The sequence below is a fragment of the Carcharhinus amblyrhynchos genome, chromosome 29 (assembly GCF_965287045.1).
Source record: "Carcharhinus amblyrhynchos chromosome 29, sCarAmb.v2.hapA, whole genome shotgun sequence".
Classification (NCBI taxonomy): Eukaryota; Metazoa; Chordata; class Chondrichthyes; order Carcharhiniformes; family Carcharhinidae; genus Carcharhinus; species Carcharhinus amblyrhynchos.
In genome coordinates this window covers 16946910-17018998 of record NC_137352.1, presented here as the reverse complement: position 1 = coordinate 17018998, position 72089 = coordinate 16946910, and the positions used below count along the sequence as shown (strand labels likewise).

Here is a 72089-nt window from a genome sequence, read left to right as displayed (position 1 = left end):
AATGAAAATGTCCATTGACCTTGGGCAGGAATTTCCGGTGTCACTCAAGCGAAGCCATAAAATCCTAACTAATATTTGAGATGTAGCCTCACCAATGCACTGTACAACTGAAGCAGAACATCCTTACTTTTATGTTCAATTCCTCCTGTAATAAAGAATAACATTCCATTAACCTTCTTAATTACTTGTTGTATCTGCATACTAACTTTCTGTTACTCATGCACTGGAACACTTAGATCTCTCTGCACCTTGGAATTCTGCAGTCATTCTCTGTTTAAGGAATATTCTGTTTTATTATTTTTTTATTCCAAAGTGAACAATTCATATTTTTCCCACTTTATATTCCATTCGCTAGATTCTTGCCCACTCACTCAACCTATCTATATCTATCCCCTTATGTCCTCGTCACAACATACTTTGCTACTTATCTTAGCGTTATCTAAAATATTTAGCTACCATGCCATTGCTCCCCTCACTTATGTCATTGATTTAAATTGTACAGAGTAGAGACCTCAGAACAGGCCCCTGCAGGACTCCTCTCATCACATCCTGCCAATTAAAAAAAAACCAATTTTTGCATACTCTGTTTTCTGCCAGCCAGCCAATCGTCTATCCATGCCCCTTTCACCAGCTTTTATTTTCTGCAATAACTTTTGATATTGCACCTTAGCAAATGCCTTCTGAAAATCCAAGTACAGTATGGCTATAAATTCCCTTTTATCCACAGTACGTGTTACTCCTTAGAAAAGTGGTTTCCCTTTCACAAAACCATCCTGATTCTTCCCGATTACCTTGGGTGGGATTTTTTGGTTGCGTTTGCCCCAAAACCGGAGAATCCCATCTGAGGCCAACAAACCTTTGCATAGTTCGTGTCCCACCTGCTATGATTCCCGTGGTGTGTGGGATGGCATCGTTCCATCCACTGAGTTTTCTAAGTTCCTACATATAACCTCCTCAATGGTCGATTCTAGCACCTCCCCCATGATAGATGTCAAGCTATCATCTGTCAAGGTTTATAGTTTCCTGTTTCTGCCTCATTGCCTTCCTGAATAGAGGAATCGTATTTGCTACTTTTCGGTCTAATGGAACTTTTCCAAAATCTAGCAAATTTTGGAAAGTTAAACCAACATGTCTATTGGCTCATTAGCCACCTCTTCTAAAATGCCAGGATGAAGTCCACAGGATCTGGTAACTTGTGGGCCTGTAGTCCATCAATACAGCTTCCCTAATGATTTCATCAACTTTCATCTCTCTCTCTTTTCCATCTCCTGATTTACAGCTATGACTGGGATGTTTTTTGTACATTCTATAATGAATACAGATCAAAATATTCATTATTTTCATCTACCATTTTCTTATTATCTACTATTAACTCCCCATTGTCACTCTCTAGAGGACCAACACTCATTTTACTTACTCGCTTCCTTTTCAAAAACCTGTAGAAACTCTTGCTCTCTGATTTTACATTTCTAGCCATCTTCCTGTCATACTCTATTTCTCCTGATTAACCTCTCCGTCATTCTCTGCCATTGTTTATATTCTGACCAATCATCTCTTCTGCTTCTCATTTTTGCACGGTTATGTTTTTTCCCTTAATTTTGCTTAACCCCATGGATGGTGGGCCCAGTCTTCAGAATTTTCCTTTATAGCAGGAATATACTTATTCTGAACTATCCTGTTAAAGGTCCTTGGGCAAGAGACTAGTCACACTGACTTAAGATGTATTAACTGGGAAAAATCCCACTTTAATGTGAAGCCACATTCCAGTAGCATCCATGCACGGTCCAAAGGTTTAAACTTTGTGTGGAACGCTTTTAATATTATGAAAGAAGAGATGCCACCATCTGTGCTTTCTTAACATTGAAAATTAATGGACTGGGGAATGAGGTTCTGCATATGCATCGTGCATGGGGCTAACTACCATATAAATGCATGGACTGTTAGAATTCTGAACTTTAGACTCCTAGCTACACATTTTATATTGGAGATTCTGGTCTAGGAATGGTATTATAATAGTATTAGTTTAATTCATATTATCTATGAAGCTAGCTATCAAATTAATATTCTCCAAGTCGATTCTTATTAGACATCACAGGTATTCATGAATTTAATTACAATGAAATTACAAATTACATAGAAGGCATCCTTTCCAGAAGTATCACAGCTTGGTATGGCTCTTGCTGTGTTCAAAACTGCAAGAAACTACAAAGGATCATAAACAAAGCCCAGTCCATAACACAAACCAGTCTCCTACCCATTGACTCCAGCTACACTTCCCACTGCCTTGGGAAAAGCAGCCAGCATAATTAAAGACCCCACGCACCCCGAACATACTCTCTTCCACCTTCTTCTGGTCGGAGAAAGATACAGAAGTCTGAGATCATGTACCAACCAATTTGAGAACAGCTTCTTCCCTGCTTCCATCAGACTTTGAATGGACCTACTCCATATTAAGTTGATCTTTCTCTACACCCTAGCTATGGTTGTAATATTACATTCTGCACTCTCTCGTTTCCTTCTCTATGAATGGTATGTTTTATCTGTATAGCCTGCAAAAAACAATACTTTTCACTGTATACTAATAAATGTAACAATAATAAATCAAATCAATGGTGTTAAATCATTTGATCTCACCTGTAACAAAGTACATTCTAGAAACATCCAGCAACAATCTCCAGAACTATCTATCAGTTGTACATACAAACTATGCCAAATACATGTACATTGTATAATGAGGTTTATTTGTCCTTGCCACCAAAAATAGTTAACCACAATGAACTTTTGAAGCACCCAGAACAGATAAGAAACATATCACTTTTAGGCCTGAATTGCGAACTGGAGGCATGATCCATATCATCACCCAGTAGCCACTCTTTATTTTGCCATTTAGGTTGAAATATAGCTGTCACTGAGGATTGCTACAGAATGAATGAGTTATGACTGCTGACAATACTGAACATTGACCTACATGATGTGCTGCCCATGATCATACACCAGCCGTAGGCTGTGGGAGTGAGATTCCTTCCAGTTCAGCTTGTGACAGAGAGGGCATGAGGCACACGCAAATGAATATGTATGCAGCCAATGGCACACCACACCATAGGAAGCCTACAATTCATCTAACAGCTCATGTTCCCTCCTGCTTTTCTTAGTCAAGAGAGAAGGGGATGAAGTGGTCTCCACTCAGTGCCCTCTCTTATGGAGCAGAGCACTGCAAGCCATGAGATGCTGCTGATAGCTATAACAGCAGCCTGGACACAGCCAGATGCCTAAAACTTCACAGCCATGAGCACCTTTACAGTCACAGGCAATGTGGTCCTTGCCCTGCTTTGAGGGCATGGCAGTTGTCAGATTTCAGTACTAACCTTCTAAGTGCAAATGTCACAATCACTGATAATTGCTTCCTAAACCCCACTGCAGATATGGCCTCCCCCTGAGAGCCTTCTCACCCTCCTCCTCCCTCTTAAAGCAGTTTGTCCTGCTCTGCACGACATCTGTTTATCCTCTGAGTGATGCCCAGTGCTGAGAGGAATACTTAGTAGCCCACCCCATGTGTGGAAGCAGCTTGTTTACGCAGAAGCTTGGAAGTCAGCAGAAAGGTACTTTCAAAATGGCCTGATCACTCCCTATGGAACCTTTGAAGCTTAAGCAATAATAGTAAGCACTCAGAATGTAGAAAAATTTGGCAACGACTGGAAAAGATAAAGCAGCGACTAATTTGTAAACAATGAATGATCCTTTCAAATAGCAATAGTTTGGTGAGGGAGGGGAGTGGGCATCATTCATGTTGCTCAATGCCAGTTGTGTGAGGTTAAGAGAGGGTCTTTGTTAGACTGTGGAGATCCAACACATTGTTACCGAATTGGAGTTACTTGCTGATTGGTATCCTGCCGCATATGTCTGCTGTATATTTTGCATGTGGACACAAGGTGTGTGCCTGTTTAACGCCATTACTATTACAGCACCTTGTGCCCTGTGTCAGAAATGTGTGCATATATGTAACAAATTATATTTTAAAATCTTAAGGGTCCTCGTAACCTGGGCTACATGGTGGCGCAGTGGTTAGCATTGTTGCCTCTCAGTGCCAGGGACCTAGGTTCGATTCCTTTCTTGGATCACTGTCTCTGCAGAGTCTGCACATTCTCCCCATGTCTGCGTGGGTTTCTTCTGTGAGCTTCGGTTTCCTCCCACAGCCCAAAAGATGTTAGGTACATCGGCCATGCTAAATTCTCAACGTACCTGAACAGGCATCTGAGAGTGACGACTGGGGGATTTTCACAGTAACTTCATTGCAGTGTTAATGTAAGCCAACTCGTGACACTGATAAACTGAAAAAAAACATCCAAAGCTGGGTGCCATCAAGCCCAGTTTTGACCTCTAAGCCTTTTGGTTGCCTCTCTCTATGCCATAGAACAACCGCCCATTCCCTCGACTACCCCTCACCCGCTGACCACTCCATGTCCCCTTGATTATGCTGCACCCTTCAACAATCCCCCCACCTTGGGGGGTACATGTTCACAGCTCCTTGAAAGTGGAGTCACACGTGGACAGAATGGTGAAGAAGGGATTCGGCATGCTTGGTTTCATCAATCAGAACATAGAATACAGGAATTGGGACGTCTTGTTGAAGTTGTACAAGACATTGGTAAGGCCACACTTGGAATACTGTGTCCAGTTCTGGTCATCCTATTATAGAAAGGAGATTATTAAACTAGAAAGAGTGCAGAAAAGATTTACTAGGATGCTACCAGGACTTGATGGTTTGGGTAATAAGGAGGCTGGATCGACTGGGATTTTTTTCTCTTAAGCGTAGGAGGCTGTGGGGTGATCTTATAGAGGTCTATAAAATAATGAGGGGCATAGATCAGCTAGATGGCCAATATCTTTTCTCAAAAATACAGGAGTCTAAAACTAGAGGGCATAGGTTTAAGGTCAGAGGAGAGAGATATAAAAGTGTCCAGAGGGGCAATTTTATCACATAAAGAATGGTGACCATCTGGAACAAGCTGCCAGAGGTAGTAGTAGAGGCAGGTACAATGTTGTCTTTTAAAAAGCATTTAGAAAGTTACGTGGGTAAGATGGGTATAGAAGGATATGGGCCAAATGCATGTAACTGGGATTAGCTTAGGGGTTTAAAAAAAAAGGCAGCATGGACAAGTTGGGCCAAAGGTCCTGTTTCCACGCTGTAAACTTCTGTGGGTCTATGACACCTCCCGACTACCCTCACTGACTACCTCCCCATTGATCATCCAATCCCCTTCCACTGACCACCCCTGAATGTCTGGTAAGGTAGGCTATGGATTCAGTGGTTTGCTAGGATCAGGTGGCTATAAAAGGAAGGTGTTGAGTGGCAGGATCCTAGGTTAAGAGTGATAGAGAAGATTTATTTTCCTATATGTTGGACTTGATATTAGTTTGGAGTTCCCAATATGCATTATTTTATCCCAATTCCTCTACTTTTTAATTCATTTATGGGACAGGGGCATTGTTGGCCAGCATTTATTCCTCACCTCTAGTTGCCCAAGGACAATTGAGAGTCAACCACATTGCTGTGGCTCTGGAATCACATGTAGGCTAGATCAGGCAAGGAAGGTAGATTTCTTCCCCTAAAGGGCATGAGTGAACTGGTTTCATGGTCATCAGTAGATTCTTAATTCCCATTTTTTTTTTAATTATTGAATTCAAATTCCACCATCTGCCACGGTAGGATTTGAACCTGGGTTCCCTGAACCTTACTTGAGTTTCCAGATTAATGATCAAGTGGTAATACTACAAGGCCATCACCACCACATGGAAAGGGGAAAGTCAAAAGTTTTCTTTTTAATCATATAGAATGAACATTTCTGGTACTTCATCAGAATTGGGAGGATTATGTAAAGGCAGGTGCTGCCCTTGCATGGGAGGGGAGCAGTTGTTGGTGGTGAGTAAAGAGTGGCCCAGAGTGTCAAGAAGGAAACAATCCATTCCGAATTTTGAAAGGAAAGGCAAGATTTGATGATGGCACTACGCTGGTGAAAATTATAATGGATGGCCATTGAATTTTTAGGCCAGTGGCATGGAAGTTGAGGACAATCTCAACTGTTTCCTCCCACAGTGTAGGTTAGGTTGATTGGCCATGCTAAATTGTTGCTTAGTGTCAGGGGTATTAGCAGGGCAAATATGTGGGGTTACAGGGATAGGGCCTGGGTGGGATTGTTGTCAGTGTGGGCTTGATAGGCCAAATGGCCTCTTTCTGCGCTGTAGGGATTCTATGATTCCATGACAAGGTTTACACCATAGTAGGGTAGAAATTGGAAGTAAGTTTGATTACATTTTTGGTTGAATTTTATTCATCCGTTCAAGACCACGAGAAACGTAAAGGCATAGCTTAACATGTCTTGTAGTGACCACAATAAAAAGAAATATTTATTTAGACAGAAGTAGTGGAAATAGTTGGCAGCAGGAGAAACCTATGTTTTAGGTTTGGAACACATGATTAATAAGTGACCTTCGTGAGTTGAAGAAAAAAATCTGGCAGCAAATGTTCTTCAAAACAAATCATCACCAACATCTTGCAGGATTAGCTGTAGTATAAAATAGGATTATTAATGAAGTCTTGGATTAAACACTGATGGTACATTTCTAAACAGTCTTGCACAATGGAATTTTATGTCAGTGATTAATGCTTGAAAGTAGATTCAATGAACTTCTGTTTTAGGTCACCTAATGCAGATGATGCAATTAGTGTATAAACACATTGTGCATTTGCTTTATTTGTAAAGCTAGTTTACATCACTCTGTGGTCCTTTCATGTTGTATCGATGCAGGACATAAATCACTCTTTCAGACTGTGTTTCCAATTGCAATCAGTGCACAACAGCATCAAGCTGATAGTTCTCGCATCGATTTTAACAAGATATATGGCAGCTGAAAGCAGCTGTGAGCTAAGACTGAGGTGACAAATTTCAACAAAACTATTAATTAGACTAATTACCAATTATCGCTAGACCATTAATCCAGAAACACAGCTAACGTTCTTGGGATCCGGGTTCGAATCCCGTCACAGCAGATGGTGGAATTTGAATTCAATAAAGAAGAATTTGGAATTAAGAATCTACTGATGACCGTGAAATCATTGTCGATTGTTCTAAAAACACATCTGGTTCACTGATGTCCTTTACAGGAGGAAATCTTCCGTCCTTACTCGGTCTGGCCTACATGTGACTCCAGCAACGTCATTGGCTCTTAACTGCCCTCAGACAATAGGGATGGGCAATAAATGCTGGCCAACCAGCAATGCCCATGTCCCATGAATGAATTTTTAAAAAAAGCACTTGGGTATTCTGGTGCACTTATTGGTTGTGTTTGCGTGTATTTCCCATGATAAAAAAAAGAGTTAAAATGATTCTGTCCTTATCGGGGGTGGTGGGGGTGGGGAGAGGCGGGGAGCAGAATCAAATGCTTTTAGTTCAGTCAATACCTACTTCAGACCTTTTAAGGCTTTGTTTTACAATGAACTGACAACACCCTTGGCTTATTACCTCCTTCTGTTGCTCCACTCTCTACCCATACAATCTGACAAAGGGTTGTAGCGATTGTAGAATTTGGTGCCAAACTTGTGCTATACGTATGTCAGTTAAGAAGTCGCTTAACTGTCAAACATATTTAATTTATAATCATTTGATAATTGGCAGATGGAAGAGAGATGTTAATCACCTATGGCTGCTACGGATTTAGATTTGAACCCAGAATTGAAAGAATGGTATCACACAGCAGAAATGTCTTAATGGGACACTTTGGTAGTTTTCAAGTATCCAAATACCATTAAACAAACATTTAGAAGAACTTTTAATGACTCCAATAGACAATGACATCTCCTGTCAGCACTCATGCATCATTAACCACTGCTAGTAGTAAGTTTGTTCTGGGAAAGAAGAAAATGAATAATGCCCCATCTTTTGAACTTCATTCAACAATGAGGTATATTTCATTCAATTTAACCTGTCATAGAGTAGGTCTACTTATAATTACATGCCTGCTTGGCATTCAGTGTGGGTTATTCGTTCTTGAGTCAGCAGTCTGTGAGTTCAAGTGCTACCCCAGGCCTTGAACACATATTCCAGGCTGACACTCCAGTGTAGTATCAAGTCCTGCATTGTTGGAAGTGCCATCTTTTAGGTGAGTCTTTAAGCTAAGCACGTGTGCGCCTGTTTTGGTGGACTTTAAACATCCTGTTCAAGGAGCAGCAGCCAGCTACCCTGAACAAACATCTCCTGTCAGCCAACGGTTTCACAAAATAAGGAAGCTGCTTAGTAATTTTTGTTTGCGCATTACCAAAATATAGCCATTGCGTTTGCTTATTGTGGTAACGTGGTCCTTTTAAGAGGAATCCTTTGTGGGCCACATGATTGGGTCGGACCCTATAGAGTGGCTGTACCAGGCCAATCAGGAGCAGGGTGCATAGCCTGGGACAGGGAGGACATAGGGACACAGGAACAGGAGTAGACCATTAAGACCCTCAAGCCTGTTCTGCGCCACCTCCACCAGCATCCTCCCCGCCCCCAGCACCACCACCCCACCCCACCTCCCCCCAGTTCAATGAGATCATGGCTAATCTGTTGCCTAACTCCATTTTAAAACCTTTAGCCTGGTGGCACGGTGGCACAGTAGTTAGCACTGTTGCCTCACAGCGCCAGGGACCCCGGTTCGGTTCCCAGCTTGGGTCACTGTTTGTGTGGAGTCTGCATGTTCTCCCCATGTCTGTGTGGGTTTCCTCTGCATGCTCCAGTTTCCTCCAAAAGGCATGCTAGTCAGGTGCACTGGCCATGCTAAATTCTCCCTCAGTGTACCCGAACAGGTGCCACAGTGTGGCAACTAGAGGATTTTCACAATAAACTCCATTGCAGTGTTAATGTAAGCCTGCTTGCGACTAATAAATAAATTTTATCTCTTAATACCTTTGCTTAACAAAAAAAGGACTTAACTCATATTTAAAATTAGCAACTGATCAAGCATCAACTGTCATTTGTAGAAGAGAGTTCCAAACCTCTACCATCCTTTTTATGTGAAAGTGCTTCCTACCATCTCTCCTGTACGGTCTGGCCTATATGTTTTTAGACTACGTCTCCTAATTCTAGAACCTCCAACCGTTGGAAATAGTTCATCTTTATCTACCCTGACTTTTGCTGTTATTACTTTGAAAATTTTGGTCAAAAAAAAAGACCAAAGCACTGCTCCTCTTTGACTGAGCAGCAACCCTGTCCTCAGACCTTGCCTTCCGCACTCAAGAGGAAAATCAGTCTCCGCACTATTTCTTCCTCTAATCCCCTCCCTCCATCTCCCATTTTCACACTTCTCCGGCCGGTCACAAGTTTCCCAGGCACTTTTTTTTAGTGTAATCAACTCTGTGCCAGAAATTAGTGTGAAGCTGATTATCATATGGGAATTTGAATTTCCATATGATTAGCGGGCCTGGGATGTTATTCTCTGGGCCACTAGCGTCTACCCCTCCTCCATGCCAGGAGTGGTTCTCACCATTGGGGTTTAGAATTGCTCCCCACTAATGGGGAACAGGCGTCCTCACCCTGCTGGTGGGGACAGAGGCCATTGAGGCCCCATGGGAGGTCAGGCGCAAGAGGATGTTTTTTGAGCAGTGCCAACCTGGAACTGCCCACCAGGCACGGGGCAGTGCAATGGGAGTGGGGGGGGGTGCAATCAACGGGAGGTGGGGAGACCCGCTGTCACTTTGCAAATGGGAGTGGGGGGAATGGGAGGGAGGAAGCGACGGGGCTGATCCAGGTGAGGGAGTGGGGGGCATCTCATAGGCTACTGATTGGGAAAGAGGTCTCATAGGCTAGTGATCAAGTAGGGGGGTTGGTCTGGTAGACCACTGATCAGAAGGTGGAGAGTTCAAGAACATCAGGGAAGCTAGCAATCTGGGGAACAGCATTGTGAGGGGGTGGGGGGGGTGCGCGCAGTGTACCTGCATATTGACAGATCGGCACATGCGTAGTGGCCCACTCGGTACAATGCTGCTGGCCACTCAAGTGGGATGAAGCACCATCCCTCCACTTTTCAGCATGAGTCAGTCAAAGGCACTCTGCACTGCACAAAATGTCAGTGATTCGTTTAGGTAAGTACATCTAAAAAATGGGCAGGAAATTTTCCTATTTTCCTGCCCATTGAGAACTAAGTTCTGTTCTGAGAGAATCCTGGCAATTGACATCATCAAAGAACAAAGAACAACACAGCACGGGAAACAGGCCCATTGGCCTAACGAGCCCGTACCGCCATTTTAACATTGTGAGTTCCCTCTTCCACCCATGACTCTTGTCTACGCTTATGGCACTCCATTGAAAAAACAATAACAAATATTCAACACAAGCCCAAAATCTGATAAGAAACTTGAGAAAAAGATAAGGCAGAGGTAAAAGTTAGTTGCACTTTTAATAAAAGTTTCCATGGTAAAGTGATTCATAGTTAGGGAGGTAGTGGCACTGTCATTGGAGTCTCCGAGTAATTTAGATTCTAATCCTATCATGGCAGATGGTGAAATTTGAAGTCAATAAAAATTAGGAATTAAATGTCTAATGATGACCATGAAACCATTGTCATTCCCTAATGAAATCTGGTTTATTAATGTCCTTTAGGGAAGGAAATCTGTTGCCCTTACCTGGTCGGGCTAGGTGACTCAGATGCACAGCAATGTCTTCAGGGATGGGCAATAAATGCCAGCCCAGCCAATGATGCCACATCCTATGAACGACTACTGTTTAAAAAGCATCTACATATCCAAAGATTTGTGGATCTGCAAAAAATTGAGACTTCTTTGGAATTCTGCTGTAAGTAATTATTTTTAGAATTTCCTCCCACAAAGAAAAGAGACACAGTGTAACAACATCTACAAAAGTCACATATATGTGAATAGGAAATGATACTCGTTAAAAGTCAATAAAACATATAGTCCACATTTAAGGCATAATTATTTGTTCCAGTACATTAATGCATTTAGTCATGTGGACATTGCCACATGTGTTAATTATTGGAATAGGCTCACTTGGAATGAGCTGTTGAGAATTTTCAATTAATTTGGAAAGTTTGGATCAAAATCACAAGGAAAGTTTTTTTGGGTTGATATCATCTGGAAAAGTTGATGGTGATAGACAGAGAGGCAGAAAAAAGGAAATCATGCCTAAATGATGTGATGGAATTGGTAGCGGTAGATGCAATCCAACAAAAATTGACAACAAGTCAAAAGAGGAGATTTTCAGATGAATAACGAAAAACTTGGTCAAACAGGTAGACTTTAGTGAGCTCTTCAGTAGAGGAATTAAATAGTTCGACAACAGATAAGTGGCAGCAGGGGCAGAGACAGGTCACATAAGAGAGGTGGAAGTAGGGTTTGATCATGATGCAGAGTTTGTAGGGTCAGAATCTCAGCTCAGGGTTAAGTGGCTATCCAAGGTTACAAACAACTGAGTTTAGTTCAAGGTAGTGCCTAGGCAGGAGGATAGAGCCACTGACGAGGGAACTGAGTTTGCAATAAGGGTTTCTGGACTTTCTTATTTTCAGACCGAGAAAAATTTAATTAGCCCGAGTCAATATTGGACAAGCAGTTTAACTATAAAACAAAAGTGGAAGATTAGAGATAGGAGATAGCATAGGTGGAATTGTTGTCTGTGCAGGCTCGATGGGCCAAATGACCTCCTTTTGCATAGAGATTCTATGAGGAACTCCAGCGATAATGATAAAGGAGCATTTCTGGAGATTTTCCAGCTTGACTGTACAGGCAAGAGTGGAACCAGGATTCATTCCCGGTTCTTTTCTTGTCCAGCCATCAAATAAAACACCTCTTGCATAATATGCCCTTTTAAAAGATACCTTTTCTATGGTACTTGAAAGATTATATAACAGCTCCGATGCATAATATAAGGAAATCTTCTTTTGAAATGTTTCTTAAATATCATCTTCAGAAAGATACCAAAAGAGATAGACATTTTATAGACGCACCAAAGAAAGCATCCTTTCCGAATGTATCACATAAGAACATAAGAAATAGGAGCAGGAGTAGGCCATCTAGCCCTTCGAGCCTGCCCCGCCATTCAATAAGATCATGGCTGATCTGTCGTGGCTCAGTTCCACATTCCTGCCCTCTCCCCATAACCCTTAATCCCCTCTCTTATCAAAAACCCATCAACCCGCGTCTTAAAAATATTTAGCGAGGTAGCCTCCACCACTTCAACGGGCAAAGAATTCCAGAGATTCACCACCCTTTGAGTGAAGAAGTTCCTCCTCAACTCCGTTCTAAACCGCCCCCCCCTTTATCTTGAGGCTGTGCCCCCTAGTCCTACTGTCCTTTCTGAGCGGGAAGAGTCTCTCCACCTCTATCCTATCCATCCCATTCATCATCTTATACGTCTCAATGAGATCTCCCCTCATTCTTCTAAACTCTAACGAGTACAAGCCTAGTTTATTCAGCCTCTCCTCATAGCTCAACCCCCTCAACTCCGGCATCAGCCTAGTAAACCTCCTCTGCACTCCCTCCAAGGCCAAAATATCCTTGCGTAAGTACGGCGCCCAAAACTGCACACAGTACTCCAGCTGCGGCCTCACCAATGCCCTATACAGCCGCAGCAAGACCTCCCTACTTTTATATTCAATCCCCCTCGCTATGAAGGCCAGCATCCCATTCGCCTTCCTGACCACCTGCTGCACCTGCAAGCTGGGTTTTTGCGACTCATGCACAAGGACCCCGAGGTCCCTCTGCACCGTCGCCTGCTGCAGTTTTTCTCCACGTAAGTAATAATCCTTCCTACCATTATTCCTACCAAAGTGGACCACCTCGCACTTGCCAACATTAAATTCCATTTGCCAGTTCCTGGCCCATTCGCCCAGCCTATCTAGATCCTTCTGTAGACTCTCCGCACCCTCCGCACAATTTGCCGTTCCACCAATCTTGGTGTCATCAGCAAATTTCGACACCATACACTCGGTTCCCTCCTCCAGATCATCTATATAAATGGTAAATAGCTGAGGCCCCAGCACCGACCCCTGGGGGACTCCACTCGTCACCATCCGCCAATCCGAATAGCACCCATTGACCCCCACTCTCTGCCTCCTATTTGACAACCAATCCTCTATCCACGCTAACACCCTACCCCCAACTCCATGTCCCCTGACCTTCTGCAATAACCTCTTGTGAGGTACCTTGTCAAACGCCTTCTGAAAATCCAGAAAGACCACATCCACCGGCTCTCCTCTATCCACCGCCCTAGACACATCCTCATAGAACTCCAGTAAATTTGTCCGACACGACTTCCCTTTAACGAAACCGTGCTGCGTCTGCTCTATCAAGCAATTCCCCTCAAGATGCCTCGCTATTTCCTCCTTGATGACGGATTCTAACATTTTACCTACAACAGACGTTAAACTAACCGGCCTATAATTCCCTGCCTTTTGCCTGGCACCCTTCTGAAACAACGGCGTAACATTAGCCATTTTCCAATCTTCCGGCACTTCTCCGGAGTCCAGCGACGTCTGGAAAATAACCACCAAGGCATCCACTATCACCTCCGCCATTTCTTTCAGAACCCTTGGATGCATTCCATCCGGTCCTGGCGACTTGTCCACAATCAGCCCCTCCAGTCTGTCGAGCACCGCCTCTCTAGTAACAGTAATGTCATTAAGACCCTCTAGTCCTACCACCTTTCCATCTCTAACACCCGACAAATTATTCACGTCCTCCTCCGTGAAGACAGAAACAAAAAAGTTATTCAAGACCTCAGCCATATCCCCATCCCCTACCACTAAGTCCCCCTTCTCATCCTCTAAGGGACCAACGTTCACCCTAGCCAGCCTCTTCCTTTTTATATATTTATAAAAACTCTTGCTATCCTTTTTTATATTAAGCGCTAGCCCAGCTTCATAGTTTCAGCTTGGTGTGGCTCCTGCTTTGATCAAGACTGCAATGAAGTAAAAAGAGTTGTGAACACAGCATAGTCCATCACACAAACCAGCCTCTCATCTATTGACTCCGTCCATACTTTCCACTGCTTCAGAATGGACTCATCTTGTATTAAGTTGGTTGTTCTCTGCACTCTAGCTATGACTGTAACAGTACATTCTGCACCCTCTCCTTTCCTTCTCTGAGTATGGAATGCTTTGTCTGTACAGCGCAAAAGAAACAAAGAAACACTGTACACTAGTACATGTGACAATAATAAATCAAATCAAATCATAATTAACCAACATCAGGCCAGTAACAACTTGGAATTAAAACCTTGATCAATATTAGCTGTGTTTGAAAGTCATATTAAAAGTTCCAATAGTAAACATTGCGACTCATTATCTTGTATAGTGGTATTTGATTCCCCCCCGCCACCCCCAATTTATGTTTTTAGTTTTACATTACTATGGTTGTGTAGATGGAAAGTAACTAGGTCAACAAATCTGTTGTTTTTCTCCTACATCCCACTGAGCCAGATGTTAAATTTGTTCCAACACTCAAGGCAGGCTTCCCAGTGCCAAGATGACAACTCATTTTTTTTTCAAGGCTGTAAGATTGCAATGCTTTGGACTGTGTCTTTAAATTTAAGGTGCAATAAAGGGAGTCATGTGTCCTGTTCTGAGACCTGCCTGACTGCAAGCCTGGGTGGTTTGATTACTAGAGATCAAATGGCACACAGTGTTTAGCGCTGCTGCCTCACACTGCCAGGGACTTGGGTTCAATTTTCAGCTTCGGTCATTGGCTGTGCAGAGTCTGCATGTTCTCCATGTGTCTGCGTGGGTTTCCTCCAGATGCTCCGGTTTCCTCCCACTGTCCAAAAGACATGCTGGTTAGGTGCGTTGATCATGCTAAATTCTACCTCAGTGTACCTGAACAGGCACCGTAATGTGGTGATTCAGGGATCTTCACAGTAACTTAATTGTAGCGTTAATATAAACCTACTTGTGACACTATTAAATGAACTAAAAAACTTTGAAAAATACATGGGTTAAAGGGATAGGTCCTGGTTGGGATTGTTGTCTGTGCGAGCCCATTAGGCCAAATGGCCTCCTTCTACACGGTAGATTCCAGGATCTAATTTATCAATGTCCAAGGACATTGTTCTAGGTATTATGCTGTAGACAGTTTTGCTGTTAACTATCTGTTTACTTCGAAGAAGGGAGGGAATTGGGGTATCTAGTCTAACATAATTCTGGACAATGGTTGGTGACTAAGAAAGCAGTCCACTGGTATGACAAAATAAGTACAACACTAATAAAAAAAACAGAAAATGCTAGAAGTAATATCAACATTTATGGAGAAAAAGTTATTTTATCAGGTTTTTCCAGCATTTTCTGGTTTTATTTCAGATTTCCAGCATCTGCAATATTTTACCGCTGAGGCATGCTAACTTTAGATGTTGAAAGTCGTGTTGGAAGGATTGTCCTTGGTTATAGAAGCGCCTTCCTGATAATCAGCTGAAAGGGTAATGGGCTGGAATTGTCCAGTCCTGCTACAATGAATGGACTTTGCACATTCTTCCCTTATCTGTGTGGGCTTTCTCCAGATGCTCCGATTTTTTTTTTCCCCCACACTCCAAAAATGTGTGTGTCAGGTTGACTGGCCATGTTAAATTGCCCCTTAGCGTCGGGGGATCAGCAGGGCAAATATGTGGGATTACGGGGGTGGGGCCAGGATGGGATTGTTGTCAATGCAGGCTCGATGGGCAAAATGGCCTTTTTCTGTGCTGGAGGGATTCTATGAATGAATAACTCATGATTGATGAATAATCAGCTTAACAATAGAATATTATGGTTCCATTATGGCCATAATATTTTCTACTCAAACACTTTGTATTAAGTAATTGATTGCAATGGGGGAGCTGGGTGGGAGGAGAGGGGAGCTGGGTGGGAGGTAGCATGTAATTCTGAACTGCTTTTAACACTCAAGAAAATCAGAGGTTATACCACCAGAAAATCATATTTGTTCTTCTGAGATCCTGTTATAAAGCAAACATTGGTTAATGCCAAATTAAAATTTTATCACAATGACATTCAACCTGACGTATAGTTGCCTTGTTTCTGCTACAACAGTCCTGGCTGAAGTGATGAAAGTTAATTGAAAATTAGAACTTCTACAGATAAAAGACTGAGTTTAATGAAGTGATTCTGTGCGAGAAAGTTCCATCTGCAACAGACCTTACTGGTGGTTTAGCACTGGTATACCATGTGAACTTTTTGGATTGAAACAAGTGACCGTGAAGCAGCTGTAATAGCTCTTTTGTTGCTAGTATAAATAGAGGTCTGGCTGGTGTTCCAGCAAATTTTGTTATGTTCTTTCAGGCCAGTGTTGCCATGTGGTGGATGCATATCTTAATTCCTGTCATTGGAGTAGTAACTCAAGCAAGCTCACTGGTCCTGGACTCGAAAGTATACTATTAAGGATTATATTCAAAATATTATTATTTTTAATGTGATTCAGCCATTTGGATGAAAGGCACTTGAAGATCCCTTTGCCTAGAAGATTGTTAACTCTTAACCTGGCTATGAAAAGTCCATTTTGTTGGGGTGGCAGTCATACAACATCAAGACCGTGTGGTTAAGCCACATTGCAAATGTACAAGGAACCTGTTTATAATGCTGCTACATTCAGAATGTGCTTTCTCTCCTGTGTTTAAAGTTATTTTTGAGCTAAGCTGCACTCCCTGCTTAACCATTTCCTGTAGGTGGCCGCAGAACTGGTAGAAAACCAATTTCTGATCAATTGAAAGTGCTTGTGGGATTGTTGTCTGTGCAGGCTTATTGGGCCAAATGGCCCCCTTCAGCTCTGTAGGGATTTTATGTGGAAGATTACCCCGTAGCAATAACTGTGATGTAACATGAGAATGCATCCCTGAAGATGGTCGCTGCCTATGTAGACACATAGAAACATAGAAGATAGGAGCAGAAGGAGGCCATTAGGCCCTTTGAGCCTGCTCCGCCATTCATTACAATCATGGCTGATCATCCAATTCAATAGCCTAATCCTGCTTTTTCCCCATAAGTTTTGATCCCATTCACCCTAACTGCTATATCTAGCTGCCTCTTGAATACATTCAATGTTTTGGCATCAACTATTTCCTATGGTAATGAATTCCACAGGCTCACCACTCTTTGGGTGAAGAAATGCCTCATCACCTCTGTCCTAAATGGTCTACCCTGAATCCTCAAACCGTGACCCCTGGTTCTGGACTCTCCAACCATCAGTAATGGTTCTACATCTACTCTATTTAGATAGAGTAGATCTAAATCTACTCTCTACACCTACTTTATTTAGCCCTGTTAGAGTTTTATAAGTCTTTATGAGATCCCCTCTCATTCATCTGGATTCCAGCAAAAATGATTGAAACCTGGTCAATCTCTCTTCATACATCAGTCCTGCCATTCCCAGAATCAGCCTGGTAAACCTTTGCTGCACTCCCTTGAGAGCACGAACATCCTTCCTCAGAAAAGGAGATCAAAACTGCACACAATACGCTAGGGGCAGGCATTACAAATAATAAAACCACAACAAACTATTGGATTGTTAATGGTTACACAGCTTATTCAAATAAATTGGAGCTTTCTTACCATCAGAAAATTAGTAACATAGAACATAGACCATTACAGCGCAGAACAGGCCCTTCAGCCCACGATGTTGCGCCGACCAATTAAAAAAGCAATGACCCTCTAACTAAACCAATCCCTTTCCATCCATAAACCTATCCACGGATCTCTTAAACGCCCCCAAACTAGGCGCATCTACAACTGCAGCAGGCAGGGCATTCCAATCCCTCACCACCCTCTGGGTAAAGAACCTACCTCTGACATCCGTCCTATATCTACCACCCCTTAATTTAAAGCTATGCCCCCTCGTGCTAGCTTTCTCCATCCGAGGAAAAAGGCTATCACTGTCCACCCTATCTAAACCTCTAATCATCTTATATGTTTCAATAAGGTCCCTTCTTAGCCGCCTTCTTTCTAACGAAAACAACCCCAAATCCCTCAGTCTCTCCTTTTGATTGAGGAATTGTCTCCAAATTTGAAATGGACTGGTCGGAATCTATGGCCACCGTCTTTAATAGCAAGGGGTTTCAAAGCTGGGGTTTAGTGTTCCAGTTAGAATTTCCTGACTCTATGCAAAGCAGGTTTTTTTCTTGTCCCAACACAATCCCATCCATAAGCTAGCCTGATTGAGTTGGCTTCTGGAGGTTAGTTTGGAGAATAAGGAGGAAGCACTTCCACTCCTTCAGGCCTAGAAATATGGGTGGAAAGACAATTATCACTTCCTTACAGCAGTCCTTTTTTCTCTTTATCCATCAGGTTAAATGAGCTAATACATTCATTAAAATTGGTAAATTGTCTCTTGGATTGGGTTAATTGCCCATCTCATCCATTCCCCTTAATACCAAAAGTCGGTGAGTTTGAGATGTGTTGGGTTCAGGTTCAAGATTTAAAAGAATCATAGATTCCCTACAGAACTGGAGGAGGCCATTCAGCCCATCATGCCTGCAGTCAACAGTCCCACCCAGGCCCTATCCCAGTAGAGTCACAGAGATTGGAAACAGGCTGTTTGGCCCAACTCATCCACGTCGACCAGGTTTCCTACACGGAACTGGTCCCATTTGCCTGCATTTAGCCCATAGTACTGCTAAACCTTTCCTATCCATGTAGGCATCCAAATGTCTTTGAACTGTAATTGTGCCCCCCTCCACTACCTCGTCTGGCAGCACGTTCCATACATGCACCATCCTCTGTATGAAAAAGTTGTTTTCAGGTCCCTTTTAAATCATGCCTTAAACCTATGCCCTTTCGTTTTGGACTCCCCTACTCTGGGGAAAAGATCATGGCTATTCACCTTATCTATGCCCCTCACGATTGTATAAACCTCTATAAGGTCACCCCTCATATTTCTATGCTCCAGTGAAAAATGTCCCAACCTATTCAACGTTTCCTTACAGTCCAAACCTTCCAGTCAGTCTAGGTAACTTCCTTGTAAATCTATTTTTGCACCGTTTCCAGTTTAATAACCTACTTCCTAAAACAGGGCGACCAGAACTTGTATGCAGTACTCCAAATGTGCCCTTACCAATGTTTTATACAATTGTAACATCATGTGCTAACTCCTGTACTCAATGCTCTGATTGATGAAGGCAGCTGTGCCACCCTGTCTACCTCTGACATCACTTTCAAGGAACTATGTACCTGCATTCCTAGGTGTCTCTGTTCGACAACACTCCCCAGGGCCATTCCATTAACTGCGCAAGTCCTGCCTGATTGGCTTACTAAAATGCAGCAGCTCACATACATCTGAATTAAACTCCATATGCCATTCCTCAGTCCATTAGCCCAGTCAATAAAGATCCTGCTGAAGTCTTAGGTAACCTTTTTCATTGTCCACTACACCATCAATTTTGGTGTCATCTGTAAACTTACTAACCATGCCTCCTATCTTCTCATTCAAATCATTAACCTCCATGTCTTTACCTTGGTAATCTTCTTGACACTAAAGGGGCAACTTAGCATGGTCAATCAACCTAATCTGCACATCTTTGGAATGTAGGAGGAAACTGGAGTACCCGGAGGAAACCCATGCAGACATGGGCTATCAAGTGTTTAGGAAGGATAGGCACGCGTCCTTTGTTTGAATAGAGGGGAGTATGGTAGGATGAGAGAAGAATTGGCGAATGTGGACTGGGGGAGTGCGTTGGAAGGTAGGTCTGCTGAGGAGCAGTGGAGGATCTTTAAGGAGATCTTTCTTGGTGCTCAGCAGAAATTTATTCCGGTGGTTAAAAAGGACAGTAGGAAGAGAGGTAATAAGCCGTGGATAACGAAGGAGGTGAAGGAAAATGTTAAATTAAAAGCGGAGGAATTTAGAGTAGCTAAGAGCAGTGGGCGAGAAGAGGATTGGAAAAGGTTTAAATGTCAACAAAGATTGACAAAGAAGTTGATAAAGGAGGGTAGGAGAAGCTATGAGGCTGGGCTAGCACTTAATATAAAAAAGGATAGCAAGAGTTTTTATAAATATATAAAAAGGAAGAGGCTGGCTAGGGTGAACGTTGGTCCTTTAGAGGATGAGAAAGGGGAGCTAGTGGTAGGGGATGGGGATATGGCTAAGGTCTTGAATAACTTTTTTGTTTCTGTCTTCACGGAGGAGGACGTGAATAATTTGCCGGGTGTTAGCGATGGAAAGGTGGTAGGAATGGAGGGTCTTAATGACATTACTGTTACTAGAGAGGTGGTGCTCGACAGACTGGAGGGGCTGATTGTGGACAAGTCCCCAGGACCGGATGGAATGCATCCGAGGGTTCTGAAAGAAATGGCGGAGGTTATAGTGGATGCCTTGGTGGTTATTTTCCAGACGTCGCTGGATTCCGGGGAAGTGCCAGAAGATTGGAAAACGGCTAATGTTACACCGTTGTTTAAGAAGGGTGCCAGGCAAAAGGCGGGGAATTATAGGCCGGTTAGTTTAACGTCTGTGGTAGGTAAAATGTTACAATCCGTCATTAAGGAGGAAATTGCGAGGCATCTTGAAGGGAATTGCTTGATAGGGCGGACGCAACACGGTTTCATTAAAGGGAAGTCGTGTCTGACAAATTTACTGGAGTTCTATGAGGATGTGTCTAGGGCAGTGGATAGAGGAGAGCCGGTGGATGTGGTCTTTCTGGATTTTCAGAAGGCGTTTGACAAGGTACCTCACAAGAGGTTATTGCAGAAGGTCAGGGGACATGGAGTTGGGGGTAGGGTGTTAGCGTGGATAGAGGATTGGTTGTCAAATAGGAGGCAGAGAGTGGGGGTCAATGGGTGCTATTCGGATTGGCGGTTGGTGACTAGTGGGGTGCCCCAGGGGTCGGTGCTGGGGCCTCAGCTATTTACCATTTATATAGATGATCTGGAGGAGGGAACCGAGTGCAGGGTGTCGAAATTTGCTGATGACACCAAGATTGGGGGAAAGGCAAATTGTGCGGAGGGTGTGGAGAGTCTGCAGAAGGATCTAGATAGGCTGGGCGAATGGGCCAGGAAATGGCAAATGGAATTTAATGTTGGCAAGTGTGAGGTGGTCCACTTTGGTAGGAAGAATGGTAGGAAGGACTATTACTTACGTGGCGAAAAACTGCAGCAGGCGACGGTGCAGAGGGACCTCGGGGTCCTTGTGCATGAGTCGCAAAAACCCAGCTTGCAGGTGCAGCAGGTGGTCAGGAAGGCGAATGGGATGCTGGCCTTCATAGCGAGGGGGATTGAATATAAAAGTAGGGAGGTCTTGCTGCAGCTGTATAGGGCATTGGTGAGGCCGCAGCTGGAGTACTGTGTGCAGTTTTGGGCGCCGCACCTGCGCAAGGATATTTTGGCCCTGGAGGGAGTGCAGAGGAGGTTTACTAGGCTGATACCGGAGTTGAGGGGATTGAGCTATGAGGAGAGGCTGAATAAACTAGGCTTGTACTCGTTAGAGTTTAGAAGAATGAGGGGAGATCTCATTGAGACGTATAAGATGATGAATGGGATGGATAGGATAGAGGTGGAGAGACTCTTCCCGCTCAAAAAAGACAGTAGGACTAGGGGGCACAGCCTCAAGATAAAGGGGAGGCGGTTTAGAACGGAGTTGAGGAGGAACTTCTTCACTCAAAGGGTGGTGAATCTCTGGAATTCTCTGCCTGTTGAAGTGGTGGAGGCTGCCTCGCTAAATATTTTTAAGAAGCGGGTTGATGGGTTCTTGATAAGAGAGGGGATTAAGGGTTATGGGGAGAGGGCGGGAAAGTGGAACTGAGCCACAACAGATCAGCCATGATCTTATTGAATGGCGGGGCAGGCTCGAAGGGCTAGATGGCCTACTCCTGCTCCTATTTCTTATGTTCTTATGTTCTTATGGTGAGATTGTGCGAACTCCACACAGTCACCTGAGGCCGTAATTGAACCCAGGTCCTGTGGGGCAGCAGTGCTAATCACTGCCACCATATTGCCCACAGAAATAAAAATTACATATTTCATTTAACTCAAGCCTACACTTTATGGGACTAAAAATTCTCAATATTATGTGTGATTTAATCTTAAGTGGAGCAGGTTATACAACATTCAGGTTTGATACAGTAACGTTTAATCATACTGAAGTTTTAATTAAATGTGGTCTTCTGGTTTGAACTAAACTTCTATAATAAGGCAATCTATGTGTCCTACTTATGCAGAGGTAGATTATTGGATAACTGGAAAAAACATAGATCCAATTCACATTTACACGATTTATTCAGGTCACGAGCTTGACTAATTGTCTCGTTCACTTGGCTCTCCAGAATACTCCATTAATTTTCTGCAAACATCATGTTTTAATCAGTCTATCAGCCAGTCTAAATTTCTGTATACATTGGCACTGCAAAAATAAACACATCTTAAAACAACAGCTCTTTAAAAAGTGTGTTACCAGGCTGAACTACTCCAAAGTAACTTCTATCCAAGTACAATGAGTGATGTGCTCTTGCCCTATGCTACTTTTCAAATTTTTTTTCTCACATTTGGCAATGGGTGCCAAGAGTGAAAAAGAGTTCCAATCTTGCAATGACCACAATAAATATTCCATTTGCTTATCTTTCCTTGGGCTCAAGTGAAGCACAACCCTTTACAATGAATTATGGAAAGTCATGTTGCAGTATCATATATGGCACAAAAATCTTATTTTTAAATAATCGTATGTTGAAAACACATTTTCCTAGCTAACCAGCAATAAGATTTCTTTTCTAAAGGATCAGTTTATACAATTAAAGTCCAACATGGTTTCAGATTTGTTGATATAATTACAACAACTTGCATTTATACAACACTTGCAGTAATATTAGAAGTGGGATGCTCCCAAAAAATTCCAAGTGTCGAATTCACGTAAAAACTGGAGTAAATCCCGCTGTTTTTTGGCGAGATTTTTTAAATCACATGCTTCAGTGCACAGAGTGCACTAGTTTGAATCTTATTAGAAATCTGGGGGGGTGGAGACTTTAGCCCCAGGCCGCTAATAGGATGGTAATTCTCATTAACATAATTTGTACAGCTCCACGCCGATTTCTGGCACAGAACTGATGGCACCGGAGGTGCATGGAGGCCGTAGTGTCCAGCGGGGAACCTGCTAAATGGCCTTTTGAGTCTCCCAGGCAGCGCAGTGGGCTGGGAGAATTACCCCTGAAGTGCTGCACTGATTTCCCTTTCATACAAGGAAAGCAAATTAATCTGTGCTCAACATTTCAAATCTTAATTTGTTCTATTTAAGCAACTTTGTTTATACAAAGTCGTGTTGATTGATAATGGTTGAGGGATGGGGTGGGGGACAGGGGTGGGTGCTGGGGAATAAAGAAACCAATTCCCAAAACCTTTTACAAAGTGGTTCACCATCCAGCCTTTTCCCACTTCACTATAACACTAATCCCTCTTCATTACAGGGGATTATATAAAACAAACAGTGCAGAAACAGACCATTTGGCTCAACCAGGCTATGTCAGTGTCAATGCTCCACTCAACAAGCCTCCTCTCATTCTCATTTAAATCTCCTACTGTAACTACCTTATGCTTTCTCTCTCATATGCTTGTCCAGCTCCCCCTTAAATGAATCTATACCATTTGCTTCAAATTCTTCCCGCCCCATTGCAGCAGGTTCCACATTCTGAGCACTTCCTGCATTAAGAGGTTTCTTCTGAATTCCCTATCAGATTTATTGGTGACATTCTTACAGCGCTCTCTAACCTTTACATGGTCCACCTCCAACATCACTCTTCCTTGACCTCTTTGTCTCCATTTCTGGTGATAAGACTGGCCACCAATATTCATGACAAGCCCACTAACCTCCACAACTACTCCTTACACCATGCTACCTGTAAGGACGCCATCTCATTCTCCAAGTTTCTCTGCCTCCGTCGCATCTGTTCCAGTAATACCAACTTCAAAAATTATACTTACGACATGCATGACTTTTTCCTTTACTGTGCGTCCCGCCCCACCCACACCCATATGGTTGACAAGGCACTCAACTGGGTTTGACCCATTTCCTGAACCCCTTCCCTCACCTCATCCGCTACCCCTCCCAGAATCATAAAGAAGTCCCCTTCCCCCTCACTATCCACCCCACCAGCCTCCACATTCAGAGTCCTCTACTATTTCCACTTAGCATCTTGCAGTATTTTGCTTTTATCTTACATTAATGGCCACGAGTTACACAAGTCCACATAAAAAAATGTACGAGGATGTTACCAGGACTAGTGAGCCTGAATTATAGGGAAAAGTTGGCCAGGCTAGGGCTTTATTCCTTGGAATGTAGAACGAGGGGTGACCTTATTCAGGTGTATAAAATCATGAGGAGTATATATCGGATGAACAGTCTTTATCCCAGGGTACGGGAATTGAAAACTAGAGGGCATAGGTTTAAGGTGAGAGGGGAGAGATTTAAAAGGGACCTGAGGGGGAACTTCTTCATGCAGAGGGTAGTGCGTGTATGGAATGAGCTGGCAGAGAAAGTGTTTGAGGCAGGTTCAATAGCAACATTTAAAAAGCATTTGGATAAGTACATGGATGGGAAAGGATTATAGGGTCATGAGTCAAACACAGCCAATTGGGACTAGCTAGGAGGGCACCATGGTCAGCATGAACTGGTTGGGCTGAAGAGCCTGTTTTCATGCTGTATAAAAAAAACTCTATCAATTCTCAGAACTTTTAGCAATTTTAAAGACCTCAACACTTAGCCGTCTAATTTTTTTTTAAAAAGGGATTCAGCCTGTACGTCCTTTTCTAATAATATTAACCCAAGGATTCTGTTTTCATCCTTGTAAATCTTCTCTGTACCTTGTCCATTGCCTCTATATCCATTTTATAATATGCCAACCAGAGGTACTATGGAGTGTGGGTCTTCCTAAGGTTTGATACAAGTTTAGCATAAGTTTCCGACTAGTGAGTTCTAGGTCTCTAGAAAATAAAACCTAGTGCTTGGTTTGATTTTCTTATGTTGCTCCCAATTGCTAATCGCACTGATGGCGAATGTGGGCTCAAGATTTCACCCATAGTTCATTGGAGGAGAAATTCAGCAGCAGAATGGAGAAACAGGGAAAATGATCTCAACATTCACTCCCTCTATTACTGATGTACAGTAGCAGCAGTGTGTATCATCTAAAAGATGTATTGCAGGGGAGGTAGTGGAAGCAGATACGATAGTGACTTTTAAGGGATGTCTGGACAAATACACGAATAGGATAGAAAGAGAGGGATATGGCTTTTGGAAGGGTAGGGAGTTTTAGGTCAGTTGGGCAGCATTGCCGGTAGGATGTTGAACTGATTATATATAGAAATCTTATCAATTATATGCTCCACAGTAGCTAAGCCATTATGCTCTTGAAACTCTAGAATTTTCTTCCAGATCCATTTTCATGTTGCCCCTCTCTCCAACCCTTCAAATATCATCCAATTAAATCTGAGAATCAGCAATTAGCATATGACTTTTTGGCATAATATTTTTCTTCAAAGATCCAACAACTGATATCATACAGATGTACCTCATGTATATTCTATCCTCGTTGAAATACATAACCAAGGTCTAACAATTCAGATTCTCAGTAGGTATGCAGCCATCGGCCACCATATTTTGAATGTCATGGAGATTGGGGGGGGAAAAAGCCACTTTCTAATTTCTTGAATGTTCTTGAGGTTGGAGCTAGGTCATGTTGTTGGTGCAGAGTAGAATAACAAAATCACCCAGTATCTGACCTGGGAGTGCTCAGTGCCAATAGCGCTGCCTGAAATAAAAACGACTAAGATTCATCTCCTGAACATAAATAGAACTGATCACAATGTTGGAATGGTAACAAACAAAATCTTTTAGGTTATTGGGGCCAGTTTCTGATATTTGATCTATGATTATTTTGGAATACTCAAGATTTTTTTCACACAACAGAAATCCATTACAGATTAATAATTCAGAAGTTGTTTATTATATTTGGTATTTTTCACAAATACAGAAACTATTGTGACCAGCAGCTATTTTTTCCTTGACATTCTTGCACAACCTAGCACATACTGCAGTATCTCCAATACAGGCTTACAACATAAACATATCTTGCTGCATTGCAGAAATACTCTGGTATATCCAGACAGGTTTGATTTCAGATAATGGATTTATTTTTAAAAAACTGTGTTGGGTAAATGTCAATGTTGATAATCATTGTGAAGACAAAAATAAAACATACTACATTTAGCAAAGGGACAAAACATTTGATCATCAGGTTACACGAACAGATATTATTTTCAAATGCATCATTGTATGACACAGTATACAACCTTGGGTCATCAATTGATGCACAGGGCAAGTTAATAGCAGTGAAATGTTCTTTTATGTTTCACATATTGCAAATACTGCATCAGGATGTACAGTGAAAGAGATGGACAAGGGCAAACATGAGTGAAGAAGGGGACTGATTGCATTGATCTCACGTTCCTAGGTGAGGTCAGCTCAGAATCATGAGATAGAATTTGGGATCTTCCTGACCTAAATTACACAGCCTTTAAGCTAAGCTACTGGAGACACATTGGTTTCAAGAAGCAAAATAATATTTATCAAATGTACATATGTATATACTAAAGCTGTTGGTACCTGTTGCTTTAAAATACTCAGTTTATTCTGGTGTGAGGCTTGCCTCCATGTATTACTCAATTTGTCTAAATGCAGTCTTCACTCTGATAGATGTCCTATTCCTTATAGGTTCCCATGTTACATCCATGCAGGAAGCAACTGCTGGGAGAATGCAGAGCAGATGGACAGATACCTGTAATGTTGACAAATCATTGATGAACTGCAAAAATAATGCTGCTTCTGTTGCCAGATGATTTCGAAGAAAATACTCTCAGTGGGAGTGGTTCAAGTCTGGAATACTCTTCCTGGAAGTGTGGAGGAGGTAGGTTCAAGAGGGCATTAGATGATTATCTGAATATAAAGAATGTGCAGGAATACATGGAAAAGGCAAGAGAATGGCACTAAGTCACGGTGCTTGTTTAAAGTTTATTTATTAATGTCACAAGTAGGTTTGTATTAACACTGCAATTAAGTTACTGTGAAAATCCTCTAGTTGTTACACTCCAGGTATACTGAGGGAGAATTTATTTTGGCCAATGCACCCAACCAGAACATCTTTCAGACTGTGGGAGAAAACTGGAGCACCTGGAAGAAACTCTCACAGACACAGGGAGAACATGCAGACTCTGCATAGACACTGACCCAAGCTGGGAATCAAACCCAGGTCCCTGGTGCTGTGAGGCAACAGTGCTAACCACTGTGCCACTGTGGAAAGTCTGTGCAGACATTGAGTCAAATGCACACCTTCTATCCTGCAACATTTCCGATTTGCTGCTATGAGGTTGAACAGATTTTGATATCAGTAATGCAGCCGATCTGAAAAGTATACTTATTGCATTTTTAATATAAATGTTAAAGTAATTATATACAAGCATCAGACAATTTTGAAGCTTCATATAATATGAAGATTATGTTGTTAGGATACATAGGTACAGGGCATTGTTTAAGTACTTGAGCATGTTTAATAGGGGATAATTGGGTCACTGGATTGTGGGGAGAGCGCTGTAAGACTGAACAAAATCAACACTCTCTTAGTAAAGCTTTGTTTTGGTTTTGACTTCAGCAACTGGCTTGGATCCTATTAACAAATAATGATGGAAAGAGAAAAAATGGAGCCGATGCCAAGAAAATTAGCAATTTTCTTACCTGTACCTCAGTGAGAAACAATGTGTCAGACTTCACCAAGAATGTTCTTCCTGAAATTTGCCACCTGCAGCTGCTACAACTGCAGCCTCGGGGCAGTATGAAGATAGCGCTGTCAACTGTTGTGAAGGTGCCTGCCTCCGTGAAATTTAGCACACTGTCTCATACCAAGGCTTCCAGTGCAGCATCACCCAATCCTGGAAGCCTGCTGTCAGTCAGTTGTGGCTTTCTTGTCTTTCTCCCATCAAAAATCAATTTTAGAAAGACTTCCAATACCTTCTCCAGACAAAAGCAGCTTCCTGTTAAAAGATGAAGGCTGGCTTTAAGTGGTGCAGGCTAATCTGAACTCTTGCTAGCCGTTCTTGAGTGAAGCTACAATTATATGAATGAGCAGGAAGCATATTTACGTGCTGTGCATGAGATGCAGCAGTCGCAGGTTAATCAGTGATATGATGCCTGTTTTTGTTTGAATTACTCAGCAAAAATATCTTGTCCCATTCAAATCTTTGCAAAGTATAATTTAGCCAATGTATCTCTTGAATTACCATTGTCACGGGCAATCTCTGCTTTCAACTGATTAAAACATTGCTTTGCGAATATCATTTGGGGGCACCAAGTGTCAGAACTGAGCTTAATCATGGTCAGCCTATTCATCTGAAGACCATGCTAAATGCTCTTGGGTAGGAAGAAAACTATTGTTGCTTATTTACAACAAATTCTAATGACATAGAATCCTACAGTGCTATTCAGCCCATCAAGTCTGCACCAACCACAATTGCACAGGCTCTATCTCCATCAACCCATGCATTTACCCTGACACTAACAGGCAATTTAGCATGGCCAATCCACCTAACCTACACATATTTGGACTCTGGGAGAAACCGGAGCACCTGGAGGAAACGCACGCAGACAATGTGCAAACTCCACAGTGACCCAAGCCAGGATTCAAAGCGGGACTATTTCAACTTATATACCAGTAAACTTTCAAATAGAAAGAAGCAAATATGCAGAACAAGTAGCTGACCAATACTTGCAGTTTTCTATACCAAGAAAATAATTTGCTGTGTCCATTTTCCTATATTCATAAATGAAAGAACATGCAATTATTCTACTGGCAAGTACGGTTGATAATCAAAGGATAGAGTTAAGGTAACTGGTAAAAGAACTAACAGGAGATGAGTATTCCATCACTGTTGGCAGATTTGAAGTTTAAATATTTTCATCAAAGGCACACCATGTTCACAACCAACTCTGAATTTATGGCCATATAAAACAGAATTATATTTCTTTTCTGTTTTGCAATATGAATTAATTATATTTACAAGTACATCAAGTTCTTTGCTGTTACACAAGCTCCCCAAACTCTCAGGAATCATGGGAGTTGGGGAGTGCAGGAGATACACTGGGTAGAACCAAGTGAACTTGTATCAAAATATATGAGCTGTCAGTTTTGTGGTGGGCATCTAAACGTTTAAACTGAACCTTATTGAATGGTTCTGGAAAATAACAACTTGCACTCAATAATAGATTTTTAAAAAGAGAAACATCTCAGGTCAATGACCTTTAAACATTCACTCTGTTTCACTCTGCAGATGCTTCCTAGCCTGCTGAGTGTCAGCACTTTTTGTTTTATTTCAGATTTTCAGCACCCCCAGCGTTTTGCTTTTGTAGAGATTAAAAGTTCTTAGTGGTAATTGCAAGCCTTTTCTGTATTTTGTTGAAGGAGATCCCAAGCAGTTTGATGACTCTGCCCACCACCCCTCCCCAATCCATAAACCCTTGTTTTGTGTGCAAGATACTTTCAAACCTTTTGACTTAGTTAAGACAACCAATTAAAAGTTGAATGCAACTGTCACGTTTGCAGTGAGGTTTACCAGGCAATCAATGGCGAGGCGTAATTAGGAAGCAGTGATGCAGAATAGTATTTCTCCAACTCAGGTTCACAGACAAGAAATCCAGAATGGTATTAAATAACTTATTGATAATTTCTGAAAATACAAAGTGCACCACAATGAAAAGATTCCTCAAGTGCATGCAAGTCAGTTCAACTGAAGTGGGTTTAAAAAAAAATTTAAAGTGAATGCAATGAGGGAAAAAATGCAACAAAGCCTTTTAATTTATCAAAATGATGTAAAGTAAAATTAATAAAATGAGAAATATTATCAATTGTACATTCAGTACACAATGCAGGAAACTTTGAAATGCTACATGTTTGATCTTCAGTTCATTTGAATTAGCTGTGAAAAATAATTACATTAATTTTCTGTAGTTACAGTTTACAGATCAATGTAATAAACTCAAGTACTGTTCAAAAAAATCAACTCTGGAAAGATGATATTTTCATTTTGGACAAAAACATGCACACCACAGTATGCAGTATATAATGGTAAAGAGTTTTATTTATAATTTCCACACAGATTATCAACTGCAGTATTATTTTATCAAACTTTATACAATGCTACTTGCCTCTTGTGACCATATGAGCATGAAAATAGAATATGTGAATTTTCCCTATATACACATACACACACACACACACACACACATGTGCACGCATGCACACGTACACACAAACACACACCCACACACATATACACCCACCCCACAACAGGATGAATACAGTAAAACCATAGCCAGAGCAGAAAGTTCTTAACATTTACAATTCAAACACATTGAAACTGACTTATCTCACTTTCAATGTTGGCTATGTTTTAAAATACTAGCCTGCCATGGAGCCAAGCTGGTGAAAACCAGGTTTTCAAACCAAAAAATATCCAATTTACTGACAATCACACTATCAAAAATTCCATCTGAACCCTTTTGCTCAACAGGTTAGCATTATTTCCAAGTCATTAGACTATACAGTATGTACAAGTAGGTGACCACAACAGGGACACTGTAGGCTCAGCTTTATTAATGTCCTTGAAATAGTTTATGGCAGTGATGGAAATATGAGTTTAAGATCACCAAAATGTAGAGTGACAAAGTGCTGGGCTTTCCAAGAATGCAAAGTATATAAACACAATTTAAAAAATGCACATTTGAAGTACAGGACAAAGGAACTACTTCGGCATCTACTACTATAGATATGTTTAATTTCAACCATGCCCACGTAAACAAACTGGACAATTACTGTAGTATCATTGACTGTACCTACAACTTTGTTTTAAGTTTTGAATAGTGGTCAACATGTACAGTTGATTTAACCATTTACCCACTCCGGTAGAACAGAACCTTTTAGTAATGGAAAACAATTAAAAACATGATACATCAGTAAATGTAACAAGATAAGCAATGTTTCTTAAACATCCACTGTTGCTAATATTTTCCTGTTTGGGCATCTGCTTTGCTTATGTTTACAAAGGCATTTCTTTGTATGCAAATACTGTTTCTATTTGAAAATATTTCACAGCAAGAAAACGGTTTACCTTCCTTTCTTATTTTTGAACACTGTTCAGAAATTGATTGATGGGGATATTGGGCGAAATTATCTTGTTCTCTAATGGCTGCATGCCATAGCTAGAATTGGAAAAGATGGTATAGCTTAACTGCTGGAAAGCTGGACGAGAAGCCAAATTAAACAGTGATATATTGAATTTTTTGTATTTTCAAATTAAGATATAATTAAACTATTAGAGCTGCTATAATGCTAGTTACTCAGGTTTTACAATGGAAAAATCACTGCAGTGTGGCCATCCGCTAGAATTAACATGCATGTAGTTCAAAGCTGAATAACATAAGCTGAAGTTTTGATTCACGTAACAAATAGACCAAAAGTAAACCTAAGCAGCAAGATAGTGCTATTTGGAATTACTTAAACAATCTTCGGTTTTTATATTTAAGAATACTAGAGATGTTCATTAACAACATCTCTGCAACTAATTGAGTATTTTTTGGGGATGTTGAGCAGTTTGACAGTCATATAAACTACTACATTCCCAGAATGCAAGTCAATATGAAGAATGGGATACAGAATCCTTACCACCACATAACTAACCTGCCACAATTGGATAGTATAAACATCTTGACACTAAAGGTGTTGAAACACCTAATTCTATAGGTGGATCAGTGTTACATTTATCCTCCTGGCATACAAAATTAATATGTTAAGAGGCTTTTCCACTATGCTTCTAGCATAATTTTCGGCTTTAATTTCTTTACAAGGTTTTCTGGCCACCCAGACAAGAAATGGTCGGTATTGCTGGTAAGGTTAATATATAACTGGATATATTTATTTGAATAAAGCCCAAACCATCAATAATATCTGTGCTTTACTCTCAGGAGTGCTACTTCCTAAATATTTTGAATACCAAGATTACAGAAGTTACTAAAAATTAAAAAAAACAAAACATACATGCCTTAATCAATCACAGCATGCCTTCAGATTGTCAAAATATTACATGATCCTATGCACATATTAACAAATGAATCAACAATTGTAATTAATACCTTCAAAAAGGTGAACACTTCACAAAACAGCAAATTGTGTAGATTGTTTAAAAAAAATCTTTAACAGCTGTAGAAATCCAAGTCTGAACATTTAAGCTTAAAACCAGTTATCTGTTAGCACAAAAACTTCTGTTTTTAGAAAAGTTTGCAATAAACCACTGATTCAACAACAGCCAAGGCAAACAAGCTCCCTGAAAATACTCTTCACTAACGTGCCACCAACTGTGGTGTCAATGTTAACGCACATCCACAAGTACAAGAGACTAAAAAGTAGCTAAACACTTCTGAAGGGAATATGCATTCACCATTACTTCAGATTAATAGTAAAATATGCACTGGAAAAACATCTGAATATTTCCAGTTTTAAATCACGTAGCTGTAAAAAGGTCACACTTTGGTGGCATCAGGTTAGAGCCAAACACTCAATGGCTCCGAAACCAACTCCTCATTGAACCCTTAAGGCCCTTCCACCCAGTTGGCCAGGAAATTAATTATACATTAGTTTTACACTCAGACATTAATTTATAACTGTGCTATGCTGAACGTAATTTTTTTTTTCCGGAACTGGAAAAACAGCAATTGGAACACTGATCTCTTCAGCCAGGAATGTAATGATCAAATGGCTCTTCAAAAAGCCAGGTTCCTGGCTGAAAGGTACTCATGGCTTTCAACAAATCTTCCCTTCCCCATCTTCCATCACTAAGTGGTACTTTAGACAAGTGACCAAAAATCATCTGATTGTACAGAAGAAAATATGGCACAATTTGGAGTGCACAAAAAGTAGCAGCTATTCAGGAATAGATATCCAGATTAGCATTTATATTCACAATGCCAATTTAGAATTCTTATTGATAAAAAAGATTTGTATTATTGTACAAATGTATTTTTTTGCTGGAAAAGAAAATCCACTTTGATGGACATTTTGAAATTTCATACCCTGTCAACATCATTTCGTTGTACTAGAATATTCAACATAGTTGTCATAAAATTGTTTCAGGCAGATAATATTCATGTAATATTTAAACATTTGATTCGTTTCCAGTGACTTGATACAGATAAAATCAGAGATGAGTTTTTCTTGTCCACCAATGCAGCATTTCATACTTTGATCCTAATATGCATCCTTAGATGCTAATGAAAGGGAAAGTACTATTGGCAGCTTTACGAAGGCATAATGTAAAACATTTTTAGAAGGTACTGTCTGCTGTATATTGTTCAAGAGCTGTACCATAGTTTCTTCCATCGTCTCTGCCTGCTGTGTGAATTCAGAAATGTGTTGTTAAATGTGCTTGCAAGTAAGTGAAGGCCCGCTGATATGTCTGAAACCTTTGATGATCAAATAATGCAATCTTGACCTATTTTAAAATCATAGTTCGGAGTCTGGAAGAAAAGCTCCGAGAATAATCTGACCCAAGTCCAGGCACTTTCTCCAAAAGAACTGAAATTTAACTACCAGGGATAATTTAATTGTAAAGGATATGAGGTCCTTCCTCTGGAGAACCCCTCTTATGTAGATCTTCTCTTGCACCAAGGATTCCATTTACATCTGAGCCATTTGTCTTCTGCTCCTCCATTATTTCGTCGTCTTTGTTCATAAGTCCAGCCAAATGCCCAAGCGGAAATGCTGTGTCGCAGTTCTGTGTGGATGACACTTGTGAAATAACTGGCATTTGCACTGCTGAACTGTTATCAAAGCCATTGTCTCCGATATCATATTGACCAAGGGCCTCTTCTTGCTCCTGTTTCAGGTAGTCTGGCACGATGAAGTCACTGGAAAACAAGTAATAATATTTTATCCCAGGTATTAAAGTAAAATCCAATCTTTATCACGAAATTTTACAAGTTTGTACATTCAGATCAGAATTTATAAAACCACAGATTAAAAACAGCCAATACGCAAATCGATGTAAAACTATCCGTTGTTAATCTATGGGAACAGAAACGAAAACCCTAAATGAATATTATTGGACTTCTGAAATGAATTTAATAGCACATTGTGTTTAATGCACAGCACCAACATCAGAATAACATTACACCTCGATCACAAATTCTATAAAAGACTGAATGAATAAAAACTGGTGTGGGACACTGCTTGGTACAATCAGATCATATGCAACCTCTAGATGAGCATCCCTAGAAAAATTTCCCGAATGGTTTAATAAGACAATTGTACAAAATCTGCTTTTAACTATTGACAATCTATGCCTTTGAAAATTCTATTTTACAGTACAGATGACACTCCAATGACTCAAGTTGGAATCCCAAAATTTGATAAAATGCAACAATGATATTCGGTCATGAAGTGCTGTTGTTACTGGACTAATTATCCAGAGAATGCGAATTAGCAGTTGGAAAATTTGAATTCGGTCCACAAATAAAAGAAGCTGATAACAGTGAAAGTAATAAGGCAACTACTGGATTGTCACTAAAAATCCATTTCAATCATTTTGGTGAAGGAAACCTACCACCCATACTGACGCTAGCTAGTATGTGACTTCAGTCCCAAATCAACAGTGCCCCCTGAAGTGGTTTATCCAGCTACACAGTTAGATCAAAATTGTAATCAGTAGTTCAAAAAGGTAGCCCACAGAGCAATCAGAGATGAGAATTAAGTGCAAGAAATGCCCATTTCACATAAATAAGTAATTGTTAGAAGTATTGAATACAAATCTAAGAAGTGACAAGTCTGTACAAGGCATCAACACATCCACAAACTATGGCACGAAACAATAGTTTCTACAGTCCAGAAAAGCATACTCAGGCTTTGGAAGCAGTGCAAAAAAAAATGCCTGGCTGAGACATCAGAGTGAAGTAGGGAAGTTGAAAGACTCTAAACAAAAGTAAGTTCAGAAACGTCACCCACGCTGCCATGAAACCCACAGGCAGGGGAATTAACAGCTGGCAGATTCGGAGAATCCAACTGTCGTAAACAGCTGGAGAATTCTCGCCAAGGTATTAGGATCTGACTGAAAACCACCACATTTCTCTCCAGAAAAACAGGCAGGTTTTCTCTCCAGATCTTATGGCATATTGTCAAAAAGAAAACAGCCTATTTCACATCACTGTTTTGAAAAATGGGGTCTAGATGTACTGAGATCATTGAGATCGGGTTGCCACTTTTGAAGAGCTCCCCAATCAGATCTAGGGGCAAAGCGGCAATGCGCAAGGGGCAGTTCGGCACAGCCCACTGGGCATCAAGCAGTGCCATGAGGGTAGGGCTTAATGGGGATGGGACCTCTGCGAGTTGGGGACAGGGGAGAAAGAGAGAGGGAAAAGAGAGAGAGAGGGAGAGAGAAGGAGAGAGAGCAAGAGAGATCGGACATGCTCGGGGACCCAGATATGTTCGGGGAGCACAGCGATCAAGCCATGTGGTTGGGGGGGGAGGGGTGTCGGAGGATAGGGGTTAGCAGATTTAAAAACAGATGAGGAGAAACTACATCTCTTGGAAAAGTTGTGAAACTGTGGAATTCACCACCCCAGAGTCGGTGGACGCCAGGACATTGAGCAAATTTGTGGAGATAAGACAGATTTTTAATTAGTAATGGGTGAAGGGCTATGGAGATTAGGTAGGGAAGTGGAGGTGATGCCGGGATGAGATCAGCAATGATCATATTGAAGTGAAGTAGACTCAAGGGGCTGAATTGCCTACTAGTTCTGGTGTCTCCACATCCACCTCCCTAAAATCTTCTCTTTCTCCCCAGTACACATGCCACCACCAATATTCACTGCTCTTCCAATCACAGACTGTTTCTCTCCCACATTTTCTGTTGGCAGGTTCACTATTGAGCGTAACAGCAGCAAAGACAGGCCTGTGATTGGAGGACTAAGCTCCTTGCAGATCAGAATGATGAGGAGCGGGATAGCTTGATCTTGGGTTCAGACATAGCTCGGCACAACATCGAGGGCCGAAGGGCCTGCACTGTGCTGTACTGTTCTATGTTTCTAAGTTCTATGTAGAATCTTCAAGTTCACTTACCCGTCTTTCCGACATTTTAAACAGTGGCTCCGCGGACCAGGATAGAGAGGCATGGTAGCCGCATCTGGCCCGCGGGTTGGACAAGCCTTTTCTATAGGCTGTGGAGTTTGTACTGGAACTTGCAGTGATTAGAAATCCATTTCATCACAGTGACCTGTGTGAACACAGTAAGCAAGCAAGCAACAATGTAGCTCCATAACCACATTGAAGAGTCCCTAAAGTTTAAAGGTTATTTATTAGTGTCACAATTAGGCTTACATTAACGGTACAATGAAGTTACTGTGAAAATTCATGAGTAGCCACCGTACGACACCTGTTTGGCTACACAGAGGGAAAATGTGTGCCCCACTTAAGGCATGGAAAGTTTGAACTAGCAAGTATAAATTAGGATATTTATTTCAATGTCAAATCATGCATAGAACCCAAAATAAGAGAGGGAAAGAAAGGTTTAAAAGCTACCCTTTAATTCTCCAATAATTAAAATCAGAAGAAATGCAGTTTCACACTTGAATTCAATTTTGAATGCCAAAGGTGTTTTTTCACTTTAATCAAGTTTGCTCACACTGAAATGGACAAGTCAAACTTTTTTGGGAGTTTAATCGGTATTTATTATCCAGGTTCAGCAATTTCAAGTGATTAAATATTGAGTTCCTCAGCAAGAGACAGGTGCAGTGAAGTTTCTGAAGAAGCAAGGCAAATCAAACAACAACTACTTTGATTTCTGCATTTAACTGTGCATGTGTATAATTACAGGAGGCTGTTGCCCAATTTATTCTTTGATAATAGTGAGTGCTGATAGCCTCTCTGTTTCTATTGCAAAATCTGGGTGATTGTGTTTCAAAATATTATCACAAATCACCTGACTACAAACATGCACCGATAGTTTAGATTTTACACAGGAAAGTACGGGAAACCAATTGCATGGAAAATCACAAAGAAAAATTGTTTCTGTGAAAGAATAGATGATTATGAATTTATTACACCAACCAGATGAACCAGAGTCTGAAATTTGGGTACCTTCTAGTGTAACATGCAGTGAATGCAAAACTGTTCACCATTTCAAACCCCTGTATTCTGGGGACAGAACAAACAACTGACGTCTTATGCTGTAACTTAAGAGTTCAATGTTACAAAATTTAGCAAAGGATCCCCTAAATTTTAAACTTATCTCCAACATAATTATGTTGCTGACAGTGATACTCAAAGATTTGGTTCCTCAATAATAAGTAACCTGTATCACACTGTACATCATACTGTACCTGCGCAAACCATTAAGCTTTCTACCAATTAGCCTGCAATGAACAAACATAAATCTACACGACTAACTACCATTATTTTAATTCAAAGCCAACAATTCTTCTGCAAAACGTATTGCATATATTTTTCTGCACATCATTTAATTCAATTCATGTTTCCTAGTTTAGGCTGTCTGTGCTTGAGAATACTTCACGCTAATACTTGAACAGCCTCACCTATGCTCACCTTGCTCACAGATTCTCAGCAAAGGGGCTCCAAGGAAAAGACACAATGGATTGCTAACAAGCCAGTGAAAAACCCAGTCAACAACATGAATGTTGAGTAGTGTTTCTTCGCAGCTGAGTGTAAATACCACACCAATATATGAATGTGTTTTAGTGCAAGCGCTGCAGGTGCCAGTATAAGAAAGAAATCCATTCAAGTTGGCAATCATCAGGTACCACAAATACAGCCACATCAACAGATAAAACAAAGCTTAACATTGCCACTGGAATTCAAAATTACACTCAACAGTTCAGATTGTCTGTAATGACTCAGGAAGCCCAACTTGAAGAACAGTTTATTACAGAATGCAAAGTAAAACCACTACTATGGTACATATATACTAGTCTCTGCATGGGACTTCAGCAGGCTCAGTCCTGAGCCTGCCTTATAAAAGGCTCAGGTTACGAGTTCCAGCTGGGCAGGCCAATCACTGCCTGTTATCAGGGGAACTTTATACTCAACAAGCTCCACAGGGAGAGCAGTGATTCCCCATGGACCTCAAGGAGATATCACACTGCCTGTAATAAAGCCATTTTTTCGTTATATTATCAGTACAGCTAAAAGTTCTTTGTCAAAATGGAAAAAGTCCCATTATAGTTTGACCATGGTTGGCATTCTGTTTTTGGCCGTTGAAATACTTCCAACAGGCTTTTACATCAGCAGCTAATGATAAGTGTGGTGTCAGTGAATACAGAGCACTGGATAAGAAATTGGTTAAAATGCAGTTAAATGGAAAACTTTCAGTCAAGTAAGAAATTATGTGGGGTACTACAATAGGTAATAATGATTTGATTATGCAATAATGACATAACTAGGGTGCAATCTCTACATTTAATAATGATGCTCATTTTGTTGGACTTCTTACATGTAACCTTGAAGTTAAACTTGCATTGCATCATATCTTGCTGCAAACATGAGTGGAACACCATGTAGCAATGGCACCAGGGAATCTGGGATCTCATTGAACAGCGCAACAATGTACCTCCTAGACAAATGAAATTTAACGATTAAGAGAAACAAATTTCAGAAGCTAAATTGCTTCTCGGCCTTTTGGCTAAGATCAAGTGAAGTATCAACATGCTGTGTCATTAGGTTACATTTTAGCTTCATCTGAAGCAATTTTTAGAAGCAGCATCTTGGCCTTTTGGCTAAGATGCAAGTGAAATCAAGTCTTGGAAGAGAAAATATGCGAAATATGCCTACTCCAATCAGCTTGGATCATGTAGATCAAGCCCAAGACAGGAGGTGAGAGCCCTGTCTTGGGCTTAATCAGCTTGGATAAGGAATGTCTCAACTTGTTGAGACCCTGAATTGGACTTGATTAGATTGAATTGAAATAAAAACAAAAAAACATTTTGAGCCCACAAGATTGGGGCCAATACGTTAGTATGGGCAGAGTATCTATTAAGAAAAAGAAAAGTGAGGATAATAAAGTTTTGAGACAGGGAGCTAGGTTCTGACCTCAGCTATTTATAATTTATATCGATGACTTAGATGAGGGGACCAAGTAAAATATGTCAAAGCTTACTGACAATACACCGATAGGTGAGAAAGTAAACTTTGAGAAGAACACAAACAGGGTTCCAAGGCACATAGGTCAGATAAGTGATTAGACAAGAATGTGGCAGATGGAGTAAGTTAAAGTAAGAAATTATCCAGTTTGGTAGGAAGATTGGAAAGGCAGATTTATTATTTTTTAAAAAAGGAGACACTCAAACGTTGGTATTCAGATAGGTTTTGGTTATATGAATTACAATGTGCAGATACAGCAAGCAATTAGAAAGGCAAATGGTATGTTAGTCTTTATTGCAAAGGGCTGGAGTACAAGAGTGAGGAAGTCTTGTTGCAATTATGGAGGGCTCTGAGGAGCAGAGGGAGAGAACTGAAAAGATAAAAGCAGGATGGCACAGCAGAGCCCAGAACATCCCTAGGGTGAGGACTCAAAACTGGATCAACCAACAAAAAAAAATCAAAGGCGCTGTCACATGGCAGCACATAGACAGGCGATTTGTTGTGAGTGTTAGAGTTTTGACCTTGTTCTTTAATCAAAGAGGATGTCACAAACACAGAGCAAAGGATCTGTAACTTTATACGGTCAATAAACTAGAAAACTTAATTAATTTACTGAAATAAAATAATCAATGGAAAAATTATTTTAACTAATTAAATAAATTAAACTGTTTAGATATATATGACAGGGTAAATGGTGTGCCATCGCTGCAGCTTGAGTGTGTTTCTGGACAGCTTTGCAATCCTGGAAAATCACTTTTGTGATAAGGATCTACAGCTTGAGGAAATTTATTTCATAAGAACATAAGAACATAAGAAATAGGAGCAGGAGTAGGCCATCTAGCCCCTCGAGCCTGCCCCGCCATTCAATAAGATCATGGCTGATCTGTCGTGTCTCAGTTCCACATTCCCACTCTCTCCCCATAACCCTTAGTCCCCTTGCCTATCAAAAACCTATCAACCCGCCTCTTAAATATATTTAGCGTGGCAGCCTACACCACTTCAATGGGCAGAGAATTCCAGAGATTCACCACCCTTTGAGTGAAGAAGTTCCTCCTCAACTCTGTTCTAAACCGCCCCCCCTTTATCTTGAGGCTGTGCCCTCTAGTCCTACTGTCCTTTGAGCGGGAAGAGCCTCTCCACCTCTATCCTATCCATCCCATTCATCATCTTATATGTCTCAATGAGATCTCCCCTCATTCTTCTAAAACTCTAACAAGTACAAGCCTAGTTTATTCAGCCTCTCCTCATAGTTCAACCCCCTCAACTCTGGTATCAGCCTAGTAAACCTCCTCTGCACTCCCTCCAAGGCCAAAATATCCTTGCGTAAGTGCAGCGACCAAAACTGCACACAGTACTCCAGCTGCGGCCTCACCAGTGCCCTGTACAGTTGCAGCAAGACCTCCCTACTTTTATATTCAATCCCCCTCGCTATGAAGGCCAGCATCCCATTCGCCTTCCTGACCACCTGCAGGCTGGGTTTTTGCGACTCATGCACAAGGACCCCGAGGTCCCTCTGCACCGTTGCATGCTGCAGTTTTTCGCCATGTAAGTAACAGTCCTTCCTACCATTATTCCTACCAAAGTGGACAACTTCACACTTGCCAACATTAAATTCCATTTGCCAGTCCCTGGCCCATTCGCCCAGCCTATCTAGATCCTTCTGCAGACTTTCCGCACCCTCCGTGCAATTTGCCGTTCCACCAATCTTGGTGTCATCAGCAAATTTCGACACCATACACTCGGTTCCCTCCTCCAGATCATCTATATAAATGGTAAATAGCTGAGGCCTCAGCACCGACCCCTGGGGCACTCCACTAGTCACCAACCACCAATCCGAATAGCACCCACTGACCCCCACTCTCTGCCTCCTATTTGACAGCCAAACCCCTAAAATTTCAGATTTGTTGAGTTGAAATTTGAGCTCCAAACATTCCACGGCAGGGAACTGTTACATGGATATTTTGTTCCAAGGAGCAATCGCATCCCTTGAGTAAAGTAGGATCTTAAGAGGCGATCACGGCAAGGGAGTATTACTATGAATCAGGCAAGTATGAGGATCCAGGACTTGGTGATAGTGGAGCCTTGGCTAGCCTTCGTTCAAAAAGCTCGAGATACATGTTGCCTGAGGGAATGAGGGGAACGACTGTATACTGGATGGAGAAAACAATAACACTATGGTTCAGGTGGCCATTCAAATAGGACTGGGGAAAAGAAAACATGTAATGATTGGGCATAACATAGTAAGGGGAACATATACAGTTCACAGCTGAGACAGGTTCCGATGGTTGCATTTCCTGTCAAGGTTTAAGACATCTCCTCACAGGAGAAGAATTTAAGAGTGGGAGGGAGAGGCTCCCTACAATACAGGAGGCCATTTGATCCATCGTATGCACTGGCCACAATCTCACACAGGCCTTATTCCCGTGGCCCCACGCATTTCCCTTGCTAGTCTCCCTGACACTAAGGGGCAATTTAGCACAGTCAATCCACCTAACCCACACATCTTTGGAGTGTGGGAGGAAACTGGAAGACCTGAGGAAATCCATGCAGAGACAGGGAGAACATGCAAACTCTACACAGACAGTGACCCAAGGCCAGAGTTGAATCTGGATCCACGGTGCTGTGAGACAGCAGTGCTAACTGTGCCACCCAGTTATCGTGATCCGTGTAGGAACAAACTACATGGGTAGATCTAGGATCGAGGCTCTGCAGAAGGGGTTTCAGAAACAGATTTAAATTAATACTGGATCTCAAAGCTAATAATTTCTAGATCACTACCTCAGCCATATGAAAATTAGCATGGGGTCCAGCAGATTAGAGAATTAAGCATGTTGCTCAGAATATGGGATGAGAAAGGGGGTTTGGATTCATGGAACACTGGCACCAATACTGAGAAATTAGGGAGCATTTCCACGAAGACAGGCTCCACTTAAAACAGGTTGGGATTGGTGTCATGTTGAATTGTATAATTTGTGGAGTAAATAATACTTTTAATTAAAAGGAGGAGAGGAGGGGGGGCCAAATGAAGAAAAATTTAGCAACATAAGAGTCAAAAAAAATTGAGTAGCATAGAGACTTAGGTAACGAAAAGCAGGATGGAACAGGAAGGCCGAGAGTGTTTAACAGCCATAGCGTATCAATGAATAAGATCTACTAAAGTAGTATACAAGCCCAATTACATATTTTAATGGATTTGACTACATTTTGCTGACAGTTATTCTTAATCTTCAGAAAAAATATTTTCTCTTAAAAAAAATTCGATAAAGGCAGATGGTGAAGGAGTAATGATATGGACCCAAAGATCTGTGACATTGGCATGACATATGGAACAGTCTAAATTCTTGGGTGGAATTTTTTGACATCTTGAAAGTATCAAATGCGGCAAGGTACCTCTGCCTGTACTTTGGTTGACAGAATACATGTATGGAGCCTAACTAAAAATACATTTTTACGGTTCAGTTTCACCCAACATTCATTTATTTTTACAAAGCAATATAAGGAAATTTGATGGCACAATGTATTTTCAGTGGACTAGTAATCCAGAAACCCAGAGAAATGCTCTGGGCACCCAGGGTTCAAATTCCACCACAGCAGACAGTGTAATTTGAATTCAGTAAAAAAAAATCTGGAATTAAAAGTCTTAAAGATCATGAAACCACTGTTGGTTGTCATAAAAACTCAACTGGTTCACGAATGCCCTTTAGGGAAGGAAATATGCAACCCTCACCTGATTTGGCCTACATGTGACTCCAGACCCTAGCATTGTGATTTACTGAAATGGCTTGGCAAACCACTCAGTTGAAGGGCAGTTTTGGGTGGACATTAAATGCTGGTCTTATCAGCAATGCCAACGCCCACGAACAAATTTAAAAGTAGCAGGAACCATGGGTGTGCCTGCATTTGATGGGGAGTGAAACAAAATACACCTTTTGGCAGCATGAATACAGTATACTGCAGGATTAACTTTTATTTCAGTTACACAATGGAGATTTGTATAGGATGCTCATAGTAGTCACGCGATTAAAAACAGGTATCATATTTCAGGCCAAACTATAAAATTACTGTAAAATGTAAACTTATACAGAAAGAAAACCAAAACAACTGATAAAAAGCAGCATGGAAATTAAATTTCACTTTTGCTTTAAACCTTCTTCTGAAACCAAAGTAGAATTATTTCAGAACTCCTCAGATTTCTTTAGCTCAGACATAGCTGATTGTGACAAGGATGTCTGGAGCCACGGAGCTGTCTCACTACTACACTGAAGATGAAACTAGCAAACTAAAAATATGGCTAAAATCCCTGTTCTATTTATCCAAACGAGGGTCCCTTGGATGCAGAACTATTAAAGACACAATGATAGATGATGCTCACATTCCTTATTAATAACTGCTGCTAGCTAACATCTGCATTATCCAGGAAATGCATCATCTGATGCAATACGCTCCTGGACAGATTTTGTAAAACAAAGTGCCTACTTGATCCTCAGCCCTGAGAGATTATGACATTGGCTACATGTCACATTTTTGAAACCTTGGAAACACAATCACCATTCCCCTTCAAAGTTTCAGGATTTGGTTAGCTATAGTTTCAAAGTTATGGGAGCATTCAAAGTTGGAACAGGTTGAAGAGTTCTCTTGCAATTTAACAAACGTCTCAATTCTGACACAATTCTGCAAGGAGAATGGGAAACAGCAGCTCTAACTTTAATTTTAAAATTCAAATTCCGTTAACTAGCTACAAATTTAATAAAAGAACAAATTCCATTTCTATTTGGCTAATTATACTTGAGATGTCACAAAACAAGTTATTTCTTGTGTAGTCACAGCTGAATAGAAACAAGGCAGCCAATTTGCACACAAGACCCACAAACAGCAACATGAATGACCATATAATCTGTCTGAAGGTATGGGCTGGACTAACAAATGTTGGGACAAAACTGCAGGACAACTGCCTGGTGGTCTTCAAAGAATACCAAAAGATCGTTGGCATCCATTTCATTACCCTATCACATCTGAAAGATAGCACCTCCACGTGTAACTTTCGTTCAGTGCTACATAAAAGTGCCAAGCTGGATTATGTGCACCTTAGTGAGACTTGAACCCATTACCTTCAGATCCTGTGAAATTTATCATGAAAGCTGACACTTGAAAACATATATGAGAACGTTTTATGGCTGTGCAGGGTGGAGTGTGTGCTCAGAGATTGAGTTAAGCTATTCACCTGAATTTCTTTGTAAATAACTGTGACATTTGTTTTTGTATTTAATTTTCCAAGGTACATTTTAACTTTTCATAAATAGAAATCACCCTATCTTCATATTGAACAGAAATCAACATCTGGGATGAAAAGTCATGCAAATCTTTACTTAATGTTAAAAGATAAGTGAAAATATATGTTACAAATGCAAGTGAGATAGGACGCACGACCGAGCAAATAGCCATTCGAGAGCTTTTACATGATAGAAAGCTAAATCACATCTGAGATCCTTAATTTTTTTTGAAAGATGGAGGCAGAATCATTAAGCTAGTGTCAGTAGTGATTTTGCCACTAATCATGCACAATGCTACTTTGCATTTGAAGAAATTGATTTTTCTTATTCTCCTGCCACAGACAGTGAATAGATAAATGGTTCGCTCCACAAAGAATATTGCTTTGCGTGGAATAGCATACATACTTATGTTCCTACTGGATTCAAAGTTGCTAGTGTGACTGAATTATCCAAGTGTTTTCAGACATATTTAAAACAGAGCTAAAATAACAGGCTCCATTATAAAAATCAATGCTGATAGACGTTATTTTGGCACCTCAATTAAAAAGATAAATTTGAACTTGGTCTTCATATGTGCAGTTTGCAAAGAACCCATAGATGTTTACTTCATTAAATCTATGTTAGAGTTCTCAGTTGGCTTTACTGAAGATTTTGGCTATAGATACAATTAAAATATTTTTGTGTCTTTACCTTCAGTATTACCACAAAGTTGCATTATTCCATAATTATATTCCAAGTTAATGAAAACAAAAACACAAAAAAACCTACATGTAAAGCAATTTAAAAATGCACACAATCTTTAAAATGTTGCAGCTTATGTGGTAACACTCTCAGAAATCACTAGAAATCTAAAACGAAACTTTTTCTGAACAAAATGGATCTTGATTATACTCTCCTGATGCTGGGCACAATAACACAGGGGTGAAGTGTGAACAGGGCAGAAAAATGGAACAAGATCACATTAAGAAGCTGTTGTAATTTTTAAATTGAAGTGAATTTGGTGAAGATAGAGTTACTTCGTCCAGGACAAGATCTACAGTTTTAAGTAGCCCTTATAAACCTACAGACTTATAAACAATGTGCCCTCTAATTTTTATGGTAGTATGTAGCTAACTGAAGTGCTGTGGACCCTTCAATTTTTTTGGCACCACCACACACACGTAGTAACTTAAAGGGTTCAATTGTATACGACCTGCATAGGGAACATCTAGGTTGCTGCAAAAATATGCAGCTTAAAGGAATATTGTTTATGAAGTTTTTTCAGATCTACTGTAACATCTAACAGCAACTTACTTGCACTATTACAGGAATGAAAACACCAGCTTTTGCAGTGGTGCGAATAGGTATAAACAAATCATAAAAACAACTAGAAGAGACGCACAGAAATGGTAGGATGCAGAACCTGAATCAGCAGGGCTCTAACGCTCAGGAAATGCAACACTACCCAACATAAAGCAGCCCCTATTTGATCAGCACCTCATCCACCAACTTAAACATTAACTCCCTCCACCACTAGTACTGCATACAATATAAACGCACTGCAGCTAACCTGCAACTGGTACCACTAGGACAACATAACGAGCTAATTTGGAACTATATCACCATTCCTTCACTGTTTTTGGGTCAAAATCCTGGAACTCGTTCCTTAAGTGGGTAGAGCTGTACCAGGTGGACTACAGCAATTCACTACCACCTTCTTGCGGACAAGAATGGACAATAAATGCTGGCCTTGCTAGTGATGTGCACATATCAATAAATTCTAAAGACAGTTAAGTTCAACAAGCAATATGTTCAAAGGTTCAAACATATTGGAATCCACTGAACCATGGGGAGAAAATGTTATGCTGTAAAAAAAGCACATACTTTGTAACATGTCTTCAAACAAATTTAACATAAATAATACAGCAAATGAGGTAACCATTCATTCCACTGTAATTGTGTTGGCTCTGGTAAATTAGTCCCACTTTCCTGCTTTTAACTTGTAGGCCTGAACTCTTCTTTTTCCTTCAAGTTTTTATTCAATTCCCTTGGAAAGTTTGTATTGAATCTTCGTCCACTATTCTTTCAGAAAGTGTTTTCCAGGTCACACCTCAAAAATTTTCTGTCTGTATGTTGCCTCTGGCTCTTCTGCCCATCACCTTACTGCTGTGTCTCAGGTTACCAACCCTTCTGCCTCTAGAAATAGTTTCTTACTAAATCAAAAATGCTCTTGATTTTAAACATGTCAATTCAATCTTCTTTTAACCTTCTCTGTTCCAAGAATAACCCCAGCTTATTCTTCTCTCCATATAACTGAAGACCTCATTCTTGATACTATTCTTAAAAATGGCTTCACCACCATCTCTACAGTCCTGACCCCTTCCTGAAATGTGGTGAATTGGACACAACGCTCTGGCCGAGCATAATCGATTAAGTGCAACTTCCCTGCTTTTATACACTAACTAAAATGTCAGGAATGTCATAATGCTTTTTAATAGACTTCGCAACTTGCCCTGTTGCCATTAATAATAATTATATCCTTAACCCCCTTCAAAACTATTTTGGTTACGAGACAGGTGCTACTCACTGCACCCCAATCTTTAGCTACATTTTCCTGCAACTTTCAACCTTAATGTTTTGCAAAAAAATGCATTAACCAAATAATGAATGAATGGTGGGTTACGTTAGCAGAATTTTTGAGAAGCCCATCCTGCGGCTCAGTAAAAAAAGGTAAGAAGTCTTTCAAATTCCTAGTGGGTGCAGGGCAACACTGCAAACTGCTCAATGTTGCACTACAATAAAACTTGAATCAAGGTTAATCATCATGTGAAATATTACATTTAAGTTTATTTATTACTGTCACAAGTAGGCTTACATTAAAACTGCATTGAAGTTATTGTGAAAATTCCCTAATTGCCACAAGGCGGCGCCTATTCAGAAGCATTTAGCATGGCCAATGCGCCTAACTGATGTAGTGGAGGATAATCTTCTGGAGCTTTTGTTTGGGATGGAACAAAGTAAGAGGTAAAAGATAAATGGTGAGTAGAAAAAAGGATGTTTGAAATACAAGTTACAGGTATTAAAGCCATCAAGTAGAAAGAAAGAATTTAATTTAGAAGGTAACCGAAATGTATTGATATACCAGATTTTTATCAACAAAGTACACAAATAAATTTTGCAAACTTTCTGAACACTAATACAACATTTTTTCAATTTGAATGATCCAATGGGAGGAACAAAGTACATAGTTTATTTTGAGCTAAATAACCTTGTTTAATATTTAAATGGTTTCCTAGTGTGACCGTACCTGAATTATGGCAGAGTGGGTGGGGATGGTTTTCATTTTAGTACTGGAGTAGTAGTTATCTTAAATGTTAACGCCAGCAGGATTAGCAAAGTAAATATGTGGGGTTACAGAAATAGGGTCTGGGTGGGTTGTTGTCAGTGTAGGCTCAATGGACCAAACGGCATCCTTCTACATTGTAGAGATTCAATGATACTAAATATTAATTAAACTTGTTTTTAATTACTTAGCTTAAGAGAATGGGAGTGCCTCTAGTGATGAGAGCTGAACGACATGTTAGACAGGTGAAAAGCCTGAATAGATGCCACCTTCCCCATCTCAGACCTATCTACTTTTCTAGACAGGACAAGGTCCTCAACTCAGAGGTCCTGGAGAGTGCAAATTCCATCAGCAAACAATCATCACTTAGCCAACGATGATTGTGCTGGCTCAGCAACATTCATTGACAGATGACAGCCATAAACCCTGTGATGATATGGTGCCTTTGATATATTCATATCATGTTTCTTGTAAGGGGAATGTTTAAAATTTAATTCGGTTTTACACGGTGCTGAAACCAGGCAGCTCGCATACTGAAAATGCAAGTTAATTACCGATTATAGCTAGAGATATAGAACATAGAACATAACAGCGCAGAACAGGCCCTTCGGCCCACGATGTTGCGCCGACCAGTTTTTAAAAAAAAACACTGACCCACTAATCTAAACCAATCCCTTTTCGTCCATAAACCTATCCACAGATCTCTTAAACGCCCCCAAGCTAGGCGCATTTACAACTGCAGCAGGCAGGGCATTCCAGTCCCTCACCACCCTCTGGGTAAAGAACCTACCCCTGACATCCGTCCTATAACTACCCCCCCTTAATTTAAAGCCATGCCCCCTCGTGCTAGCTTTCTCCATCCGAGGAAAAAGGCTATCACTATCCACCCTATCTAAACCTCTAATCATCTTATACGTTTCAATAAGATCCCCTCTTAGCCTCCTTCTTTCCAGTGAAAACAACCCCAAATCCCTCAGTCTCTCCTCATAGGACCTCCCCTCCATACCAGGCAACATCCTGGTAAACCTCCTCTGCACCCTCTCCAAAGCCTCCACGTCCTTCCTGTAATGTGGGGACCAGAACTGCACACAGTACTCCAAGTGCGGCCGCACCAGAGTTGTGTACAGTTGCAACATGACGCTGCGACTCCTAAATTCAATCCCCCTACTAATAAACGCCAAGACACCGTATGCCTTCTTAACAACCTTATCTACTTGATTCCCAACTTTTAGGGATCTATGTACACATACACCTAGATCCCTCTGCTCCTCCACACTATTCAAAGTCCTCCCGTGAGCCCTATACTCAACACATCTGTTACTCCTACCGAAATGAATTACCTCACACTTCTCCGCATTAAACTCCATCCGCCACCTCACGGCCCAGCTCTGCAACCTGTCTAAGTCACCCTGCAAACTATGACACCCTTCCTCACAATCTACCACACCTCCGACTTTGGTGTCATCAGCAAACTTACTAATCCACCCAACTATATCCTCATCCAGATCATTAATAAAAATTACAAACAGCAGTGGCCCCAAAACAGATCCCTGAGGCACACCGCTCGTAACCGAACTCCATGACAAATATTTACTATCAACCACCACCCTCTGTCTCCTATCAGCTAGCCAATTCCTGATCCAAGTACCTAGATTACCCCCAATCCCATACATCTGCATTTTCTGCAGAAGCCTACCATGGTGAACCTTATCAAACGCCTTACTAAAATCCATATACACCACGTCAACTGCCTTACCCCTATCCACCTCTTTGGTCACTTTCTCAAAGAACTCAATAAGGTTAGTAAGGCACGACCTACCTGCTACAAAACCATGCTGACTGTCTCTAATCAATTCACTACTCTCCAAATAACTATAAATCCTATCCCTAATAATTCTTTCTAAAACCTTGCCCACAACAGAAGAAAGACTCACCGGTCTATAATTCCCGGGGAAGTCTCTGTTCCCCTTCTTAAACAATGGGACAACATTCGCTGTCCTCCAATCTTCCGGTACTATACCAGAGACCAACGATGACCTGAAGATCAGAGCCAGAGGCTCTGCAATCACCTCTCTAGCCTCCCAGAGAATCCTAGGGTAAATCCCGTCTGGACCAGGGGACTTATCTATTTTCAAGCTCTCTAGAATATCCAGCACATCCCCGGTATCAACTGCAATACTGTCTATTTTACACCCCTGCACCCCAGTGTCCTCCTCAGCTACATTCATGTCCCCCTGCGTGAACACCGAAGAGAAATATTGGTTCAATGCCTCTCCAATCTCTTCCGGTTCTACACACAACTTCCCTCTACTGTCTGTAACTGGCCCTAATCTTGCCCTAACCAACCTTCTGTTCTTGACATACCTACAGAACGCCTTAGGATTCTCCTTAATCCTATCAGCCAAAGTCATCTCATGTCCTCTTTTAGCCCTTCTTAACTCACTCTTCAACTCCCTCCTAGCCAATCTAAAGCTTTCTAATGCACTACCTGAGCCCTCAAGCCTCATCCGAACATAAGCCTCCTTTTTCTTCCTAACCAACGAATCAACTTTTTTAGTACACCACGGTTCCCTAGCCCTACCAAATCCTCCTTGCCTGACAGGGACATACCTATCACAGACCCGCAGTAGCTGCTCCTTGAAAAAACTCCACATTTCAGACGTTCCCAGTCCCTGTAATCTCCTAGTCCAACCTATGCTTCCTAATTCTCTCCTAATAGCCTCATAATTACCCTTCCCCCAGCTAAAACTACTGGCCCGAGGTTCATGCCTATCCCTTTCCATCACTAAGGTGAACGTAACCGAATTGTGGTCACTATCACCAAAATGCACACCAACTTCCAAGTCTAGCACCTGGTCTGGCTCATTACCCAGCACCAAATCCAATATAGCCTCACCTCTAGTTGGCCTATCTACATACTGAGTCAAAAAACCTTCCTGAACACTTTGAACAAAAACTGATCCCTCTAACGAACTAGAGCTATAGCAATTCCAATCAATATTAGTAAAGTTAAAGTCCCCCATAACAATTACCCTATTACTTTCACTCCTAACCAGGATCGTCTCCGCAATCCTTTCCTCAACCTCTCTAGAACTTTTTGGAGGTCTATATGTTTGTTTAATATGCGTTAATGTATTTTTTGTTTATTTGGTTTTTCCCCTGGGGTTTCAGAGTAAGGTTTTGATTAGGCTGATTGACAAGAGACAGTCATGTGCTAATGGGAGGAACTAAGCTTACATGGTAAAGCAAGAAGTTTTCTGCCTGGTCCTGAAGAAACAAAAGGTATCTTTCTGTCTCTCTTTCTGCAGATTGCTGTTTGGGGCTGTCAGAATACAGATGTCTCTCTCTCTCGCCAGAGCTGTTCAAAAGGCTCTAGGACTATTAACAAATACAAGCACGCAAGCCTATAAACGTTTGCTAACTGACTTTGAAGGGGATTTAAGTCTGTAAGAGGAATATTGCCTGAATTGGAACTCATAAGGATAGATTAGCAGTTAACTGTATCTTGTCATGTTTAAGTATTACTCAATTGATAGATGTTTAGCCTGTTCATTTATCATTAAACTATATTGTTAAATAAAGTTTATTTCAATAAATGTTTCCTTCTGTGTCAATAGAATCACACCTGGAGTGAAACAGCTTATCCTTACACTAATGCCAAAGAAGAAAAACTGTTGGGGTCTAGCCCTGCTTCATAATGTACTCTGGAGCGTCTGCTCAGGTACCCTAACAACCCAAAGACCTTCTGCATGGGTCACAGCCCTCTTGGCATCCATACCTCCACTACAAGGGCATCTGCAAGTGATATATTAAGATCACGAACACTGACAATGGGGAGATTGTCATAGTCAACCACGAGCTCTGGGCATTACAAGGGCACTGAAAGAGGTGTACAAAACAAAAAATTCAGCTCACCGAGAAGAGGGCCCAGAGCAGAGGCCAGGGAATTTTGCATCTTCTCAGCCCACTGTATTACTCTGTGACAAATGTGGTGAGACTGGAAGGCTGCCAGGAAAAAATAGTTTCTGTACTCTTCAACCACTTAATTGAAATAAAATTTAGCAAAAGAAGCCCTGTTAAATGCAACTAATTGTTTTGTTCAAATTTATCACTAAATTGCTGAAATCTGATTCCTAATCTAAAAGAAAAGTACAGCACAAGAACAGGCCCTTTGGCCATCCAAGTCTGTGTCAACACAGATGCTTCTCTAATCTAGTATTTTCTTGCCTCTACATGGCTCATATCCCTCTCTTTGCCCACTCATCTACCTATCCAAATGCCTCTTGAACATTGTTTTAGAATCTGCTTCCACTATCTCCTCCAGCAGTACATTGCAGGCATTCACCACCCTTCTGTGCGGAAAAACGTGCCCCTTACACCTCTTTTAAACTTTACCCCTCTCACAGTCAACCTATGCCCCCAAGTAATTGAACCTTTGACCCTGGAAAGACCGACTATCCACTCATTTCAAGCCTGTCATAATCTTGTAAACTTCTATCAAGTCCCCCGTCATCCTCTGATGCGCCAATGAAAATAATCCAAATTTGTTCAACTTTTCTTTATAGTCCATATCCTCCAAACCAGACAACATTCTGGTAAACCTTCTGCATCCTTTCCAATGCATCAACATCCTTCCAGTAGTATGGTGACCTGAATTGTACACAATACTCCAAATGCAGCCTAACCAAAGTCTTATACAGATGCAACATGGTTTTCCAATTCTTATACTCAACGCCCCAATCAATGAAGGCCAGCATGACATACACCTTCCTGCCCACCTTGTTCACGTGAGTTCCATCTTCAGAGAACTATGGATCTGCACACCTAGATCCCTTTGTATTCTAATATTTCAAGGGCTTTGTCCATTAGTCTATCTCCATGACTTTTGTATTCATTGTCAAGAAAACTACAGAAAGTCCTGAGATACAATACACCAAGATCTCCAAGAACTTTGGACAAAGTTCCACACAGAAAGCTTGTATGTATTAACCAGCCTGAAAGTAGTAGGGTTTGAATGCAAATCTTGGGAATGGATAAAAAAATTGGTTGACTAGCAGGAAACAAATGGTTATGTCAAAGGACTGGAAAAGGCAGTTTGTGGAGGTGGGGGAGCTGGGGAGAGCCCTTATCCTAGAGACAAATAATGCAACCACCACAAATTTAAATCTTGGATTCAGAACTCAATGCAAATTGGTCACATTTGCCATCAACACCAAATTAGAAATGGCAGTAACATGGGACTCCAATTTAATGTGAAGTGCGAAATATGAAGAAGATCTGGCATCAGAAGAAAAAAAAAATCAGCAATACGTGCGAATAAATGGTGTCAAAATAACTAAAGATGGAAATTGAAAGAAACCCATTGATTTGTAGAATTAACATTGAAAATATCCCATCAACATAGCCCAAGGGCCAGAGAATATTAAACCATATTGTTAAAACAATACTAAATTAGGTTGACGCAACGCTATAGTCGAACAACACCCTGAATACCGTACCTAGTTCTCACCAAAAATACAAGGAGCGTGTGAAAGGCTGGAAACAATGATTTGAGACACATGACATTGATCCTTAGTGTCAAAGATTTGATTTATGTGAAAAGATGGCAGATAATTGGGCTTTGTCGCCTTGAAGGAGATAGCCAAGAAGTATTCTTAGAGCTATATGATGTAGCAAACTGTACAAGGCAAATGCAGAAAATTACTTGAAGCTAAACTTGGGGGTACATAAGGAGAGAAGTTCAAACCAGAAAACACATTTATAATATCAGTTGGTTTTTCATAAAAGTGATCAAAATGTGGACCGTGTTCCAGATAGAAAAGTGTTGATGAAAACACTAGAATAATTTCAGGAAAAAAATAGGCAATTGTAGAAAAGAATTCAGTTCATTCACCTTCTACCATCCTGATAATTGCATGATAGAAAAATAGTATTGCTGACTCAGCATGATTAACAAGCAGTCCAGATATGACACGAGGGAAATACCATGGTGGAGTAATTTTTCCCACCAAAGCATGCTACTCTTACCTCATTACACGTCTCAAAATACTTGTATACTGTTCCCAAAAGGCTACCTTATTTTCTATAGATTAACCATTCATTGAATTAAATATTGTTTCTGCCAAAGAAAGGATGTTATTAAACTGGAAAGGGTGCAAAAAATATTTACAAAGATGACGCTGGGACTGAAAGGTTTGAATTATAAGGAGACGCTGGGACATTTTTTCCTTGGAGCGAAGGAGGATGACGGGTGACCTTACAGAAGTTTATAAAATCATGAGGGACACTGAGAAGATCTATAGTCAAAGTCCCTCCAAGGTAGGGGAATCCAAAGCTGGAGGACATAGGTTTAAGGTGAGAGGGGAAAGATCTAAAACGATCTGAGGGGCAACTTTTGCCAGAGGGTGACGTGTATATGGAATGAGATGCCAGAGGAGGTGGGAGAGGCAGGTACAATTACAACATTTAAAAGGCATTTGGACAGGTAGGCGGATGGAAAAGATTAAGGGAGATATGAACCAAACATAGGCAAATGGCACTAGTCCAGTTTAGGAAACCTAGTTGGCATGGACGAGTTGGGCCAAAGGGCCAGTTTCCGTGCAGCATATCCCTATGACTTGCTTTGAATTTATCCCTCTTCCACTGAAGCCTATGTTCTTTGTATCTAATACTCTGGACAAGAACTTGTCATGGTTTTCTGTTATCCATATCGTTTGGAAACCTAAAAGTAGCAGTTAGAACACATTTTCTTTTTCTGTTCTTGTAAGAAAAAGCCCATTCTAGATAATCAACCTTTATAAACCAATCCTGCGATTATTCTGGTTGTACTTTTCTGTATTTTTTCAATAGATGGATTTTTTTGGCATTGCGCTGATGAGAACTGAGGACAGTTACGATCATTTCTAAAATTGTAGAATTACCTCAGCATTTTGGCCCAATATTTATCTTTTAATAGATCCCAACATCTGATTTGCTTTAATCACTGCAGGGGATTACTGTGATAGCTTCAGTTTGTCTCCAATCTTTCATTTTCCATGAATTTAAGTAATAATTAATCCCTTTGTCATAGATTGAATTTCGTCTGCTCACATCTGCCTAATTTCCATGGATACGCAAATCATCCAGCAGCTTGTATTATTCAGCTTTAATGTCTACAACCTTTATTAGTTTTGTATTAGTGCAAATTAGGCCACTACACTGGTGATTCCTGTTCTAGACTTTTTCTGGAGGTAGTAAAATATCCTCCACGAGCGATACAATTTAAAGTTGCTGACAACTGGAACTCACTTACTCTGTAGATTCTATTAGTCAACTGATACATTCTTTAAAAAAAAATCCCTGTTGATTAACACTTTACTTTCAGTACCTTTCTGTACCAAAGGCTTCATTGCTCACAATGTCATCTCCTCTACTTTGGGAGGACCAAACACAAATTAGGTAATTGCTTTGTGGAATACCTTCGTTCAGTCCATAAGCATGACCCCATGCTGCAGTTTGGTGATTCAATTTGCCATCTTGCTCTAATACTCATTTTCCTATTGTCAGCACGTTCCAGTATTCTAGAGGAGCTCAACTCAAGCTTGAGGAACAGGACCTCATCATCTGATTATGCACATTACACCCTCCGGAATCAACAGTGAGTTCAACAATTTCAGACCATGAACTCTGTCCCCCATTTTGCTTCTTTTTTGTGCCACGTGCAGGTCTGAATCTTCTTATATCTTTTGGACAGAGCTGTTCATTATTCTGCCATTCACACTCAGTCTGGACAAATATTTTGTTTCTTTGCAACAACCATTGCCACTCATTTAATCTTACCTTTTGTTTATCCTCTTCCTTATACCTTTCAATGGCATAAAACTCATCCTACAGTTCTGAAGAGTCATATTCAACTCTAAACGTTAACTCTCTCTCCACAGGTGTTGCCACACCTGATTATTTCCAGTTATTCTACTTTTATTTCAGATTTCTAACGTGCACTATTTTGTTTTTATTTTACTGTATCAAAGGCTTAACTGAAATCCAAATATGTAACATGCACTAGCATTCTCCAATCCAATTCCTTTGGCGCACCAAAGAAAAACAGGCATACCAAGGAAAAACGAAGAAAACTAGCCATATGTGTTCTGCAATGCCTCTCATGATTGAACAGGCTACCCACAGATGGTTAGAACTACAAACTGAGCTGCATTTGAGTCCAAAAAGTTTCACACGTTCGAGGAAACCCATGAAATTGATAATCTTCTAAATAAGTGCAAAACATTGAGATTCACTAATAAATTTCTCAAGGCATCTATGCTTCCTGAACTCCATGCAAAGTTGCACATGACAAATGGCTTCATGGGCAAGGTGCCAGAAGCCTGTTGATAGTCATATAAAATGTACTACAGCAAAAATCAATGGCTTATGGAGAGAAGGGCAGAGAAAAGGGACCATGAAAGAAAACATACACCCAACACAATAGTTCAGCGGCATAGTGGTTTGAAAGATCTATGAACAACTGCAGGTATTTTAACAATATAGCCACTTGTATAACCTAAAAACAGTAACGGGTTATCCAGCATTGATAACAGTTACAATAAACGTTTGCATATTATATGCCAGAGTAAAGAATTACTGTAGATGATGACAGACAAGTCAACCATCAAAGCCTCAAAAAACAGGAGGCGAAGGTCAATTTATACACTGAGCATAAAATATGAACTACTAATGTGAGTACAGATGATCACCATTTTGAAATGTGAAAAACAACATAATAAAGGTAATTTATAGTAAATACGAGGCATTGTTTACTGAATAAACCAATTGCATGAGGGTACCTTTAAACACAATGAAAGTATTTCAAAACCCTTCAAATTTGACGACTTTGGCATCTGACACAAAAAGCTCATTGAATTCATTGAGTCTTTTTGGTTATGGCATTCCAATAAAGATCCTACTTCTGGATCAGATGTGGTGCTTTTGGTTTGAGAATCATCTCTCTATAACAAACCATCTCCCTCTATTGAATTGATCATTCCACAATATGAGTGACTGATGGTAACTTGTGCGCTAATAGCATCCCATAATTTGATAACAAAACATCAAGCAGGGCAGTGTGCATATTTCCACTCAAAAATCTTTTCCACCATCAACCATTTGGCACAAACAAGAGCCTTGAATGGTTTACTGTGGCACACTTCCAAAGATTGAACTACATTCATAAGACCCCTGGTATATCAGCAATTTGGGTATCATTTCTTCACAGCTATCCTTTGATCTCACTGGTTAGATAGGACCTAAATACGTCCCACACTAATAAGCTGCATTTTTCACTCAGGTTACCAGGATATGGGTTCCATGTAGTATCGTGCATAACTTCACTCCAGTTTCATCCATCCAACTCTTGTCATGAATGTACCCAAACTTTTCTGTATGAACTTTCGGCATAGTTTTACATTTGAAAATGACAACAGGCTTTAACTTTGTTCTGTACGGCAGGCAGGCCAGCGCCATTTGTCTTCTCCTGTCTTGTGATTTTCACTAAAACTGCTTTTCACTCCATAGTTTGGGTGCTGGTCATATATCGAAATTCATAGGAATTTCATCGATGATGCTAATATGGCAACTTGTGTTTTGTTCTTTGATGAATCCCTTGAAAATGGTAATTTTGGAATCAAGGTCTTTCGAGGATCTGATTGATTTTGATCTTCTGCCTCCGCACTTCAATTTGTTATTCCAATAAGCCAGTTGCTCTGAAATCTTTTCTGGACTAGAAGATTGAATTCGTCCATTGAAGAAGTGCACAAACACACATTGCATTTCTGGTGACGATGTAATCACTGTGAGAATTTTGTGGACCCATTCCAACGCACATGCTTCAAGATCAGACCAGTAGTCTGATTCTGTTCTCATGGCTCATTTGATCTTGGGGAGATTCCTTCTTTCATTCTTGTACCAGTTTCTCACCAACACCAAATTCCCTTGTAGCAGCATATTTATTTGGAGAGTTAGCAAACGTTATGACCTTTAGCTTAAAACCAACTTCTTACTTCATCTGTTTTACTGGAAGACTCATTCACCTTTGCCATTTGCCACAAAAGGCCTGCTCATCTGCACAACAAGGCTATGTGCCAAGTTACTGTCCATCATCTCAGTTCCAGGACATCTCTGCAGGAATCCCTCAAGGTACTGTACTAGGCCCAGCTCTTCATCCATCTTCATCTGCTTCATCAATTATTTTCCCTCTGTCATAAGGTCAGAAGTGGGGATGTTCGCTGATGATTGCACAATGTTCAGCACCGTTCGTGGCAACTCAGATATCGAAGCAGTCCATGTTTAAATGCAACAAGATCTGGACAATATGCAGTCTTGAGCTGACAAGTCGCAAGTAACATTTGCGCCACACAAATGCCAGGCAATGATCATTACCAGTAAGAGACATTCTAACCACCACCCCTTGATATTCAATGGTGTTATCCTCACTGAATCCCCTCCTGTTAACATCCTTGGGGTGACCAGAAGCTCAACTGGACCAGCCACATAATCACAGTGACAACAAAAGCAGGTCAGTGGCTAGGAATACTGTGGTGAGTAACTTATCTCTTGACTCCCCAAGGTCTGCCACCATCTACAAGGCACAAGTCAGGAGTGTTTTGGAATGGATGCAGCTCTAACATCCCTCAAGAAGCTTGACACAATCCAGGATAAAGCAGCCCACTTGATTGCCACTACACCCACAAATAACCACTCCCTCCACCACTGACAGTCAGTAGAAGTGTGTATTAACAACAAGATGCATGGCAGAAATTCATCAAAAGATCCGTGGACAGCACCTTTCAAACATACAACCACTTCCATCTAGAAGGACAAAGATAGCAGATACATGGGAACATCATTCAAGCCACTCAGCGTCATGACTTGGAAATATACCATCGTTCCTTTGCAGTCGTTGGGTCAAAATCCTGGAATTCCCTCCCTACACATTGTGGGTCAACCCACAGCATGTGGACTGCAGCAATTTAAGAAGTCATCTCACCAGCCTTTCTCAAAGGCAACTAGGGATGGACAATAAATGTTAGCCAACCAATAATGCCAATGTCTCATGAATGAATAAAAAAAGTAAAACATGCATTTGTGAGGCAAAAAACTGAGTCTGATTACTAATACAAGTATAAAATGTTGTGACTGAAATGGCTGGGGTCAATCTATATGCCAAGCATATGCAACAATACAATTTTAATGGATGGAAAAATGGGTTGCCTTAAATGCTACAATTTATTATATAGAAACTAATCCAAGTCAGTGCTAATGTTCCAAACACACCTCTTCCCAATCTTCTTCACTGAATTCTCTCAGCATGCTGTTAAGATCCTTTCTTCTGCATGTTTCTGTCTCCTCTTTAAATGCATCTATAGCATTCATCTCAACTACTCCATGTGGTAGCAAGTTCCACATTCTGGCCATTTTGAGTAAAGGAGTTTCTCCCGAATTCCCCATTGTGGTTCCTTGTTCTTTTCATTTCTATCTTGTTAAACCATTACGTTATCTTAAAGACCAATGATTAACAAGTATTACTACTGTTTTTTCGACTACAGACCATTCTTGCACTAACAGCCACGTTGTTCTTTTCTAAGCACAAGTTTTCAACTGTGTTATATCTTACCTGTCCTGGAAGTAGGATGCTAGCTCTGATGCTTCATGGTTGAGGCTTCTCAGGTGTACAATTAAGTTTCCAGAATTAGTAAACATGGCGCCACATGTTTTGCACTCATAGATCCTTGGTTTTCGAATAATGTGCCTCGAAACACGCATATGGTGCTTATATTCCCCAAACGAAGTAAAGGTTGCACTGCATATCTGGCATCGGAAACATCGTTTGCCTTCATGCTTGAGACGATGCATCTTTAAGGAGTATGCTCTTGTGAACTTTTTTCCACAACTGTCACACTGGAAGGGTTTTATACCTAAAAACAAGTAATGTTTTCAGTCACTAATAATTAACTTAATAGTTTAAGAAAGCTACCTTAAGTCTCTCAATTTCTAAACTGAAATGTCAGCAAATTTCACAGACAGCTCAACCTATTCTAAGAACCAGAAAAAGTATAACTATTGATTGAAGTCCATGCTTGGTAAATGGGAGAATTTCTACAGACTTGCAGTGTTACACTCTGTACATTGAACATTAAAAAAAAACATATTTTGCCCCAATAGTCAATAAAATTTTACTTGAACCGAACAATATATTACGTGTGAACAGGAATTACTTTTCTATGCTCTCCTGAAACCATACAAATATACACTCTGCAATTTACACATAAGCTATCAAAAAAAGAAATTGCTTTTGTAATCTAAATTGTTTTTTAACAAAACAATTTGCACATCTTTTTGCACTGCCAACTCCCTTCTCGAACATTAAATCACATTTCTGACAAATTAGGATGAAAAAAATAAACAGCTTAGTTGTTGTGTTCATAATGTAATTTACTAATGTGCGAAGGACAACATGCAGTTATTCTGTAATGGTTAGAAAGCACAGTATGCAAGACTACGACATAACTAAGTAAATGTACAGAGTCATTTTCATGTAAAGTTCATTAATTATGCAGATTGTCTGCTTCTTTCATTTAATTTTGTTCTCTGTAACCCAATGTACATTCCAGAGAAAGGAATAAAATCACAATTAATATTTCACCACTGATTTATGACATTTCGAAACAGATTCCACTATGTAACACATTACTAATAACTGCCATTACAATTAAGATATTTAGAACCACCAACATTTCCAGCAACAATTCAGCAACCAATTAGTATCCTTTTCTGCTGAAAGCTACTTCAAATTACGAGGGGGGGGTTAAATTCAATAATAAACTATTGCACAAAAGTACAGTAAATATATAATTTCATTAAGCTGCCAAAATTGTTATCTATTATTCTGCAGATGAATCTAAGGCAAAGGGAAAACAGTTGTGCTATTTCCCCTGAATAAACTGAATAATGCCATGCAATGATTCCATGGATGTATGCTTGAAGTGGCAATTAGTGTACACCACCTCAACTGGCTCTTAAACATAAGACAGTAAGAAGCCTCACAACATCCAGTTAAAGTCCAACAGGTTTATTTGGTAGCAAAAGCCACTAGTTTTCAGAGCGCTGCCTCTTTGTCAGACGAGTGGGAGTTCTATTCCCAAACAAGGCATATAAACACACAAACTCAATTTACAAAATAATGATTGGACACTGTGACAATGGATAAATGAACACTACTCTACAATCACTAGGCAAGAGTGTTCTCTTCCTGTTGGGGAACACTTCAACTGTCACGGGCATTTGGCCTCTGATCTTCAGGTAAGCATTCTCCAAGGCGGCCTCTGCGACACACGACAGCGCAGAGTCGCTGAACAGAGGCTGATAGCCAAGTTCTGCACACGTTAGGATGGCCTCAACCAGGATCTTGGGTTCATATCACACTATCTATAACCCCCACAACTTGCCTGGACTTGCAAAATCTCACTAACTGTCCTGTCTGAAGACAATACACATCTCTTTAACCTGTGCCTAATGCTCTCTCCACTCATATTGTCTGTACCTTTAAGATTTGATTACCTGTAAAGACTTCACTCCAATCATTATTTTGTAAATTGAGTTTGTGTCTTTATATGCCCTGTTTGTGAATAGAGCCCCTACTTACCTGACGAAGGGGCAGCGCTCCGAAAGCTAGTGGCTTTTGCTACCAAATAAACCTGGTGTTGTGAGAGTTCTTACTGTGTTTACCCCAGTTAAACACTGGCATCTCCACATCTTAAACATAAGATCCAGAGAATAAAACAATATCTGCTTTTTCTTTCTTATTTCTTTCCAACTGAAATAAAGTGTTAAATAGGTAGCAGGAATCGAGATTTTCATTTGCCCCAAAAATTGCACAATTATAAAAGTATTTAATAAATCTTACAGGAAAATTAAATGTGTAGCAGTGTTGGACTTTGTCTCTGTATTTAACAAGTTAAAGGTCAAGGTAGTACAACTGCCATGGCCATAAAAGTGTTAAATAGCAAATATTTGGTGTCAGGATTACATGGCTTATTCCAATTTTGTCATGATCTTCCTTTGATGAGGAAATCATTTTTATCGTTAAGTGCTCAAAACCTGTTATTTTCATATTTTAAAAATAGGAGGGAAAATGTCAAGAGTTCCATAACCTTGCATACTGAAAATGTTTGAACTTTTAACTTCCTGGTTTTACAAGTGTCAGTATTAGCCTTGCCTTTTATTGTTACTATGCATTAATTATTTCCCTGCCCCATGCAATGAACCAAGGATAGCAGTTTGCCAGTCATTGGCATTATTGATCTGCCCATTAAGAACTATCAAAATAGTCACAGATGATTCATCCATATTGTTTTCTCACTGTGGGAATATTATGTAGCCTCTGGCAGTCAACTCTCCCTGGTGCCACAGTTCAACTTACGAACTTTGTAATATCAGTCGGTTTTCAATGCCCATCACATTCTGAGACAACATAATTTAATTATTTAATTCATGGGCTTTGCAAACTGTTGCACTAAAATTCAAAAGCTCAGAATACTGGAGTTAGATGTACTTGGTGAAACAATGCTTTTCCTACCGATTGTAAAGATAAATTTTTGCCCAGTATAAATTTAAGCATTAAATATTGGAAAGTAGTATCGAAAGGTAGTTCCCACAAAACTTTAAACAACATGATATATTCTCCATCTAATAAACTCAATCGTATCCCTCTATATTTTTACTTTTACAATTAAACCTGTCCCCAGTTAACTGGGTTGCAGTCTTTTACTAACTGGTTAAATAATAATGATTTCCATAGTGAGGTATTTTGTCATTAAAAATGGAAAATGTAGTAAAATAAATCTGAATCAACTAATAAAATAAATTATTCCCACCCACCATTATCCTACAGTAAGGGGATCAATAATTTTTCTTAAAGTGCAAGTATTTTGTGCTGGAAAGTACCAGTTAACATTCAAAGCATAACTAATTATGTCAATCATGAAAAAAACCTGTCAGTTGTGCTTCACAAATGAGGAACACCACATGCTGTTCTGACTATCTTGTTTCATCTTGGCCTGTGCGCCAGAACAGACCTTCCATTCTTCAAACTCTGGCTGCCGTTGCACCACACGCTGTATTCTCCACCCTCTGCAATAGAACTTTCATCCGTGGTGACTTTATACTCCGGAACTCCCATCACTCTTTGCTACTTCTCTCCCTACCTTAAAAAAAGCTCTCAGTCCAACCGGCATTCAGCATTTCTCAATTCTTTTGCCATTTTTGGGCCCAATCACAGTTGGTCAAAAATAGAAAATTCTAACAATTAAACTACAAATAAAATTAAATGTCTGTTAAGACTAGAAAATTTTTTTGTACAAGCAATACTTGGAAGAGAAATAGTGCAACACTTTAGGAATAATTTAAAAAAGGGCATAATTAATTTTTTTAAAACAAACTGACATTTGAAACCCTTTAATTGAAAGTGATTATTGTGGTGGTGAATTTTGAAATAAAATTTAAGAGATGCACAAATGCAATGACGAATGTTACAATGGACATTGATAGCAATCAGTTTTAATACTCAGTTTTCTTTAAACAGAACGATTTCATATCTTCAAAAATGAGTATCAGACATGCAGTAGTCTAAAATTCATTTTATAAATTAAATGGGTCAACCTTGAAGGGCTGCAGGCTCATTAATGGAACTTCAATATTATCTTCTGGTGAGCTCTGGGGTCATCAGTAGTGGATATCATTTTTCTTTATTCTTTCATAGGACGTGAATGTCACTGACAGAACTAGCATTTGTTGCCAATCCCTTTTTGCCCCTGAACTGAGTATTTCAGAGAGTGGTTAAGAGTCAATCACATCAGTATGGGTTTGGAGTTATATGTAGACTAGACCAGGTAATCAAAGCAGATTACCTTCCCTAAAGGACATTAGTGAACCAGGTGGATCTTTATGGCAGTGATAGTTTCATGGTCACCATTGCTGAAACTGGAGAAAGATTATAATAACTGATAAAGGACATCTGATGTCATTTTCTTTCACAGAAGAACAAAATTGCATAATCTGCATTAAAAAAATTCAAATTATGTAGCCTGTAGGAGAAAAGAAACATAATTTCTATAGTGCCTGATCATATTTCTAAGAAGGGTCCTAAAAAGTTTCACAAAAATTACACTGCTTTAAAAGACAAGTACAGTTGCCAGATAGGCAAACATATAACAGTCACTTGTGTGCAGCACACAAATCAATGAGGTGAGTGGCCAGACAAATTGTTTGCTTTTGGTTGCGTTGGCCAGGTCAAGTACCAAAGGATCTTGGTCTAAGGCACCATTCAAGGACAGTCTCAGTACTTCACTGAAGTATCAATGTTGATTTTGTACTCAAGTATGAAAAAAGGGTTAAATGACATTTTTAAAATTCTTTCATGCAGTGCAAGCATCAGTGGCAAGGCTAGAATTTTGTTGCCCATCCATAAAATTAATTAATGCAGAGCTAATGTGCTCTCGAGAGGCAAAGTGACATAATGCAAGGCATCCCTAATCTTTATTCAACACCCATCCAAAAGGTGGGTCTGATAACCATGGTGTGCCAATCATCCTTAAAAATACCTAACTTCATTGATACTCCACCTGGTACAAATGATCAATTTCAGTCTTGAAAATTTCAATTGATCTGACACTCATGGAGAATTTTAGATTTCTGCTACCCTATGTATAGATTAAGGTCCATGTATGCCCTTTTGTTAAGATGCCTCACCAGAGAAAATAACTTTTCTGTCTCTGTGAAATCCCTCTGAAGAACTAATTGTTTTGATTAGTGTCACATAGTTGTTTGTTGCTGCATTATGATATTCTGTCAAATTCCGACACACGCATGAACTAATGAAAATTTATACATCTCTCCTTACCTGAGTGAATAAGCATGTGCTGTTTGAGATTCTGGATGCGGGTGAACCTAGCACCACATGTAGGGCATTGGAAAGGTTTATCAGGACCGTTTGGGCTGGGTCTCTCTGTGCCACTTGTGGAAGGGTTGATGTATAGTTGGTAAGAGTACTGCCCACTTTCCAATCTACAAAATAAAAGAACTTCAATTTAAAAGTAGAACTATCCAAATGAGAGCTGCAAAATCCCTTTGATCTTACTGGAAGTGCAAAACATCTATTTCGAATCCCAACTGGTACCTGCAGTGGAACAAAATAACTACTTTGATCGTGCATCTGTGTAATATAGGGCAGCTAGTGAGTCTTGTAAAAACTTTGAAATAAGTGTCACTAAACATACTAATTGGTTATAAAATTAGGAATATATTTTGACACTTAGATAGAAGCAGATCTAGTTCCCATCTTCTGAAAAAGCACACACATTTCTGGCATAAATGTCAGAAAGGGACTGGTGGTAATCTCTCCCACAATGTCAACAAAATGAAGGAGAGAATCATCGACTTCAGGAAGCATAGAGGACATGCCCCTATCTACATCAACGGAGATGAAGTGGAAATGACCAAAAGCTTCATGTTTCTAGATGTCCAGATTACCAACATGCCGATCCCTCCATGCCGATTCTATAGTTAAGAAAGCCCAACAATTTTCAGAGGAGGCTAAGGAAATTTGGCATGTCCACTACAACTCTCACCAACTTTTACAGATGCACTGTAGAAAGCATTCTTTCTGATTGTATCACAGATTGTTATGCCTCCTGCTCTGTCCAAGACCACAAGAAACTAGAAAGGATTATGAAGGAAGCCCAGTCCATCAATCAAACCAACCTGCCACCCACTTCCACACTTCTCGCTGCCTCGGAAAAGCAACCAGCATGATTAAGGACCTCACGCTGTCTTCCACCTTCTTCCATCGGGAAAAAGATATAAAAGTCTGACACGCACCAACTGACTCAAGAATAGCTTCCTCCTTGCTGCCAGCAGACTATTGAATGGACCCACCTTATATTAAGTTGATCTTTCTCTAAACCCTATTTATGACTGTAATACTACATTTTCACTCTCTTCTTTCCTTCTCCATGTACTATATGCTTTGTCTGGATAGCAACAAATAATACTGTATACTAATATACTAATTTTATAATTATACTAATTTCACTGTAGATGTCACTAATAGATGTGACAATAATAAATCAAATATCTAGAGTAATGCTTTGGAAGTTCAGCTAATAATAAGAAATGTTTATGAAGAGAGAGGTTAAATAAATCAGATTTTCAGCTAAGTTGTCTACTTTCTTGTGAGGGCTGAAGTTATGATCTTGTACAATTCACAAGAGTTGATTTTTGAATGGGCAATTGATATCTGTACAATGGAAGGAACTGTGAACAGCTATACCTCTGTCATGATATGTACTGATGGTAGTTATAAAACTTTGCCCATTGTGTACACTGTAAAATTCTTTTTTCAGACAGCCTTTTGCAAGCACCAACTTCATTTTTCAGCTTAGAAATCTCTAATTGCTATTACATTACTTTGCAGTCACCATACATATAGATACTACTTACCTATCATCATCATCTGGGTGATTGTTGGCATTGGAAGTGCCTTGGAGTGTTGGGAGCCCTTCTGTAACTCCTTCATCGACTGAACCTGTTTAAAGAGAAAGGGAAATGACACTGAGCATTTAACAAGACAGCAAATTACAATCTAGGGCTCAACTGCTGAGCATGCATTCTGCAATGAAATAAACATTTTTTTAAACATACTGTACTTGGATTGGTATTTCAAATCTCCAGATAGCAATTTACATCAAACATATTTCTGACTTAGCTAACTAAAATAAAAGCAAAAAGATATGAGTGTACAAAATATATAGATCTGCAATTGATTAAGCATTAATATTGGATCTCCAATCTGCCTTCAAGGAAGAGGATGATGATGATGCAAGGGGTGGATGAAAAAGAAAGGCAAGCCAAAATGATTGAAAACATTGGCAGACATGCAGATTTAACACATATCTGCCACAAATAAAGAGATGATAGAAAAAATACAATTCAAGCGTAAAGCGATTAATCTCTCACTTAAGGACTTTTTCTGTAAAATCATAAACATGATTTAATGAAGTATTGCTTGCTTATATTCTTTAAATTGGAAAATAACTTAAGAATTTTTACAGAAAAAGCTTAAACTTCCAACTAGCAGCATTCCTGTTCCCTCAACAATCATTGCTTAAAATGTCGGTAGAATGACTGAACAGTAAGTGTAGATCCATAATAAACACCTGCAGCATGACCCAATTTCTCAAGGCAACTCATAGCATTGTGACAAAAACAAAGCGTTCACTTGTCATGCTAGCTGACTTGAAGGAAGCCAAGATCAGCTAAACTGGAAATGTAGCAGAGAAATTTTTAAAATTTAAAATCTTATTCTATAATCAAAGAATAATAATAAAGATGTAAAATATTTGTGTTCCTTACTACATAAATACAGCTAAGCATTATTAATTGATGATTAAACGAGCCACTATTTTCTGGAATACAAATCAACATCACAGTTACATGAACCATGGCAAAAATACAGCATCCAATATTATAAGTTTGATTTCATGGAAAATTTTGTTTTACTTCATCATAGTGCTTTGTAAAATCTAATATTATTATTAATCCTAGCTATGACTGTAACACTACATTCTCCACCATCTCCTTTCCTTCTCTACGTACAGTATGCTTTCTCTGTATAGTGCACAAGAAACAATACTCACGGTATACTAATACATGTGACAAAAAATCGCATTAAAATATTAATATACATACCAATAGAGGAAGACTGGGGGCTGATTAATAAATCTTCCTGAGCTTGTTCACTTCCTGGTACAGTTTGATGGTCACTAAGTGAGCTCTGAGAAGCACTAACGGGCTGTGATGCAACTTCATGACCTTCGTCATCACTTAACCTTTCAACTTTGATCCGTACATCATCTTCAATGATAGGGGGTGATGTTGCTTTTGTGCTCTCACAAGCAGTAAATTCAGGTAATCTTCCTGTTCCCTCTGTGTTTAGGGTCTGTTCCAAGATCCTAGTGCTTTCTGCTTGCTTATTTTTTTCAGTTTGGGTCCGCCGATCGCCACCCAATGGGTATGTCCACTGAAATGACACAGAAGAGTCCACGCACTGCTGGGTCCTGTTGTTCTCTGAAAAGGTCACCGAGGGGTTCACGATTTGTGAACAATTGGGTTGAGCAGCAGATTCAGTGGGACTCTCTGGCGAAATCATTATGAAATTCTTTCGCTTTCGGCGAGACTCCCTGGGCTTACTTTTTTCAACAGAACTACATTCTGATGATACTGGTGATAGGCTGTCATCTTGGGACTGAATAATACATGCTCCACTATTCTCCGGAGGAAGGGGAGGAACTGATCCTGGAGGATTATTACTTGTATTCCACAGGATACTTGATTTCATGAACTCTGAACAGGTGTTTGCTACATGGAACATCTGCATATAGCTCGCAGCAGCCAAGACATCAATAATGTTCTCAGTATTAATGGCAAGTGTAGCAGTGTATGCATACTCCAGCAATGGCGAAAACCCACTAACAGTGACATGATTCAAATCCAAAATACACTCATCTGCATCTGATTGATTTACAAGTTTTGCCCTGAAGAATTCACTGCAAGCAGCAAGGACCACCTTATGGGCTCTGAAGACTTTGTCCTGGACCCGAATTGTCACATCACAGAAATGTCCTTCATTACGGAGTTTGTTTAACTTTCCCAGAAGCTCTTGACCATGGACTGGAGAATTGTGTGTAAAGGTTTTTAGACCCATTATTTGTCCTCCTTGCTGTGTTCAATACTCTTGTATCCCAAGTACCTGTGGGAGAGACATTTATCTTTTATTTTGAGCTTACAGCTTCAGTAAAAGTATTAATTAACTGTCTGCCTTATAATTGCAAATATCAGTTTACTGCCTTACAGTATAGTAACTCCCATATACTGGCAGAACTTAGATTAAATAAATTAATGTTGGAAAACATGTCAATTGTGCATTTCTACCAACCAGCAACTTCATCAGTGCATCATCCATTTATTTTTCAAGTACCTAAATCAGCGCAGTTGGCCCGATAATGACAAATTAATCAAACTAAACTTAGTTATAAAGGATTGGTCTACATAGAAAACCAATGGTAAAAAATTGGGAGTTTGCTACTTTACTTTGCCACTACATACTTTTCATTTTCACTATCAATATTTTCCAACAAAATTTAGCTCAGAATTTCAAGATGGCAGACTCTAATTTAATGGTCCTTAAACTGTGTAGTAGGCAGTTTGCACCATCTGCTGTATACATTCTAATTTCAATACTTACAACCTACAATAAACCTTCACATTTGGCGCCAGTTGTTGTAACCTGTGCCATTTGGTAAGCTTAATCTTATAGCACGAATGATTCCTGATGTACGGAAATAACTTGACAGAAGATTTCACAGAGACACTGATCAGCTATACCAGAAAAGCAACTTTAGAAACATTTACTGAACTATGATTTTATGATGCATTTGATTTATATACATTTGTGGAATATGTGTTGTGTGGTTAGGAAGGTGAGGAGTTTCATATCTAAGAACCCTGCAATAAGTCAGCTAATTTCAACACAGTTGAATTTTAGTTAATAACGTGTCAAATTTCAAAAATAGTGAAAGTTCAAAGCTCAAATATACAACCACACATGAAGTTATCAGTTTGAGATGGTTTTTACGGTTGTTCAATCCATGTCAAAGCAACAACAGCTCAGACTGATATCATGGTTGCAATAAGATACAAAAGTTGTATTTTTTTTAAAAATTCACAGTCGCTACGTGATTCACTATGCACAAAGTTCTTCAGTGTACATCATGGTCATGACACCACTGAACCATGCTTTATAGTACAGTAGTCAATTATACCTGGTAAAGAAGCAGCACTCCAAAAGCTCACGATTCCAAACAAACCTGTTGGACTTTAACCTGGTGCTGAGAGACTGCTTACTATGCCCACCCAAGTCCAACACTGGCATCTCCACATCACAATTATAATTTATCGCTAACATTTCATCAATTTGACTTGTTTTATATGGTTTAACTGTTTATGGAGTCAAGAGTGGAGGGCTAGAAATTTACACAAGAGAGAAAAGCAGGACAGGAGTGGGATGATTTAAAGCATTTGCATCTCCAAACTTCAAAACAAAGTTGAGTCTTCACTGAATACTAAACACACACATTTCACTTCTGACTTGAGATACTTGTTTAGGGTTTACCTGTTTGTGGAATTAATAGTCCAAGGACTAGAAATGTGCACAATTGTGTTCTAGTAGAGTTTACTTGTTTGTGGAGTTAAAAGTGGCAGGACTAGAAATTGGGACAACTGTATTCTGGTAGGGTTCATCGTTGTGGAGATAAGAGTAGGTTAGAAATTTACACTATATTTAGATAGGGTTTACTTGTTTGTGGAGTTAAGAGTGTCCTTGCTAGTGGAATTAAGAGTGGGGTAGAAATTGGCACAACTGTATTCAGGTAGGGTTTACATGTTTGTGGAGCTAAGAGTGACAGGGCTAGGAATTGGCACAACTGTATTCTGGTAGGTGTTATTGGTTGAGGAGTTAACAGTGGAAGGGCTAGAAATGTGTAATTATATTCAGGTGGACTGCCCTTGTTTGTGGAATTAAGAGTGGGCTAGAAATTGGCACAACTGTATTCAGGTAGGGTTTACTTGTTTGTGGAGCTAAGAGTGACAGGGCTAGAAATTGGCACAACTGTATCCTCGTAGGGGTTATTGTTTGAGAAGTTAAGAGTGGAAGAGCTAGAAATGTGCAACCGTATTCAGGTGGACTGTCCTTGTTTGTGGAATTAAGACTGGGCTAGAAATTGGCACAATTGTATTCGGAGGGAGGGGGAAGAGGGAAGAAATGTGGGAAAAGCAATGTTGAGGCAGAAGGCGGCTGAAAATGCTGCAATTTGGCTGGTGTGACTTGAGTAGTGAATTGTAGAGGAAAGTGAAAGACAGACACGTTGGGACTAATATTTGAGACATAAACACGTTACTGTGCATCAGAGAAAGTGGATGAATCATGACTGTTAAGGGGCAGCACATGAGGGGGTACTGAGCTGAGGCCCTGACTCTCGGTGGGGCCCGGCGCTGCTCAGCCTATGAGACTGAGACAGTGCGTGTGTGTGTCAGCCCAGTGGGGTTATTGTTACCGCGGTATTGGATTGATGGGGCGGCGGGGGGGGGGGGCGCAGAGAGAGCGACAGACGTACCTGTTGGTGCTGATTCTCCGGCCCTCAGATAGACCGCAGCACCAGGGGCTGGGAGAGGACGAGGGGAAGCCCCCCGTTCCCCGGGCTCCAGAACAGACAGAGAGAGACCCGGGCCTAGAGGCCGCGATGTGGGGGTCGGAACGATTGAGGCCAATCTCGGGGTCTGAGGGGAATCCCAAGGCCTGAGAAGAGCAAGGGGAGAGGGAGGCCCCCTTGTCGAAGCCCATTAATTTCTCTCGCTGTCCACGCCACCTGAGGCCCCGGGGCCGCTTACCGTGTGGCTCGGTGTCGCAGCTCCGCGTCTCCCCCGAGCAGCCGCCGCCGCCCGCTCGCTCGAGCCGGGGTTTGTTTTGTTCCCAGCCTGCCCCGCGCGCACCCTCGCCAACTGTCAATCAGGCTGTAGGGGCGGGGTCACCAAAAAAAACTGTCAATCAGGCTGTGGGGGCGGGGTCACCAAACACTAACTGTCAATCAGGCTGTGGGGGCGGGGTCACCAAACACCAACTGTCAATCAGGCTGTGGGGGCGGGTCACCCAGCGCCAACAGTCAATCAGACTGTGGGGGCGGGGTCACCCAACACCAACTGTCAATCAGGCTGTGGGGGCGCGGTCACCCAGCGCCAAATGTCAATCAGGCTGTGGGGGCGTGGTCATCCGGCACCAACTGTCAATCAAGCTGTGGGGGCAGAGTCACTCAGCACCAACTGTCAATCAGGCTGTGGGGGCGGGATCACCTAGCACCAACTGTCAATCAGGCTGTGGGACGGAGTCACCCAGCAACAACTGTCAATCAGGCTGAGGGGTTGGGACAGCCAGCATCAACTGTCAATCAGGCTGTGGGGGCGGGGTCACCAGCATCAACTGTCAATCAAGCTGTGGGGCGGAGTCACCCAGCACCAACTGTCAATCAGGCTGTGGGCGTGGAGTTAGCCAGCAACGACTGTCAATCATGACAGCCTCGGGTAATGTTCTCCCCGTGTATGTGTGGGTTTTCTCCAGGTGCTCCGTTGTTTCCCACAGTCCAAAGAGGGTTATGGTGGATTTGCCGTAGTAAGTGTAGGGATTCGTTGGCTTGG

General features: G+C 40.5%; 1 protein-coding gene and 1 pseudogene across 2 annotated transcripts; one reads left to right on the top strand and one right to left on the bottom strand.

Moving 5' to 3' along the window:
* Positions 1-30090: 30090 nt before the first annotated feature.
* LOC145359870 (zinc finger and BTB domain-containing protein 44-like) lies at positions 30091-71373 on the bottom strand. 2 transcript variants are annotated; one of them, XM_080214694.1, is made up of 6 exons: positions 71289-71373; positions 67533-68592; positions 66285-66369; positions 64687-64850; positions 59404-59704; positions 30091-33928 (listed from the first exon to the last, which is right to left on the bottom strand). In XM_080214694.1, exons 2-6 carry the CDS (start codon positions 68545-68547, stop codon positions 33622-33624), a joined length of 1872 nt encoding a protein of 623 aa, XP_080070820.1. In that variant the 5' UTR covers positions 68548-68592; positions 71289-71373; the 3' UTR covers positions 30091-33621. The 2 variants fall into 2 exon arrangements, with proteins under 2 accessions (XP_080070820.1, XP_080070822.1); XM_080214696.1 differs by lacking the exon at positions 71289-71373 and adding an exon at positions 71015-71268.
* On the top strand, positions 38690-38820 carry LOC145359977 (U2 spliceosomal RNA; annotated as a pseudogene).
* Positions 71374-72089: the final 716 nt, after the last annotated feature.

Coding starts and splice junctions, on each gene's coding strand:
- LOC145359870 (XM_080214694.1), bottom strand. CDS start 68,547: ATGGGTCTAAAAACCTTTACACACAATTCTCCAGTCCATGGTCAAGAG. Junction 66,370..67,532: donor CCCCCAGTCTTCCTCTATTG/GTATGTATATTA, acceptor CTCTTTAAACAG/GTTCAGTCGATGAAGGAGTT. Junction 59,705..64,686: donor GCACATGCTTATTCACTCAG/GTAAGGAGAGAT, acceptor ACTTGTTTTTAG/GTATAAAACCCTTCCAGTGT.